The following is a 72,089-nucleotide window of genomic DNA, read 5'->3' on the forward strand; positions in this document are numbered from 1 at the left end:
GGCCAAGATGCCAATGCTACTCTCTCTGGGAGGCATGGATGAATGTCCTGGAGCGCTGCTTACACTCAGCTTTACAGTGGCCTGACCTTTCTCACTGATACCTATTCTACAAAACACACAGAGCGAATATTAAACTATAATTCAATTGCTAAATGACTCTGTTAATAGAATCACTCAAAATAACAGTCTCACAGGGCAGCAGGTCCATCCAGGCCACTTATGATCCCATCCAGTACTGCCAGGCCTTCATCTAAAACATACTGGAGCTTCACCCCCCGACTCTTCAGGAGCTTCACGATATTAGCTGCCCCTTGTAAACCATTCACCTGACAAAACCATATACATGTAAATAAGTTCATAGAAATAAGAACTCTAAATGACAACTAGTCAATTCACTTGAGAATGACCTCCTCATCGTGACCCAAGCCAATGAAGAAGCTTCTCCGAGGAGTATAACCTCGTTCCAGCAAGTAATCCAACGCCTGAAGGATCCCCTTCAAACACACACATCGCTACAGTTAGTATCAGGTTGGACTGAACAGATGTGCGATTGTTTCAGTGAAAAGCGATGCAGTGCTGATTCACTCTACCATCACAGACTGTTTATTGTCGATGGTTCCTCGTCCATAAATGAAGCCATTGAGCTCTTGAGCAGAGAAAGGAGGAGCGTCCCATCCATCCGCCTCATCGGCCGGCACTACATCAATGTGTGCCAGCAGCATGTAGGGCTCCAGATCAGCCTCGCTTCCTGGTATTGTGAACAGGTGGCTGTAGTTTCCCACCATCTCATGTTGGACCAAGCTGGATGAGAAGATCTTAGGGAAGACTGAGAAGAAAAAAAAATCATTGTTAAATAATACTCAACACAAAATCTAATTATTATTAAAGGACATGTAGCTGAGCTGCTTTCAATGAATACAGTTAAAATATAAATGATGTCAAAGGAAGTGCATAAACTTTAAAAAATGTTATATTTATTTTATATATGTGATTTGTATTATCCTGTTACCAAATGTGTAAAAGATAGCACTGTTTGAACATAATTATTCATTTATTTTAATTATATAATGACATTTGTTAAATATTTAAATATGTTTACAGTATATACAAATATTATATGAATTAAATCCTAGGTTAAATCTTACTGATAAAATTTAAATACACCACACTGCAAGTAACAGGGTTGTAGAATTTGCCTTAATTATACTTAATTATACCAAATGCCGTTCAATCTATGTCTTTAAAACTTTTCCTGCTGCAGAAAAGGTCCACATTCCTGTGGACGATTTTTTTATGTGCTTCATTTTTTTTTGTAATGAGGAAGATCGAGTTGCAGCAGGATTTAACTCAAAATGTAGGACACAGCTAATTCTGTTTTTAGTAATTAAAGTGTGTATAAATAAAATATTGCGGTGTTGACTGAAAAGATAACAGGGTAACATTAATCAGCGCTGTTTGCTGGGTAACATGTGGTGTCTCTCACTCTTCCTAAGCAGCGCGTCGAACTCGCGCAGCGCGCTCCTGTTCACATTAGTCTCCGTGAATGACACAGTGGAAATCTGAATGGCCGCTGCGAAAGAGACGAAAACAAGACATTACAGCATTCTCATATCTACAGCAGCAATCTACGCATGTTGACAGCACATCCCTCATCTCCGTTTACTGTCTCTAAATTCTATGAGTCTTCTTGATCCATTCACGTCACGTGATGAGCTGCACGTCAAACAGCACGTTAGCAATCGGAACAGAGAGGCACTACTTCGGAGTATTTCTTCGTTGTTTGTTACCTTTGAAATTTGCCAGCAGATTCTTTCTCTGTTGTGGACTTAAATGAAGAGAAATGGCTGTTGTATTTTCCCATTTTCCCAGCTGAAGCCCCGCGTCCACATCAAATGTAAACGTTCTAACTGTGGCAACAAGGAACAAAAGCGTAATCGAAATTATGACACTAAACAGCAGCACTTTGAGAAACCTAAATAATTCCCTCTGAGCTCGGTGGCCTGTCATGTTTCAGGAAGTGCAAGAGACAGTCGTTCTATCATGTGTAGAGTTCATGTTTATTCATGAGCTCAACGATGACGCAGCTCGCGCGCACTCTGCTGCTGTGGATTAGAATCACATGACAAAGAGACGGATATTGAAAAAAAAAACACACACAGCTTGTTTTAAGCCAGTTATTTTTGAATATTTTGCTGTAGTGTGTCAGTAGGAAATATCAGTCTACATTTACTAAATTTTGCTATGAATTGTAATAATTCAGAGAGATTTTTGTATGCACAAGGAGTCTGACCACAGACAGTGCTGCACACAGAGATCTGATCTCAGCATCATCCAGTCCATTCATGAAGGATCTAAAAAACTGAGACAAACTAAATCCAGAAGAACTGTGGCAACGTCTCCAAGACACTTTTCCAGAAACCTACCTACAAAGCAACAGTACTGTGAAAAGTTTAAGGCACTTGTGTAAAAATGCTGTAAAGTGAGGATGCTGTCAAAAATAATGTCATAAATTGATTTTATTTATCAATTATCTTATATTAACTAAAACAAATCAACATTTGGTGTGACCACCCTATGCTTTTAAAACAGCTTTTGTACAATGTACACTTTTGCATAATTTTTCAGGAAGCTTTGTAGAAAGGTTTATTCAAGTTCCTTGGAGATGTTGACACAGTTCTTCTGGATTTATTTGTCTCAGTTTTTTTTTCTTTTTTTTTAGTAATTTAAAAATAAATACATATATTTATTTATAAATAACAAATATAAATCATTTTATTTCTGTCATATTTCAGTTAACATTAATATTTTATATAGCTTTAATCAATAATAAAAAATATTAATATTAAAAATTTTTCTACATTAAAATTTAGTCAAATGTGATTTTCACAGTGAGAATCACCTGTAGGGCATATTTATAGATGACAGGTAATTAAAGATTCATTGCAGACATTAGGAGACTGATGAAAAGCAACAGGGAAGAAAATAAATGACTGTTTGTGCGTGAAAATTGAGTTCCTTCTGAAAAGCTGGACTTAATGTGAGACATAATAGCATTAACATGAGGCTCAGCTCATTATTCAAACACGTCATTAAATTATAGAATAATTTGAAGCACTAGCACTGCATAGACTACTACTTTAAACCAGTGCCTGTTTAATATGCAGTAATGTTGTAGTGAACCTTTTTTCTGAATTGTTAATTGTTAAAATAACCTCATTCAAATGTTTGGGAACCCTTGGTTCTTAATACTGTGTGCTATTACCTGGATGATCCACGACTGTCTTTCTGTTTTGTGATGGTTGTGCATGAGTTCCTTGTTTTTTCTGAACAGTTAAACTGAGAACTGTTCTTGTCACGGTTGGTAAACCGTGATCTCTGGGTTTTGCACTTTGTGGTGAAGTCTGTGTGTTTCGCGTCTGCACTGATTAGTTTGTGGGCGTCTCCGTTAATTGTCATCAGCATTAAGGTGTCACTCATTACACACTCCCTATATTTGGCTTGTCTCACTTCTTGTGTTTGTGAGAACGTTGTTTCATGTCTGATCTCTGTCTCTTGCTTCTGTGTTGTTTGCGTTGGATGTCCGTGTCTTCCCCCGGAACCACATCCACTCTCCGCACTTCCACAAAGCATCACGACTTTCCTTCGTCTCAATTCCCCGCAGTTCCTGTGCCATCCTCTCCTGCTACCTTCTCACCGTCACCATCCGGATTCCTCACCGCCGTCTTGGATTGTCGTCTTCCCAGCATCGTGTTGTACCCTTGTTTATCTGTTTCATATTCATTAAACTGTTTAACTTGCACTTGTTTCCAGCTCCTCCTTCACCCAGTCGTCACAGTTCTTCAGAAAAATCCTTCAGGTCCTGCAGATTCTTCAGTTCCCTTTCGAGAGTACTCTCGTACTGCGTAAGCTAGCTTACGCTATGGGAAAAGGTCCCCTTTTCTCGAGAATATGAAGCCAAAAATTATCCTTAATTTTTAAATAATGTAAAACGCAGTGCTGCAGCACAGCAGACCTAAGCGAAGCGGCTCGCGCGCTTATTGGCTGTGCTGTGGCAACTGCAGCAACCTATGGTGAGGCGGCGGAGAGGAACGAACCAATGGGGGCGCTTCGCGCCCATTGGACGTCAGAGCGCGCCAAAATAGGCGTGGCTGGAACTATATAAGCCACCGCTTCGCCATAGGGATCAGATTTCATCTCCTTCAGCGATCTCACCTGCACTTCGCTGTCTTCTCCGGAGAAGCCTCTACACGCCGTCGAAAAGCCTCTCAGCGGGATAGCACTGCAACGCAGATCTGAGGACGTCGGCTCGTGCTTCATCTCGACGCCGCCTTCAGCACTCGCTTCCTGCTGCGCCATCCGGCGTGACTATATCCTTTATAAAGCTAGTGTGTTTGCTGCTGCATCACACTTTTTTCTCCAAAATTCGAGGCGTTGTTTCAAATGCCTCGGGCCTGCGCTTCCTGCCGAGGCCCTCTGCCCAGCGAGGACCGCCACATCCTCTGTGTCTCCTGCCTGGGCCGCGAGCATGCTGAGAACGCACTCTCCAAGGGCGGCTGCCCTGAGTGCGACAACATGGCTATATCGACCCTGCGGGCTCGGTTAGCTCAAACCAGCCACGATGCTCCACCCGCTCCGCCTCTTCTCTCTCAAGTGCCGCGTAAGAAACGCCGCGATCAGAGAATGCCTGAGCACACTGCTACACGCGAGCTCACGCCGGAACACTCCCCGCGTGCCTCGCCCGCTCTCTCTCCTTCGCCTGTCCTCTTCGTGGACGAGCAGCGCCAGTCTCTGCTCACCAGCGCCCCCTTCTCCTTCGGAGCGCCTGAGGCGGAAGAGGACAGACACGACAGCCTTTCTCTCGCCGCGTCCAGTAGTGAGGAATGGTCGGGCTCCATTGCGGACCCCCCCCCCTCTACAGCCCCCAGCTGCACCGGACAACGCGCTGATATCGACGCGGAGCTTACTCGCGTGCTTACAAGGGCTGTCAGCGACCTTCAGCTCGACTGGTCTCCTCCAGACGAGCCCGCTAAAAGCAGGCTGGACGAATGGTTCTTGCAGGGGCGCCCTTCGGCCCCTCCGCAAAGAAACGCCCCCTTCTTCCCGGAAGTTCACGATGAACTCACGAAGTCGTGGAAAGCCCCATTCTCCGCACGCTTGAAAACTTCTGTCTCGTCAGCGCTCTCCTCTGTCGACGGCGCCCGAGACCATGGTTACGAGAGCCTCCCCCCTCGCGAGGAGGCAATTGCTGCACACCTCTGCCCGCCCTCAGCCGCAGGATGGCGGTCGAAGCCTGTGCATCCATCCAAACCGTGCCGCACCACCTCAGCTCTCGCTGGCCGAGCATACACCTCCGCTGGTCAAGCTGCTTCGGTTCTACACACCATGGCTGTGCTGCAGGTTTTTCAGGCCAGACTTCTCCGTAACCTGGACGAGTCTGCCCCAGATACCTATGACTTTAAAGATCTCCGCAGCACTACTGATCTAGCCCTGCGTGCGACAAAGACCACAGCACAAGCGATCGGCCGAAGCATGGCAAGCCTCGCTGTTTTAGAGCGACACCTCTGGCTCACGCTCACGGAGATGAAAGACGCCGACAAATCCGCCTTTCTTGACTCTCCTATCTCGCCTTCCGGCCTCTTTGGCCAGTCGGTTAAGGGTTTCGCTGAACGCTTCACTGAGGCTCAGAAGACGTCACGAGCAATGAGACACTTCCTGCCGAAACGCTCTAGCTCTGCTGCGGGACGCCGTAGAAATGCGCCGCCCCCTCAGACCTCGAAGCCATCGCAGCCAGACTTACAGTCTCGCCCAGCGACCAAAACCCAGCACCGTTCTCGCTCTACGAGCCGCAAACCGCCAGAGAGACGGGGACCTCGGCCCAGGATTGTGCTGAACCCCGAGCCTCCGAAGCCCTCCTGACCTTCGTGCTGAAAAGACCGTGGTTAAGTCCCGCTGCGGCCGGACCACCACACAAGAAACCTCACATACTTCCTCCAATCCCCTCACTAAAGGCGGTTGGAGATGTCTATACTGCAGTAAACGAGCCTGTTACAATGCACGCACGCCTGCACACAAACGCTGTTTTCACGGCGACCTCAATAAAGCACAAAAAGAGCTTTTTCTATGTAGGCAGTGTGCCCACTACACAGTACGCACCCCTACATGTATGCACACTCCCCCAAGTGTCACAAAAACACACTCGGGTCCCCTTTCATGTCCACCTTCCCGCTCGCGCCGGAGGTGCTCTAAATGTAGCGCGCGTGCCCACTTCTCAGTGCGCAACCCTACAAATAAGTGCTGTCACCACAGTGTCCCAAGCACAGCATACTCGAGCTACTGGTCCCCTCATAACAGGCGGCCAGTGCCCGAAGCACATTCAACCCATAGCCGCACGAGCCGCTGCATGGCAGGCCATCCCCGGCATATCAAATTGGGTTTTGAATATAATAAAACGAGGTTACTCGCTCCAGTTCGCTCGCAGACTGCCGTGCTTTCGCGCCATGGTCGAAACGAAAGTGAAAAGCGAAATGACACACGTCCTTCGCGCCGAACTGATAAACCTTCTTGCAAAAGGGGCGATAGAAACTGTCCCCCCTGCGCAGCGCGAGTCAGGCTTTTACAGCCGCTACTTCTTCGTACCAAAAAAGGATGGCGGTCTCAGACCCATCCTAGATCTCAGACGTTTGAACAAAGCGCTTATGGCGCGATCGTTCAAAATGTTAACTACCAAACAAATACTCGCGCAAATTCGCCCGAGGGATTGGTTTTTCTCAGTGGATCTGAAAGACGCTTACTTTCACATTCAAATAGCACCTCATCAAAGGCCATTCTTGAGATTCGCCTTCGAGGGGCAGACTTATCAGTACATGGTTCTTCCATTCGGCCTCTCCGTAGTGCCCCGTACGTTTACACGGTGCATGGATGCCGCTCTCGCACCCCTGAGAATGCGGGGAGTGCGAGTATTGAACTACCTCGACGACTGGCTAGTTTTAGCCCATTCCGAGGAACTACTGACGACACACAGATCCTGGATCCTCAGCCATTTAGAATGCCTGGGTCTCATGATCAACACTGTCAAGAGCGCTCTGTCTCCCAGCCAGAGGATTTCCTTTTTGGGGATAGACATAGACTCTGTGACGTGTACAGCGCGTCTGACGTCACACCGCGCTCTCACTATTCGGCATCTAGCCGTGTCGTTCAAAGCCGGGTCTCTTTACCCGCTCAAACGATTTCAAGAAATGCTAGGTCTGATGGCATCAGCCTCTGCGGTTCTCAAACTGGGCCTGCTGCGCATGCGCCCACTACAACGCTGGCTGAGAGACCTGTTCCAGCGCGCGCCTGGATTTCCGGCCGCGCGCGCATCAAGGTGACCCACGGCTGCATCACAGCTCTGGCCCCTTGGAAAATAGCCAACTGGTATCAGTTAGGCGTAAGCACGGGCGCTGTCTCGAAATGGAAAGTAGTCTCGACAGATGCATCCAACCTCGGTTGGGGCGCCCTGTACGAGGGCAGGTCTGCCTCCGGCCTCTGGTCGAGCCCGGAGCGACTGTTACACATAAACTGTCTGGAGATGATAGCGGTCGAACTATCCCTGAAAGCTTTCCTCCCATTTTTAAAGGGCCACCACGTTCTGGTCAGATCAGACAGCATGTCAGTGGTGGCCTACATAAATCGCCAGGGTGGTGTCAGGTCAAAAACCTTGCACACCCTGACCGTACGTCTTCTGACATGGGCACATTACAATCTGTGCTCGCTAAAGGCAGCAAATGTACCTGGCATCCTGAACCGGGGCCCGGACATGCTTTCCAGGGCGAATGTTCCCCCTGGGGAGTGGTCTCTTCACCCACAAACGGTTCAGTTGATGTGGAGCATCTTCGGCAGGGCAGAGGTCGACCTCTTCGCCTCAGAAGACAACGCTCATTGCTCAATATATTTTTCAAAGAGCAGGGACGCGCTGGCCCTCGATTGGCCCAGACGCCCGCTTTATGCCTTCCCACCGGTCGCGATGCTACCACAGGTCATCGATCGGGTCAGGAAGAGCAGATGTGCTATGCTGCTAGTAGCCCCACTCTGGACGACCCAACCTTGGTTCTCCGAGCTGATGCAGCTGTCCAGTACAGCCCCATGGACAATACCGCTGCGGAAAGATCTCCTCACGCAGCTGAAGGGCGCGCTCTGGCATCCCCACCCCGAACTTTGGGCCCTTCATGTATGGCCCCTCAACGGGTACCCGGGAACCTCCCTGAGGGAGTGTTAAAGACCATTACGGAAGCCAGAGCGCCCTCAACCAGGCGCCTTTTTACGCGCAGAAATGGTCAGGGTTCTCCACCTGGTGCGGGACACGGAACCTAGACCCTCACTTATGTGACGTGACGGAGATACTCTCCTTCCTACAGGAGCGTTTAGATGCGGGCAGATCCCCGTCTACGCTCAAAGTGTATGTGGCAGCCATTGCAGCTTCTCATGCTCCGGTGGCCGGCCTATCACTGGGAAAAAACGAACTGGTCATTCGTTTCCTTAAGGGAGCTCGTCGGATGAACCCTCCCCGACCCCCTTCAATCCCTTCCTGGGACCTGTCTACGGTCCTAGAGGCCTTAAAGGGCCCCCCTTTTGAACCGCTTCAGTCTGTCGATATGAAGCTTCTTTCGTTCAAAACCGCTTTTCTACTGGCTCTGGCCTCAGTCAAGCGAGTGGGGGATTTACATGCGCTATCTGTAAGCGCTAACTGTCTCGAGTTTGGGCCTAATGACTCCAGAGTCATTCTCAGACCAAGACACGGCTATGTCCCCAAGGTGCTCTCAACACCGTTCAGAGCACAGGTCATCTCGCTGTCAGCCCTTTCCTCGCAAAGCGACGAAAGCAACGCGAGCTTCATCTGCCCCGTCAGGGCTCTAAAAACCTATATTGCGCGCTCCGCCTCATTCAGGAGGTCGGACCAGCTCTTCATTTGCTTTGGTGGGCGCACCCGAGGTCTCGCCACCACGAAGCAAAGCCTATCGCGATGGATAGTAGACACTATCTCGCTGGCTTACAAATCTAAAGGCCTTCACTGCCCGTTCGGCATCAGAGCCCATTCCACCCGAGGTATGGCCTCGTCATGGGCGTGGTCCTGCGGGATACCACTGGATGATATCTGTGTGGCGGCAGGCTGGGCCTCTCCGTCCACATTTATTAGATTCTATAATCTGCAAGTCCCTGCCCTGCAGGCCAGGGTACTTTCTATATAGACGTGCTAAGCCTTATCACGTCCCCCTTTTTTCATTCCCTATATAAAGCTCACTAAGGTTGGCTGTTGGGACTGGGATTTCTCCTGCTATAAAGCCCCGGGCTCTCGCCTCGGGCTGTGACAGGTCGAAGTTCCCGAGCACGCACGGCGTTTTACATTGTGTTCCCATAGCGTAAGCTAGCTTACGCAGTACGAGAGTACTCTCGAAAGGGAACGTACTCGGTTACTAACGTAACCTCGGTTCCCTGAGATGAGGGAACGAGTACTGCGTAACCTGCCATGCTATGTGCTCGGACCGGGTGATCGCTTCAGTCGATTTAAAACCTGATCCGCTTATATAGTTCCAGCCACGCCTATTCTGGCGCGCTCTGACGTCCAATGGGCGCGAGGCGCCCCCATTGGTTCGTTCCTCTCCGCCGCCTCACCATAGGTTGCTGCAGTTGCCACAGCACAGCCAATAAGCACGCGAGCCGCTTCGCTTAGGTCTGCTGTGCTGCAGCACTGCGTTTTACATTATTTAAAAATTAAGGATAATTTTTGGCTTCATATTCTCGAGAAAAGGGGACCTTTTCCCATAGCGTAAGCTAGCTTACGCAGTACTCGTTCCCTCATCTCAGGGAACCGAGGTTACGTTAGTAACCGAGTACGTTTTCCGGCATCTTTGCCTATTTGAACCCTTTCTAGCAGTGACTGTATGATTTTGAGATGCATCTTTTCACACTGAGGACAACTGAGGGACTCAAACACAACTATTAAAAAAGGTTCAAACATTCACTGATGCTCCAGAAGGAAACAAGATGCATTAAGAGCTGGGGGTTTGAAAACCTTTGGAATTTGAAGATCAAGCTAAGCTGTAAGTTAAGCTGTACTTAATTTGTGTTCTGGGAAACATACAAGTATCTTCTGTTGCTTATGAAGGGCAGAACTAAATGGAAAAAAATATATATTTCAACAAAAGAACAATTTGGACATCTTCATCGTGTTCAAAAGTCAGCATTTCCATGTGAACTACCTTGTAAAATAACCAGGTTTGTACCATGATGGGGCAAAATAACTGTCTGGAGACAGTTCTGTGTAGTGATGGCTGTCAGTGTTGCCCACGCAGACACCTGTGAGAGGAAATCACAGAGTTGCTTTGTTGACAAGACTGAGAGGAGCTCTTTGTGAGTCAATGATGTATGTAAGGGCCACTTAAACCCCTTGAGCTCTTACTAAAGAGAGCAAACATGCAGTACTCCATGCCACTGTTGTTCTTTCCTATATCTGTTTCTATTTTTTTTTCTATTTATTTATCAGTAAACATCAACATTATACAATTTGAAAAATTCTAAATTATATTGAAAGATGGGTATAAAACTACAAAAAAGACAAACTATTTAATTTATTAATTAAAAAAATTATAATACACAAAACAAGTATGAAACGAAGTAAAATACATAAATAATTGAAATAAATACTTTATAATCACACATTTTTCTTAAAAGATTCATACTTCTCAAGTGTTTTTTTGATAACACTTTATTTTAATGATCAATTCATATTATTAAGTATGCATATTAGCATGCATATTATTAGAAAATTGGCTATTTATTGGTACTTTTAAAGCACATATGAATGCCTTATTCTGTATGACCATATTTTAGATCCAACCCCATACCTAAACTTAACAACTATCTTACTTATTAATAAGCAGCAATTTTGGCATTTGCAGAGGTGGGTAGTAACGAGTTACATTTACTTGAGTAAATTTTTGGGGTAACTAATACTTTTTGGAGTACATTTAAAGATGGGTACTTTTACTCTTGAGTAATTTTTTGGGGGAAAATCTGTACTTTTACTTCGTTACTGTGGGCCACGCTCCTCTCGTTACTTTATCTTTATGCAATAAATGTTATAAATGCTTCAGTTTGATCCAAACGCGCCGTCTACTTTTCTCTGGGCAATGAGCGATTCCCATTGACGAATGATTCATTCTTTTGAGTCAATTCTGTTCAAAGGCTTGATCAAACCAGTTGGCTAACCAGTGAATTGGTTCGTGAATCAGTTTGAATGATTCGTTCAGTTCCCTACCGCGCGCGCTGAGCTTCTGAAGTGGTTCACTCAGAGTTGTAACGTTTAAGAACAGAAAGAGCGTTGAAGACGTGGCTGGATCTGCACTGAATTGAAAGCAAATCTGCAAAGGCTATTATTTGCTTGCAGTGAAGATCTGTATTGGATGAATACCACGTGAACACACTACGGTTCAACAGGTATAACTTGGGCTACACTCAATTTCAGTAGCTGTACACGATACCACTGTGACATTAGTTTGTTATAACAGAGTATAACAGAGGGGAACCAAGTTGAATGCAGCTTCCAAAAGACAAAAAATAGCTGATTAATATTTTCTATATTTGATACAATCACACCGGCGTGAGAACTCAGCGAATCATATCATTAGCTGCTAAATTTAGATCTGTGTTCGTCTGTGATGCCTGTTCTGAAGAATCCAGCAGCCTTTTCAGCTTCTTTTCATATAAAGCTCTAGTGGAAGCTGCTCAAAACACACACACAGACACCATATAAACATGCTGGATGTATTGCATTATCAGTTTTGAAAGAAGGCGACTGCGACTCAAACAGACTAACCTACAATATGTCCAACTCCAGTCTGGCTTTTAGCTGATCATCAGTCAGTAATCCCAAGTCTACTATTTCTGCTGCCTCTTTTTTCTTGGCCTGTATGGTGAAATACACACACACAACAAACAATTTAATAAAAAAGATTCTGTTGAGGCAGTGAAATTAAAATGATTCATCATGGTGGAGTGAAGAATCAGCACATTTTGGCATAATCTAATAAACATACACTGACACTAGCTTGCCAAAGGGTGAACCTCGGCTCACACAGTCCTCAACAGACTCTTGTTTTGAGGCTTTCTCGCCTTTGCATCTTGCACTGGCATGTTCTGAAAAAAGGGGTCACATCCAATATTAGCTGCTGTTGCAGTTTCCCAACCAACCTCAGGCTGAAGAAGCTTCTTTACTTTTTAGCAGAATTGAGCAAAAATAAGGTGCACAGAAAAGACAGTGATGAAAGTGTGCAGATGGAAAGTCAAAACATTCATGACAAACTGAGAAAGGACAACTGAAAAGAAATGAAGAAGATTGATTTTGCACAAATATTTGAGGTTTGCATTATGTAAAAATGCCCAGCAGTGCTAATGGCTCAGAACAGATGGCATTTATCTGAGCCATTTCAATGTAGCATTTAATCAGAAATCCCTTTATCGCTTTATTTCTCAAACTTTCAGGCGGCAGACCACTCCAAATATAAAACAAACTGCAGACAACCTAATAGTCTCATTTACTAATAGTCTTCACAGATCCTGCCTTAAGCCACCAATAATATGCATTATTTTTCCAGCAAAAGAGCTATACAGCAGTTTTGTGCTCTTTCACTGGAATGAACTAGACAGCAGCTAATGACCCTAAATGAGCTGACTATTAGATGTCAATGTCAATGTCAATGTCACCTTTATTTATATAGCGCTTTAAACAAAATACATTGCGTACAACTGAACAAAGCAACTGAACAACATTCATTAGGAAAACAGTGTCAATAATGCAAAAATGATAGTTAAAGGCAGTTCATCATTGGATTCAGTTATGTCATCTCTGTTCAGTTAAATAGTGTCTGTGCATTTATTTGCAATCAAGTCAACGATATCGCTGTAGATGAAGTGTCCCCAACTAAGCAAGCCAGAGGCGACAGCGGCAAGGAACCGAAACTCCATCGGTGACAGAATGGAGAAAAAAAACCTTGGGAGAAACCAGGCTCAGTTGGGGGGCCAGTTCTCCTATGACCAGACGAAACCAGTAGTTCAATTCCAGGCTGCAGCAAAGTCAGATTGTGCAGAAGAATCATCTGTTTCCTGTGGTCTTGTCCTGGTGCTCCTCTGAGACAAGGTCTTTACAGGGGATCTGTATCTGGGGCTCTAGTTGTCCTGGTCTCCACTGTCTTTCAGGGATGTAGAGGTCCTTTCTAGGTGCTGATCCAGCATCTGGTCTGGATACGTACTGGATCCGGGTGACTGCAGTGACCCTCTGATCTGGACACAAACTGGATCTGGTGGCCACGTTGACCTCGGAACAAGAGAGAAACAGACAAATATTAGCGTAGATGCCATTCTTCTAATGATGTAGCAAGTACATAGGGTGTTATGGGAAGTGTTTCCGGTTCCGGTTTACCTAATTAATGCAGCCTAAAAATCCTTTAACGGATTTGGATAATAAAAGCATATTAGTATGTTATGTGTATGCCAGGTTAAAGAGATGGGTCTTTAATCTAGATTTAAACTGCAAGAGTGTGTCTGACTCCCGAACAATGTTAGGTAGGTTATTCCAGAGTTTGGGCGCCAAATAGGAAAAGGATCTGCCGCCTGCAGTTGATTTTGATATTCTAGGTATTATCAAGAGTTACCTGAGTTTTGAGAACGTAGCGGACGTAGAGGATTATAATGTAAAAGGAGCTCATTCAAATACTGAGGTGCTAAACCATTCAGGGCTTTATAAGTAAAAAGCAATATTTTAAAATCTATACGATGTTTGATAGGGAGCCAGTGCAGTGTTGACAGGACCTGGCTAATATGGTCATACTTCCTGGTTCTAGTAAGAACTCTTGCTGCTGCATTTTGGACTAGCTGTAGTTTGTTTACTAAGCGTGCAGAACAACCACCCAATAAAGCATTACAATAATCTAACCTTGAGGACATAAATGCATGGATTAACATTTCTGCATTTGACATTGAGAGCATAGACCGTAATTTAGATATATTTTTGAGATGGAAAAATGCAGTTTTACAAATGCTAGAAACGTGGCTTTCTAAGGAAAGATTGCGATCAAATAGCACACCTAGGTTCCTAACTGATGACGAAGAATTGACAGAGCAACCATCAGGTCTTAGACAGTGTTCTAGTTTATTACAAGCAGACTTTTTAGGTCCTATAATTAACACCTCTGTTTTTTCAGAATTTAGCAGTAAGAAATTACTCGTCATCCAGTTTTTTATATCGACTATGCAATCCATTAGTTTTTCAAATTGGTGTGTTTCACCGGGCTGCGAAGAAATATAGAGCTGACTATCATCAGCATAACAGTGAAAGCTAACACCATGTTTCCTGATGATATCTCCCAAGGGTAACATATAAAGCGTGAAGAGTAGCGGCCCTAGTACTGAGCCTTGAGGTACTCCATACTGCACTTGTGATCGATAGGATACATCTTCATTCACTGCTACGAACTGATGGCGGTCATATAAGTACGATTTAAACCATGCTAATGCACTTCCACTGATGCCAACAAAGTGTTCAAGTCTATGCAAAAGAATGTTGTGGTCAATTGTGTCAAACGCAGCACTAAGATCCAATAAAACTAATAGAGAGATACACCCACGATCAGATGATAAGAGCAGATCATTTGTAACTCTAAGGAGAGCAGTCTCAGTACTATGATACGGTCTAAATCCTGACTGGAAATCCTCACATATACCATTTTTCTCTAAGAAGGAATATAATTGTGTGGATACCACCTTTTCTAGTATCTTGGACAGAAAAGGGAGATTCGAGATTGGTCTATAATTAACTAGTTCTTTGGGGTCAGGTTGTGGTTTTTTGATGAGAGGCTTAATAACAGCCAGTTTGAAGGTTTTGGGGACATATCCTAATGACAATGAGGAATTAATAATAGTCAGAAGAGGATCTATGACTTCTGGAAGCACCTCTTTTAGGAGCTTAGATGGTATAGGGTCTAACATACATGTTGTTGGTTTAGATGATTAGGTTTTGGGGACATATCCTAATGACAATGAGGAATTAATAATAGTCAGAAGAGGATCTATGACTTCTGGAAGCACCTCTTTTAGGAGCTTAGATGGTATAGGGTCTAACATACATGTTGTTGGTTTAGATAGATATACATTACATACATTCACATACACTGGCAAATAACACAGTCACATAAAACAGAAACACTTAAAATTATTTATATATGTTCAGTATAATATATGAACATGCACAGAATATAAAAGAACACTATTTTGTAGTAGTGTTTAAATAATCTAATATAGTATTTTATAATTTCAGTTTACCTTTTAATTTTTAGGTTTCTGTATTTTTTTATATTTTATATTTTATATATTTCATACATTTTACATTTTTTATACTTTTTATTTCTCAATTAGTTAGTTGCCAAGGCAGCATTTCTAATTTTCATTTAAGTTCAAGTTTTTTCATCTAATATTTATAATTTAATTTAATGAATGGAAATTATTTTAGTAATTGAGCATCGCGTTAGTTCAGTCAGGCCACGTTAGTCACGCTTGCATCAGCTGACATTCAGCTGTTCCTGACGTGTACCAATCCAGTCTTGACACCTATCACATGCAGTCTATTTAAATTCCCATTCTTCATTGTCTCTTCCATCACATCGCTGCTTGCAATTAACTTCCTCCTCCAACCCCAACTCCACCAACTGAACCTGTAATCTGATTTAACTTTGTTCTTTCTTCACAGTCTCTTCATTGGAAGCAGTCTCTATCACATTTTGTTTACAACTCAGGTAATTGTGAATCGTACTTATGTATGCTTATAATGGCTATGTTCTGTACCCCAAGGTTTGTCTTGCTGCTCTCCCCGCTCTGTCCAAGCATGGCTGTATGGACAGGCGTGTGGAGTGTTGCCCAGAACATAACCATACCGCCAACACTAACTGTATGCAATATAATTGTCATAAAATATACTTGACGAAAGTGGTCCTGATTGAACTTTTATTTATGAATACTGGTATGGTCGGAAACAGCTTGTTTTTCATTTCCTATAGCAAATATTGTGTACTAGCAAATACTGTGTACATGTACTGTCAATCTACAACATTATAATTAATTTAAACAACATGCATGTTGTGAGAAATCTTCTCAAACCTTAAACACACTATAGTTTTTTTTTTGCTCACCCTTCAGAAGGTTTCTAACATTTCCTTAGAATTAACTAAATTTGCACCAGCAATAGATTTAAAAGTGCTAGGTGTTTACTGTGAAGTGACATTCAGCCAAGTATGGTGACCCATACTCAGAATTTGTGCTCTGCATTTAACCCATCCGAAATGCACACACACAGAGCAGTGAACACACACACACACACACACTGTGAGCACACACCCGGAGCAGTGGGCAGCCATTTATGCTGCGGCGCCCGGGGAGCAGTTGGGGGGTTCGATGCCTTGCTCAAGGGCACCTAAGTCATGGTATTGAAGGTGGAGAGAGAACTGTACATGCACTCCCCCCACCCACAATTCCTGCCGGCCCGGGACTCGAACTCACAACCTTTCGATTGGGAGTCCGACTCTCTAACCATTAGGCCACGACTTCCCCTATTCTCGATTAGTTAGTTGCCAACAACATCTAAACCAACATCTAAACCAACAACATGTATGTTAGACCCTATACCATCTAAGCTCCTAAAAGAGGTGCTTCCAGAAGTCATAGATCCTCTTCTGACTATTATTAATTCCTCATTGTCATTAGGATATGTCCCCAAAACCTTCAAACTGGCTGTTATTAAGCCTCTCATCAAAAAACCACAACCTGACCCCAAAGAACTAGTTAATTATAGACCAATCTCGAATCTCCCTTTTCTGTCCAAGATACTAGAAAAGGTGGTATCCACACAATTATATTCCTTCTTAGAGAAAAATGGTATATGTGAGGATTTCCAGTCAGGATTTAGACCGTATCATAGTACTGAGACTGCTCTCCTGTTTACGTTAATACATAATTTAAAAAATAAAATAAAATAAATAAATAAAACAACTCATGATTCTGGCAAAGGAATGCTCATTTCTAGTGCTATACAGCTTTGGTCATCACACATTGAACACTTCTAATCATAAACTAAGAATTTGACAACCAAGTCTAAGATGGCTCTGACCCAGATTTCCCAGCCCTGGACCCACACAGAGAGTGTGTGTGAGACAGCTGGAGCCCTTTTTTTACAGCTCTGAGGAATCATGTTTCACTCTCAGGGGGGAAAATTTAAATAATTCCCCATTTTGTCAGAACAGTCTTTGATTCATGAGCGCAATCCTGTGACAGCGGTGAACAGTGGAGCGATAAGAGAGTGAAGGAGAGATAAGAGGCACGAACACTGTTCAAGGTCTCCGTTAATTTGTGCGTGAGGTAATTTAATGTGTATATATTTTGAAAGCATTGAATCACTATAGAAATTGCTATTCATTCAATTCTTAGCGTTTTGAATCGATTACTTTCCGAGATCGGTGATTCACGATTCAAAAATAATGTTTCAAAATCGATGAATCGTCAGGGTTTGTAATCGATGCATCAAGAAAACGATTGAATCGTTACACCCCTACTTGAAGCTAGATTGTTGTCTGTAATTTGAAAAATTTAAATATATGAACAATATTATTATTTATTTTAATAGTAATTGGCGGCCCACCTGCAATACCATCGCAGGTTATGTTCTGGGCAACTGTATGCAATATAATTGTCATAAAATATACTTGACGAAAGTGGTCCTGATTGAACTTTTATTTATGAATACTGGTATGGTCGGAAACAGCTTGTTTTTAATTTCCTATAGCAAATATTGTGTACTAGCAAATACTGTGTACATGTACTGTCAATCTACAACATTATAATTAATTTAAACAACATGCATGTTGTGAGAAATCTTCTCAAACCTTAAACACACTATGGACTATAGTTTTTTTTTTGCTCACCCTTCAGAAGGTTTCTAACATTTCCTTAGAATTAACTAAATTTGCACCAGTAATAGATTTAAAAGTGCTAGGTGTTTACTGTTTACGTTAATACATAATTTAAAAAATAAAATAAAATAAATAAATAAAACAACTCATGAATCTGGCAAAGGAATGCTCATTTCTAGTGCTATACAGCTTTGGTCATCACACATTGAACATTTCTAATCATAAACTAAGAATTCGACAACCAAGTCTAAGATGGCTCTGACCCAGATTTCCCAGCCCTGGACCCACACAGAGAGTGTGTGTGAGACAGCTGGAGACCTTTTTTTACAGCTCTGAGGAATCATGTTTCACTCTCAGGGGAAAAAATTTAAATAATTCCCCATTTTGTCAGAACAGTCTTTGATTCATGAGCGCAATCCTGTGACAGCGGTGAACAGTGGAGCGATAAGAGAGTGAAGGAGAGATAAGAGGCACAAACACTGTTCAAGGTCTCCGTTAATTTGTGCGTGAGGTAATTTAATGTGTATATATTTTGAAAGCATTGAATCACTCTAGAAATTGCTATTCATTCGATTCTTAGCGTTTTGAATCGATTACTTTCCGAGATCGGTGATTCACGATTCAAAAATAATGTTTCAAAATCGATGAATCGTCAGGGTTTGTAATCGATGCATCAAGAAAACGATTGAATCGTTACACCCCTACTTGAAGCTAGATTGTTGTCTGTAATTTGAAAAATTTTAAATATATGAACAATATTATTATTTATTTTAATAGTAATTGGCGGCCCACCTGCAATACCATCGCAGCCCACAGGTTGAAAACCACTAGGGTGGGGTGTTATTATATTTATTTATTATATTAATTTACACAATTATTATCAAACAATTATTTAAACTGCATGTATTTCAAACTGTGTGTTTTCTGCATAAAAATAAGGGTCATTTTTGGCTTTGGATTAAAACAAAAAGCAGAAGGGCTTATTGAAAAATGCTTCATTCTTTCCCTTTGACCAGGAATATAGCCATTTCCCCGGGAACCTCAGTAAACAAAGCAGCACAGCATCTGATTATGCAGCTTGCAGCACTCTTATTTAATTAATTAAACTTTAGCCTTTTGAAGCATAAGATATATATCAATTTGCATGTATATCTACAGTAGGTGGACAACCTAAATGGATATTACTGCAAGTCAGCTGCGTGTCAAAATCATTTGCGAAACTACCGCCAGGTGGTGCAAAGGGACGGATTGCGAAATGAATGTAATTGTAAAATGAGATAAAAGGAGGAAGTAAAACAACAATAACATTATGATATAACATTGTAACATCTTTAAAAAACATGTTTGTTTTTTTTACAGTGAGTTTATTTCAAAACGTAGGATAGTCTTAGGCTACAGTCTACTCATCAAAAATTTAAAGAAGACCTTTACACAAAGGATCATATGCATGTTATTGTTATTAAACAGAAAATAAATAAAATGCATATATATATATATATATATATATATAAGGATAAAAAGCTAAATATTTTCACTTCATTTTCTTGTTATTGTCATTATGGTCTTGTGAAAATAATAATATGGGCTGTGAGAAAATAATGAATACAAATAGTAGGGCTGCTAAGTGCAGGCATGTTTCAGCCCGGTAACATGACAACACACCATTCCTCTCAGCCAAAAACAGACCGAGTTCAGTTCAGCTGGAGGGGGTTGGGTTTTTTGGGGGTAGTTATGTATGGCTTGTGGGGGTTGAGATAAAGGTGTGAATCTCATGCTCTTTCATATGCACAGTGTCTTATGAGGGTTTCAAACTTGCTGAGCAGGTTTAGTTAGGACTCGTTGTTTTGGTTATACCCTAAAAAATGCCCCCACGTAAGATTTTTCTAGTTCTCATCCTTCATTTGTTATATTCAACTAATCAGAAGTTTATATTAAATTTACATAATCAAGTCTTAATATATTCTGCGCTCAAGCACATGCATTAAGTTTGCCACAAAGCACATGCAGAAGTAGCCTAATAATTGTGAAAAATGAGACATTTTAATTATTTATTAATAAACAAATGTTTTCATGTCAGCTGCAAGATTAAATTCACAGTGCTGGCTCTCTCCGACGAGAGAAATGCAACATTCACAGATTACACAATGCTTTCGTTGTTGTTTAAAAGACATTTCAAGCTTTCTGTAGATATATTTTTCATGTATGTGAGACACGACAATTTTAAGTAAATTCATTATCAGGAAAAAATTAAGTGATAAGACGGCGCCTCCCTGTCATTAATGTGCATTCTTCCCCTTGGAATTATAAGGTTCTATCTGACATTTTTGTCAAAATTTCGTTATTCAAATATTCTTATTCTGTGTCAACGTATTTACATTATGTGATAGATTTTATGTTGTGTACATTATGGGAATTTTTATTAAAAAAACAATAAGGTTCTATCTACACAGTCGAATGGAACACAAAAACTTTGAAGCTCAAGATCTCAAAACTACTCGGTTTTCTTTTTAACATCCACCGACGCTCTACTCAGGGCTCCCGTAGTTCCGAGTGGGCTCAACCCTCCCCCGCACATCTGACACAGAGACATGCTGCTGAGCAGAGGATGAGCGGAGCAGAGTGATTCTGACTGGAGCGAGGAGAGTATTGTGATGATAATGGAGAGAGAGGACTCAAATGCGAGTGCAATGATAACTGTTCTTTAATGAAACAAAGTCTGGCCACAGGTATTCCAAACAAAAGCAAGGGAGAAACAGACAAACTGAAGATAACCCGTAGACTGGGTAGCATAAACGAACTGAGAAGACCTCTGTGTCAGGGGTGGCCAGTGGACTGGCGAGGCGGAGGTACTTGACACTCACGAAGGAGCAGACGGTCGGTGCTCACAGAGCGGGGAAGCCGAAGCAGCTCTCAGCAGGTAAGGTTCTGTGGGTGCAAATGACGAGCACAGAGTAATTCCAGCAGTGGTAGTGAACTAATAACAAAACCCCGACTCGACAGGACAGGATAGGACAAGACTAACGTGAAGACGACAATGGTCGATACTCATCAGTGATATCAAACAATCTGACAACAAGACAGGAAAAAGAGAGGGTAGAAGTAGCCAAGATAATGAGACAGGATGAGGAACAGGTGGAGGGAAACGAGCCTAATGGAAAGTGGAAACAGCTGTCAGTAACGAAACGGAGAGTGATGGGAAAAGGGGGAGAGAGTAACCAGCAGAGGGAGACAGAGAAAGAGACAAGATCATGACAGGATAATGACAAGGATATTAGGAGGTTGAGCATCGTGGTTTTCACTCACTCCAAAAGCGCTCTATCATGAGTACAATTCATGCCAACCGCCCGTAATATAATTGCATATTCAGCAACAATTCATTTTAAAGATATTTAGCTATATAGCTTGATGAGAATGTTGCAATGACTGCAAAAGTCTGAGATTGATGTTAAAGGCTATAGGAATTTGTCTGTTTCTTTTACTGATTATTTTCGGGTTAAAGCATGATTTAAACAGATACAGCACATTCACACGCAATGGCTTTAGGAATAATGCCTTCAAACAAATGTAATATTACAGTGCTTATCAGTAGGCTACCTGATTTTGAAATCTTGAAGAAATTCATTGATCTGTTTAGATAAAATAACTGACAAAAATGTACTGTTATAAAAAAATTAGTTTAGTTTGGCATGTGATAGGGAATAAAGTTTACACACAATAGCCTAAGCCACTTTGAAACTCTTCTGTTATTTTTATTTTTATTTTATTTTAATTTTTTTATAGGCAACCTGATGAAATTAACATTTCAAACATACTGAATTACTTTGGCCACGGAGTGAAGGCGAGCGGTGTTTCTGGTATCAGTAAGCGCGGAGGAGTAGTTGTTACTGCTCCACTCCGCTCACAGACTCTGCTGCCGAGTGAGAGAGATGGTTCACCCGATGAAATGAAGACGACCGCGGCAGCACAAGCACAGCATATCCTCATAAAAAGCAACCTGCAGCAATGCTCTTTGTTCGGCTCGCCAAACTTTACTTTTGTAGGTCGCATGGCAGTAAATAATATGATGATATGACCATGCAGTCAATACAGATATTTAATAAAAACATTACAAACAAGCAGGGTTGTAACATAACCCATTAAAAAATGCATGCCAGGTCTACACCGGACACAAGTGGCGTGATCCAACAAAAGACAACAGAACCCAGTGATGGATACACTGGACACGATCCCCATCAGTAAACTGATGCCTCGTTCTGTTTAAGACGAAATGTACTGACACTGCATTCAGATGATTTGACACTGTCGTTTGATGTCATCAAGTTTAGACACACTTTTTGTCATGGGGTATAAAGTACAGGAAGCAAGTTGCAAGTAAACAGGTTTATTGTAGTAGCAAAGTCAGATTGGGTTGATGGTGTACGACGCAGGGACCTTGATGGCACCACAGATCGGTGAGTTGGTGAGTTGAGAGCGTTGGTGAGAGGTGATGATGAATCCGAGCGGTGATGATAATATCCACAGAATGACGAACAGGAACGAAGACACAAGGATGAACGCTTGAGCAGAGGAGACACAGACATGAAGCACAGAGGACCTCAAACAACGATCTGACAAACAAGAGACGAAAGACAGGGCATTAAGTAGGCCGTTGGAATGGGCTGCAGCTGCCGCAGATCATGATGATCAGCGGTAATGCCCACATGAAACATTAAGCATGACGTAACCTAAGACAAGCAGGAAACAGTGCATTCATGAACTGTGACAGTACCCCTCCTCCTAAGGATGCCTCCTGGCGTCCCCAGACTCTCTTACCTGTCGGACTAATGATTTTGGTGACAGTGAACGGGCCAATAAATTTGGGGCCAAGTTTATTAGAGACGGAACGGTGAGGAATGTTCTTAGTAGAAAGCCACACTTTTTGACCCACGACGTATACGGGAGGCTTAGACCAGTGGCGGTCGTCTTTAGCCTTGGTGCGCACCCCCACTTGGATTAGAGTATCGCGGGCTCTAGTCCAAGTGCGGTGACACCTCTGGACAAAGGCGTGAACGGAGGGGACCGCGACTTCAGATTCCAGACTGGGAAAAATAGGTGGCTGGTAACCTAAACTACCCTCGGACAGAGATAAGCCGGTAGCTGATACAGGTAGCGTATTGTGGACGTACTCCACCATAGACAATTGTTGGCTCCAGAAGGAAGGATTCTTGGAGACCAGACATCACAACGCCCTTTCCAAATCTTGGTTGGCTCTCTCGGTTTGACCATCTTTCTGGGGATGAAACCCTGAGGAGAGACTTACAGTCGCTCCCAGCAATCTACAAAACTCTCGCCAAATTTTGATACAAACTGGGGTACCCTGTCGGAAACCACGTCTGTCGGGAGGCCATGTAAGCGAAAGACGTGATCTACGACAGTCAACGCTGTCTCCTTGGCTGAGGGTAATTTGGGCAGGGGAATAAAATGGGCCACCTTCGAGAACCGGTCCACCATGCTCAAAACTACCATGTTGCCCTGGGAGGGCGGGAGGGTGGTAATAAAATCTAGTGCAATATGGGACCAGGGTCTCAAAGGGACCGGCAGCGGTTGGAGAAACCCATTAGGGGGTCGATTGGAAGTCTTACCAGTGGCACAAACCGAGCAAGCCAAAACCAAACTGTGAAAAAGTGGCCACCAGAATCGTTGCTTGACCAAAAATGTAGTAGGGTTAACTCCTGGATGACAAGCCACATTGGAACAATTGCCCCACTGAAGGATGTTGGACCGTAATCCCTCCGGCACAAATAACCGATTCAGTGGGCACACGGGCGGAGGAGTTACCACTTCTAAGGCTGTCTTGACATTCGATTCGACCTCCCATGTAAGTGTGGAGGCCGCTAATGTCTCAGGTAAAATACACTCGGGAGTAGACAGGCGTTCGGAAAGGTCAAAAATACGTGACAATGAATTGGGTTTGATGTTTTTAGAACCCGGGGAGTACAAGAGAGTAAAATAAAAATGGATGAAAATAAGTGCCCACCGAGCCTGCCTGGAGTACAATCTTTTGGCAGTTCTAATGTATTCTAAATTCTTATGGTCGGTCCATACTATAAAAGGAACCCCCAAGCCTTCTAACCAGTGGTGCCATTGCTCCAATGCCATCTTGACTGCCAGCAATTCTCGGTTACCAATATCATAATTACATTCGGCAGGGGATACACGGTAGGAAAAAAATGAGCACGGGTGCACCTTTTCGTCTGAGGGAGAACGTTGGGATAACAACACACCTACCCCCACCTCTGACGTGTCGACCTCCACCACAAACTGACGTGAAGGATCAGGGGTAATTAGGATGGGGCCGAAACGAAGCAACCCTTCAGTTTGGCAAACACAGCCTCGGCTGTGTCTGACCACCTGAACGTAGTTTTGGGGGAGTTCAAGGCGGTCAGAGGTGCGGCTGGTTGGCTGAAGTTGCGAATAAAATGCCGGCAGAAGTTGGCGAATCCCAGAAACCTCTGTAGGGCCTTACGGGAATCTGGACTTGGCCACTCTACCACAGCCTTAACCTTCTCGGGATCAATACGCATAACCTCAGTCGACACAATGTATCCAAGAAAGGGAACAGACTGTGCATGAAAAGCGCATTTCTCTGCCATGACAAAAGCCCATTCTCTAACAACCTATGAATCACTCGTCGGACGTGCTGCATGTGTTCCTGGAGAGAAGAAAAAATCAATGTCATCCAGCTAGACATATATGAATTGATCGACCATATCTCACAGCACGTCGTTGACGAATGCCTGGAAGACCACTGGGGTGTTGGACAGCCTGTAGGGCATGACCAAGTATTCAAAGTGCCCTCTGGGGGTATTAAAAGCGGTCTTCCATTCATCCCCCTCCCTAATCCGGACCAAATGATAAGCATTACGTTAGTCTAATTTCGTGAAGATCGATGTTCCCTGCAACCTCTCGAAGGCTGAAGACATCAACAGTAAAGGATAAGTATTCTTTATCGTGATGTTGTTCAGTCCCCGGTAATCGATACAAGGTCGCAGAGACCCATCTTTCTTCCCCACAAAAAAGAACCCCGCCCCTGCTGGAGAAGAGGAAGGGCGGATGAATCCCGAAGCTAGAGAATCAGAAATATATTTCTCCATAGCCTCCCTCTCTGGAACAGAAAGTGAATATAATTTGCCCCTAGACGGAGACTTGCCCGACAGTAAATCTATGGCACAGTCATAGGGACGATGCGGAGGGAGAGAAACAGCACGAGACTTACTGAACACTCAAGTTGAGGTACTCCACAGGCACATTAGACAAATCCACTGCTTCCTCCTGAAACACAGACATAGAAACAGACGGACAAGCAGACACAAGACAAGACTATGACTATGACTATTGTGAATTTTTAATGAGCCAAAGAGGGTACATGTCACACCTCTGTTTATCAATTTGCACTGGCTTCCAATAGCTGCTCGTATAAAATTCAAGGCATTGATGTTTGCCTACAAAACTACCACTGGCTCTGCACCCATTTACCTAAATTTGTTACTTCAGACTTATGTGCCCTCTAGAAGCTTGCATTCTGCAAGTGAACGTCGCTTTATTGTGCCATCCCAAAGAAGCACAAAGTCACTTTTACGGAATTTTAAATTAAATGTTCCCTCCTGGTGGAATGACCTCCCCAACTCAATCCGGACATCAATCAAAACTCAATCCGGAGTCCTTAGCCATCTTCAAGAATCGGCTTAAAACACTTCTCTTCCATCTTTATTTGACTCTCTAACTTTAACACTCACTATTCTAATTCTATTCTTTTAAAAAATCTAACTACCTTTCTAATCTTTTTATATTCTATTTTCTTTTCATTAATTATGCAATTGTATGTGTGTGTATGTGTAAAGACCTCTAACACTAGCTTGCTTTATTCTTTTTTTATTCTATCTGTTTTCTTTATATTATATTATTTAAAATCCCATGCTAGGTGTACTGTGTTGACCTAACTGAGACTTGTTATAGCACTTATATATCATTGCTCTTTTTGTTGTTTTTGATTGCTTCCACTGTCCTCATCTGTAAGTCGCTTTGGATAAAAGCATCTGCTAAATGAGTAAATGTAAATGTAAGACTCATGACACTTAATACTCGAAGACAAGATAGAATGAAGTTGCCAGTCCACTTTGGGGTTGTGACAGAGGAGCCAGGGGTGTCCAAGAACTATGGGTGCAAGGGGAGAGTCGAGGATATAGAAGGAGGTGATCTCAGAGTGGTTGCCTGATATGATGAGGGTGATGTCTTCAGTGGTGAGTGAGATGACAGGAAGTTTTTGACCATTGAGGGCATGAACAGCGATCTGGTGAGTGAGGGGTTTGAGAGGAATCTGAAGTTTGTGTGCAAGTGCATGGTCCATGAAATTACCTTCAGCCCCGGAGTCCAGATGTGCTTGACAGTCGTGAGATCGTGCTGACCATCTTAGTCTTACCGGAAGGAGCGTAGATGATGATGAGGTCTTCTCGGAGGAGATCCCACCCGATAGTAGCCTCATACTTACTACCGGGCTTGGCCTTTTACTGGACAGATGTAGGCGTGATGACCGGTTCCCCCGCAGTAGAGGCAAAGGCCCAGGGATCTCCGCCTTTCCTTCTCCTCCCGGGAAAGCCGAGCTCGCCCTACCTGCATGGGTTCTTGATCATAGAGGGGGCTGGCTGTGTCCCCGCCGCTGACTCGGTTACCAGTAGGGTCTCTTGGTGTAACATTGGGTAGGCTACGTCGTTCTACTCGGGTCAGTCGTGCATCTACCCTTAGTGCTAGCTCGATGAGTCCGTTGAGCAAGGTAGGAAGGTCCATGGTGTAGATCTCCTTCTGGACGTGGTCAGCCAGCCCATGCAGGAGCATGTCCAACTGGCCTCCTCGTTCCAATGACACTCTACCGCTAGGGTGCGGAACTCAATGGAGAAGTCCGACACTGATCCCTCTCCTTGACGCAGTTCAGCCAGCTTCCTAGCCACCTCTCTCCCAGCGACGGCCTGATCGAACACCCGCTTCATCTCTGTGGCGAGTGTCTGGAACGAGGCACAGCATGGATCTTGGTTCTCCCACACCACCGTTCCCCATAACGCCGCCCTCCCAGTGAGCAATGTCAGGATGAACGCAACTTTGGCTCGTTCATTGGAGAAGGTCCTGGGTTGAAGGGAGAAGTGCATCGAGCATCGTGTTAGGAAAGCTCTACAGAAATTGGGCTTACTAGAGTAAGATTCCGAAATTGGAAGGCGTGGTTCAGGCTGGGAGGGGGTTTCCGATAGTGTGGGGTGAATGGCGCAGTGAGAGCTCGCAGGAGTTGTAGTTGCTGGGTGAGCTCGGACACCTGCGTCACCAATGCCTGGACAGCACGACCAGTGTCGTTAAGATTCCGTTCCTGGGAGTCCATCCTCCGAACACTGGTGCTGAGGAACTCTTCTAATGATGTCGATGGATTACTCGCTGCTTCCATGATGGTCAGATCGTTCTGTCACGGGGTATAAAGGGCAGCAAGTTGCAAGTAAACAGGTTTATTGTAGTAGCAAAGTCAGATTGGGTTGATAGTGGGTGATGCAGGTACCTCGATGGCAGCACAGATTGGTGAGTTGGTATGTTGAGAGCGTTGGTGAGAGGTGATGATGAATCCGACCAGTGATGATAATATCCACAAAATGACGATCAGGAATGAAGACACAAGGATGAACGCTTGAGCAGAGGAGACACAGACATAAAGCACAGAGGACTTCAAACAACGATCTGACAAACAAGAGACGAAAGACAGGGCGTTAAGTAGGCCGTTGGAATGGGCTGCATGTGGGTAACGCCCACATGAAACAATCAACATGACGTAACCTGAGACGAGCAGGAAACAGTGCATTCATGAACCGTGACACTTTTAGTGCAGTGGGGCACGGATGACAACTCTCGCATCCTGTGTAGACACAGACAGTGACTGCTCTATTTACAAATAAGTTATATAAGAACATAAAATAAAATAAAAACTAAACCAGCAGCATAACGAGATGGAAATATAGACTATAAAATATATTTACACTTGCTCTGTCTTCCGTCCATGACACTGAATCACTGCGGAGCTGCCAGTTTTAATCTGATGAAAAAAAAGGAAAAATTAATTTCCAGCATTAAGGTAATAACATTACTGTTTTTTTATCATCTTGTCTCAGTTATAAATTTGACTAGTAAATTAATGATAAAGATCTATATTAAAACTTGTTATGAAAAAATTCTTTGTCATTTGAATATTGATTTTAAAATCAATAAATCAGATTTATTTCTGAAAAAAAAAAAATTAAATTGGGGATTATTATAATTTTTTTTAGGCCATATGCTATCGCCCAGCACTAAAAGCAAGTAAAGAAGGCTCCCTTTAAAATCACTTAAGTTGTCAATTAATGAGTTATCCTTCTTTTCAACGGTACTCATCACTGTTGAGGGGACGAATGGGTTGAAATTTGTATGTTTCTATTGTGTTAGAAGGATGCGTTTCATACAAGATCTGCAACTGAGCAACCTTGGATTTCGTTGATGTGATTATTCATATAATGAGGCCATAGAAATTACGGTAGTTCTACCGTAGTCAAATGTAGCAAAGATATAAAATATGTACAGTGGGATTTTGGCCGTCATATGTTTATCTCGGGTGTAAAGGTGGGCCTCTCCTTTTTTGTTGTAGTTCACAAAGTAGAATGAAGGGAGATCTGATTATTTCTTTTTCTCAAACAGATTAACATATACCATAATATGCTGAAGCTTTTGTCAATTTCCGTATCCACTCAGCCCAAACACTGCAGGAGGTGAGAGGTCATGACTCATTCAGTTCTGATTGCTCATCTATTAACTTTTGCCCTCCACACCTTCTTCACACCAACCAGTTTCTCATGAATCATTCTGATTAAAAAACAGATTAACTCTAGAGGGGAAGTTCACCCAAAAATCTAAATTGTGTCATCTGTAACTCACCCTCATGTCATCCCAAACCTGTATGACCTTTTATCTTTTGGTGGAATTTGAAAAATTTCTCCATGTGTGTCCAAACCATGACAGTCCAGTGTTGTATGCACATCAGTGATCTTTGAAAAATCTTCTTCAGTGCTCCGCAAAAAAAGGAAAATGTATAATTTGGATAGATATAAGAGTTTTCCATTTGTGTGTGTTGTGTGGGCTATCCCTTTGAATCTAATGCTCTTTACAATGGTTAGAATCAAAACCCTTTCTGTCTGAACTATTTCACAGTTTGTTCTTATGTCTTGTTTTAGGTTCTGGAGTTAGTCAAGTCAACTGTGTCAGATGAGCGTGTAAAGGTAGAGCTAGTCGATGGATTCGACCCGCTGCCCATCAGCTCCTATGATGAGCAGGCGTTTGGCTTCCAGATCATAAAGAAAACAGTGCGGAGCATGTTTCCTCGGCTCACAGTGGCCCCTGGTAAGACAAATGATCCATTTCTGCTGAAACACCCCTTACATACATCATTGACTCATGAAGAGCCACTTCTAGCTGATCTAAGATTTCCACTCACAGGTGTCTGTGTTGACAGCCGTCATTGCAAGGATATCACGCAAGATATATATCGCTTTGCTCCATCATGGTTCAAACCAGGTGATCCTCATAGGTAAGACACAGGAGAAATGCTCTTTGTATTACAGTGGAGTATCCCAGCTTTAAATGGCAAGTTTTTATATGATGAAACATTCATGTTCATCCTCTAGATTTCATGGTGTGAACGAGAGAATCTCCATTCAGAACTATGAAGAGATCGTGCTGTTCCAGAATAATGATATCAGGAAGTTACCGCCACCTCACAGCAGCCAGCATGAGCTGTAAATGGTGCGATGTTGTTTACACTAATGAAGACATGACTGAACTAGTTAACTCTGGTTAAGTCTGCTTCAAAACGCAGTAACATTTATGAAATTATGTTGTCAGACATGCTGCTTTGGTGTTTTGGACTAACCTTCTGAGAGATTCATCTCAAACAGCCTGAGCTCTACATAGAGCTGTTCAGTCAAATGCTCTTTCTGTAGTTATCTTGCTAGTTTCCATTCATTCAGATTTGATGAAGGTTTTGGTTAGTGCTGTGGTACATTTACAAAGCTTGCATTATGGGCCAACAGATTATTAATCAGATATTTTGTTAGGCTGAAGTGATTTATTATGAGTGATTAAAGGGTTAGTTCACCCAAAAATGAAAATGGTCATTAATGACTCACCCTTATGTTGTTCCAAACCCGCAAGACCTCCGTTCATCTTCGGAACGCAGTTTAAGGTATTTTGGATTTAGTCCAAGATCTCTCAGTCCCTCCATTGAAGCTGTGTGAATGGTATACTGTTCATGTCCAGAAAGGTAATAAAAACGTTAGGGGTGCACCGAAATTTCGGCCGCCGAAAATTTTCGGCCGAAATGGCATTATCGGTTTCGGGCCGAAATAAAAAAAAACAGCCGAAAACGTAAACCGAAAATTTATGTCACCCGCCCCTCCCATCCGTGAGCAAGCGCTTAGGTTTCACTCACGGTCGAGCTGTTATCACGCGTCTGCCTATCAAAGATTAAGCGTCAAAGGGCTGTCACAATCAAAAAAAGCTTGTCACAAAAGCTGCACAATCGATCGGACCAACCAACACAAGTTTCGAAAACAGGGAATCGATTTTAACCGCCTTCTCTCGGAGCGCGTCCAGCTCGTCACTATACGCTCGCAGCGAACGCGCGTCACACAGCAACTGCAGGTTCTGACACACACACACACACACACACACAGAGCCTATTAGTGCATAATATCAATGTAGCCTTCAGTAATGTTTTTCATTGATGTTATGGCAGTCCACATTGCTGACTTGTGCGCGTCTCAAGCGCCCTCTTTAAGTTCGCCCTAATGCCTGTTTAGTTGTCGGTGGATTTGCCTATATTTGGCGTTGAAAAACGGATCAACGCCAAATATAGGCAATTTACTAACGATTCAATGAACACTTTGCCTATGTCTCAAAAATCGAACAGGATTTTTTTTTCACAAATGTGACAGCCCTATACGAGAGGACACCAAAGTTGCAATATGTAACATTTGTTCTGCAAAAATCTCCAAAATTGTGGATTTTTTTGCACAATTTTTAAAAAGCTATTTTATTTGATGGAACATAAAACTTGAAGAATAATTATTATTTATATTTATTGTAAAAAATATTTTATGTTTTGTTATGTAACTGTTAATAAAAGTTTGATTATTATATTGTGATTTTTCAATTCAGATCCATTAAATCCAAGCAATATATATATACTTTTTTAAAAGAAGCCATTTTCGGCTTCAGTTTCGGTTTTCGGCCAAGTGCATCCTAAATTTTTGGTTTCGGTTTCGGCGCAGAATTTTCATTTCGGTGCATCACTAAAAAACGTCATCAAAGCAGTCCATGTGACATCAGGGGGTCAGTTAGAATTTGCTGAAGTATCGAAAATACATTTTGGTCGAAAAATAACAAAAAATTCTGACTTCATTCTCTTCCGGGTCTGTTGTGCGTTCACGACGCTGCTGACATGTTATTTGTTATTGGGTGCACCAGAAAACACATCTCACAACAGACCTGGAAGAGAAGACAATGTTGAATAAAGTCGTAGTTTTTGGTATTTTTGGACGAAAATGTATTTGATGCTTCAACAAATTCTAACTGACCCTCTGAGATCACATGGACTACTTTGATAATTTTTATTACCTTTCTGGACATGAACTGTACATTTGTCAGAGGAGGAACAGAAAGCTCTCAGACTAAATCTAAAATATCTTAAACTGTTCCGATGAAGAGGAATGGAGGTCTTGCGGGTTTGGAACGACATGAGGGTGAGTTATTAACCCTCTCAGGCTCAAATTAAGTTTTAGTAACTTAGTAATCTTTAGTAAAGTTTTTAGTACTCCAGATACATAAAATATGTATCCTGAGTAATAAGGTTTTTAGTTTCTAACTGTTGCAAATCAGCAGCGCCTGCCTTGAGAGGGTTAATGACATAATTTTCCTTTTTGGGTGAACTAACCCTTTATGTCTGGCTCCATTAAACATTTACCTCTGGATATCACTTGCATCACAAAGCTATAGCTCAACACACACACACACACACACACATTGTTATTTGAATCTTTAGTTACTTTTGGCACTGATATGTCTGTGAGATTGTGGAACATTATGGTTAAATAAAACCTTAATGTGTTAACTTGAAAGTTAAATGAATTTCAAGTTTCAATTAGTAAAATGATCTCTTATAAACAATGCAAATAGGGTTTTTTTTTTATCTAAAAAGGTTTAGAAATTAACCAGATCACAAGGATACCAAATGCAGTCCTAATCTAGTTATAAGAGATGCGGACAATTGATGCTTAATCAGGTTAGTTTTATTCAGACAGGCTGTGCTCCTTTAACACACAAAATGTAGCATTATTATAAGAAAGTTGCATTAGATCATTGTCTGTTAAATTGAGACAGAACCGTACTAAAGGTGATGGAGAAAAAAAAAAAAAAAAAATCCACATGATTTCTTTGCAGGGGTGGAACAGTGACAACACAAGGTTAATTCCAAGGCCAGTCACAGCACTTGGGATTGTAGACTAGGTTTGAAGGGCATTTCTGAACAAAGGTCCTGCGATTAGAACACTGAATGAAGGTCGTCCGGTCATCTGAGTTTACAACCCGTCTTGTTTGCCTACACCGAACTCTGATGGAGCTGCCGGGACAACAGGAGGGCTTGTGGTCTTAACAGGCTCTTGTGCTGCATTTTGAAAGACCGGTTGAATATCTGGAGAAAATTTGAAAGTGAAATGTTATCCTAGTTTTCCAGTTATACACTGCTCTCTGGAATAACTGATTGGTCAGTTGAGGCATCCAGCGGTCTGATATTTCCTAATATTTGGCTTGGTCATGGCAACACTGTGACTGAAATCAGCGATACTGTCATATCTCATACACTAAGCTCAGTCAGGTTTCATACGAATGCATCTGGTGCCATCTTGCATGCAAGTTATAGGTTTGAATAAAAAGGCCTCAGATTACTTCCTTGTGATAATTGCAGTGATATTGCATTGTTCATCTTGTTGCTCGGCCGATCACTTTGTGCACTAATGGACTTTTGCAAAAATTTTAAGAGAGAGAACAGGTAATAAACCAAGCTCAAGTCAAATCAATATTTCACATGCATTAAATTTAAAGAGTGCTGTCGTGCAATAAGTGGGATAAGATGTACAGTCAATCAGTCATTTAAGAAAAAAGAAAAAAAAAAAAAGAAAAAAAAAAGCCAGAGATATGCAAAGTAATCATGAGAAAGCTGAAATGTAATACTAATAAGAACAAGGTGGCATTTTAAAGTCATTTACGAGATCTAAAGATAGCATCTCGTTTCTAATTTTCATAAATATTTTTACCAAAAAAATTGGGTCTTTGGTGGCAAAAATAGGCTTAACATGAGACATGCCATTATTAAGAAGTGTACGGAGATGTCCAATGAGAGGGTATTTGCCCTGCCCACAGAACTGTCCTGTAAAGTAATCAAGATCCAGAGTCCAGACAAGAGCTCCTCCAAACTTGTTCTCCTTTAGATAGTTCACCTGAAGCAGACCAGACCTAGTTATTCTGAACTAGAGATTGCATTACATTTTATGTAACTTATGATGCATTTACTTTAGTCTCAAAACTTTCTTTGGAGTCAAATCCCACCCAGTCCTGACCCTTGGTAGCATAAGGAACTTTCTGATCATCAATCCACTGCACAAGTGGTTCCTTGAAGGAAAGGACAGACCTGGAGAAATATTGGTCCATAACGCAGATTTTATTTTGTACAAATCACATGTAAGTGCAAATGTTTAGGTTGTGGGAAGACCTCATAATAGGACCAGAATCCTGACTCTCTGGTGTACTTTCCAGCTGATCCAGGACCACTAGCTGGAGCTCCAACTCCACTGGGTGCAGACGCCAAGTGAAATGTTCTTCCATATGTTGCAAACCCCATCCTCAGCTTCTCCACAGGGGCACCCTGATCTCTCCAGTATCTCATTGCAAAATCCTGCATGGTCATGACGAAAATCACGCACTTCCTGTTACATGTTACCAGCTTCTTGTCATTTACAATGACTCATAGTATCGTTCACAATCATTTATATGAAAGGGCCGTCACTTGTAGCGTGAAAGTTGGTGGTGATTATAGGGCCACCCCCACCCCCGGCGAGTGCTACGGGAATTCAATTTTTCTGTTTCTGTACCTGACACCTACAAACTTGAACTTAAACACTGCATTAAATAGCACAAATAAAATGGAATGAACAAATGAAACCACTTCATACAGGGCCCACTGGTACAACCTGCACCGGGGCCCTGCAAACCCTGGCTATGGCCCGGTTATATGATCTTTTGTCAGAAGCCAAGAATACAGTAGGATATAAGGCCTTCTCACAGTATTGAAGTAGCTTTGGTCTCCATTTTCTCCAGAGCCACGGTACAGTGGACTGTTGTGTCCAGTAACCATTTCCCATGAGCCATGGAAGTCATAGGTCATCACATTTATGAAGTCCAAATACCTGCATTACCAGAAGATAAACGTAAATTCTGAGTCATCAGTTCAGGCTCAGGAAATTTCAAACAAATAAAATTACATATTAATTTTATTGGATAGGTTTTGGACCGCATACCTTAAAATACCAGATTTCATGATTCAAAATTAACAAAGACTTCAGAAGACCTACTTGGCAATTTCTGCAACTTCATAACCAGTATCAATGGTTCCTTTCCCAGCAGCCACTGCAGCAGAGAGCATGAGTCTGGGGCGTTCAGTGGCAGCACCCTCTGCCTTATAGGGGTCCAAGAGCTCCGGTTATAGTCACAGGTTTGCAGTGTATTAGGATCGGTTTATTTAATTTATGGAAGTAATTTGACACCTAAAATTAGATTAAGGAGAAAAACGCGTTAATCATTAACGAATTTGACGCACTTGAACCACACCAGACCCATGTGGATCATCGGTCATGTCATACAGTCGATTGGTGACTAATATTAGGCAGAGCAACAACTTAGTGCCTGATGGAGCCTAGGGAATATCCTTAATTAAAGATATGGGGCAAAAATCAGAACTGTTCATCCCCAAGCAGCTCAGCACGGTTTCATTTCTTAATCCACGTTTTGAACGAATTTGGTCGTGTTGGCTTTGTAGTGGTGCTGCACAGATGGATCGTTGTATGACGAAGTACCGCGAGAGCGATTCAAAAGCACTAGGAGTCGTCTGCTGTAAGCTCTTGTGGCAAGTTGTCACACACACAGATCGGTCTGATGGTGATGACCCACTTCAAGCCTAATGATTCAAAGGAACCATTTACTTGACTCCTGAATGAAGTCATTTACTCCCAAAGCTTACCAGCCCATATACATTACACACATCGTGTCCATGTTGAAAATGGCAATTCAAAATAAAATCCAAATACAATAGTAGTAGTATATATTCTACTGCTTATGTCATGATGATTTATGACTTTGACCTTTGACCTTTTGACAGGTTGAACTTCCGGTGACCTTATGATGGATGGGTTGAACTTCCGGAATGAGTTCAGGGGCTAACCTATGACCGTTTCCCACGCATCGATCATGTGGTTTTGACAGAAAGTTTTACCCTATTGACCTAGTTAGTACTAAATTATAGTTTTTGACGGCTAGTTTAAACGGTAAAGGAAACACTCCCCACGCATCGATCAAGTGGTTTTGACAGAAAGTTTTACCCTATTGACCTAGTTAGTTCTAAATCGTGGTTTTAGGAAACCCTCCCCTACGCTGTTTGAAGTTTGTGTCAGTTAGCTTGTTTGAAGTTTGTGCCAGCTAACTTGTTTGAACTTTATCCCAGTTATTATGGTTTCTCCCCCCTCCCATTACATTCCTGAGCAGTGTATAAATGGGATCGGTGTGTTCTACGTTTATATATAAAACATCCTATAATTTATATAATATTTATATAATTTATATAATATAATTAATTATCATGCTAAGGTTGAAAAACATTTCAGTTATTTCACATTCATATATAAAACATTATATCATTTATATAATATAGTAATTATCATGCTAAAGTTGAAAACATTTGTTATTTCACACATATATATATATATATAAAACATTACATAATTTATATATAAAACATTATATAATTTACTAAAACAATTAAAGGTTTAAAACACATTTTAGTTATTTCATATATCAGACATTCAGTTATTTCACATTTATATATAAAACATTTTATAATTTATATAATATAATTAATTAAAGGTTAAAAAAACATTTTAGTTATTTCATATATGAGACATTCAGTTATCTCACATTTATATATAAAACATTCTAAAATTTATATAATATAATTATCATGCTAAGGTTGAAAAACATTTCAGTTATTTCACATTTATATATAAAACAGCCTATAATTTATATAATATTTATATAATTTATATAATATAATTAATTATCATGCTAAAGTTGAAAAACATGCCGTTCTTTATATTCTATCTTTTATATAATATACATAATCTAAAAGCAATTTAACTAAGGTTGAAAAACATTGTGTTCTTTTAAAAAGGTTATACATGAAACGTTTCTAAAAAATATACTGAAACCGACTGTTTCAGATAAAACAAGATCCATTTTTTTTACGGGGCAGAAGAAGCTGTTTTCACATCAGTTTTGATCCTGACCCTCTGTGTCCCACTGTTTACGTCTGCACGCTACAGTGCACACTCGTCCGAATTTACTACAAAATCACAATATCTTCAAAGCCATTGCTAATTAAAACTAACGTATCTCACGCAGGAGTACCGTGTTTTGACAGTTTTCTGACGGTTCACCTATGAATTACGGTTGGTGCGCGGCTAGCATCTCTTGTACCCCTCTCTCTCTCTCTCTCTCTCTCTCATACATTCATTCGTCTCCAAGTCTTATTTTCTTCTTTTAATGAATATAAACACATTATACATTCGCAAACAATATAAAACAAAACATTTACATTAGTTTTAGTCATCACTAAAAATATACATTTTACCAGGATCGGGGAAAAAATATATAATTAAACAGAACAAAGAATATGGTCTATTGAGGAACCCGGATGTGTCGTTGACACAATTCAGTTAAATTCATTTCACATTAATCGTTGCAAAACATTTTCTATATTATATTTAAAACCTTTTATATCCATCTTTATATCATATCTTTTTCAAAAAGCTGTTTAATTATTTATTTTAACCGTACACCTACAGTACCACCACACACTAAAATGCTGCATGCAAGTGCATTATTTTAATTAAATTTAGTTTTTAAGCGATCTGAATTATGACTACCCTATACATTTAATCATAAACCACATGTACCCTGTTATATCACTATAATATCCATTCCACTATACAATTTTGTATTCTGATAAACCAAATAAACAAGCGGACATACGCATGAACATATCAAGTTAAAAAGAGACTTATCTCTATTTTAAAAAATATGAAAAAAAAATAAAAAAAAATAAATAAAATTATATATGACAACGTGTTACTAAACCAGAACACACGTTTTAAACAAGTATTCATCATGTTTATAAAACACATCGCAGTAACAGACATGTTACTAAACCAAACCAAATCATTTATCATACATTTTTAATCATGTATTCAACATATACTTATAACACCAATGTCTGGGGGAGGCCAAAATACCTCCAGTCACCCCAAAACCCACTCAGACTCCAGGGGTTAAAGAATATGGAAATAAATAATTATATAATGACATCATCATCCTAAAGCAATTCATTAAACAAAAAAAAAAAGTATTCAACATTTAAGTTAATCAAACTTATAAAACACACCATTCTCTTCTTTTTAAAAAAGAAGAAGAGCATTTTTCTTATTTTAAATCTGATTTTATATATAGCATAGTATATAAAATAAACATTTCTTATGATACATATAAAAAAAATATCCCTTACATTTTTTTTAGACCGGTAAGAGATGTCCAAACATGAATGAAATATCCCCAAAATAAAATAATACGACTTAAACAAATAAAATAAAATGTTTAAAGTTAAAACAAGATCTCACAGGTCCTAGTCCGGGTATTCTTCTGTATGTGAGACCTGAAGGGGTGCTTCACACACACCCCGCGCGGCGAGGGTGGAGTTCCAGAACGTATGATCTAAGTCAATGGGTACATTATTTCAAAGCTAACATTAATGTAATGTTTGAATAATCCGTACCCTCACTACATCTGATGTAATTCATTACATCTGTTTAAATGTTTCTTAATTCAACAAAATGATGATATATATTACCTAAAATATTTATTTTTTTATATAATATTATATAATAATTATTTATATCATATCATATATATGATTATATTATATTAGATGCATTATGCATTAATCACTTTAGATTCTTTAAAGTTCTTATTCTTATCTTCAAAGTTTTTAATACCATCTTTCTCTCTCCCTCTCTCTCACACGCACACACACACACACACACACACACACACACACACACACACACACACACACACACAGACAATGAAACATGATGCCAAAGTCTTTCTGTATGTTTTAAAAATAAAGCTAAAAATATTGATTTTGCTTTAAATGTATGCTACATTTGTTTGTCGCAGCATAGACTGTGAAGTTTAGATGAAGTTGATTGATCTTTTAGAAGAATTCTTTCAGAGAAAGACCCTCGATCGTATTCACCCATTAAAGATGGTTCAGGAGAGATAGGTTTCTGGACCCACGCATCCTAGAGATGTAATTTATGTGCGTTGCTACGGTCGTAAACCTTTCACATATCTACGGTACTTTCAGACACAGAGCAGGAAAGACATTTGCAGGGCCTCTGTTTAACCGTTCCAAAATACCTCCATTTAAAAGCAAAATTAAAGTATAAAAATGACCGCCTGTACAGCTGTAGTTCTATTTTATATTAAAAGTATCCTTACTATCCATATTATATTCTTTATTTAAAACGATATATTTAACCGGCAGTATCCCCCCAAAGTGTTTTCCATCAGTTGTTTGGCCTTCGGGCTTTTTACGTAGTGCTTTTCAGTTACTGTAAGATCGCTTTACACTAGTGTCATGAAAGTTAACTTTTCTTAAAGTTTATAGTTGTATTTTACTGTATCCGCATCCTTCTATCCTGTAGATTGTATGCGTACTGTAAAATAACAAGTATACATTTTGCTTAAAGTCAGCAAAATAATTACACCTACAATTTGAAACGTGTTTAAACACATTGTGTGTCACTAAAGCAAGGCACGCCGTCTATCGTCTTATTTTTTTTAAATAACCTGATGACCAGCATTGTTTCTTCATATAATTTATGCCCCCGAGTGCTTTTCTCACACGAGTAGAAAACTCTTTCTCTTTGGATGTGTTTGGCAGAAACATAATTTCTACATCAGAAAATTTTTTAAATGTACGACTGAACTTTTCTCATTCGACAGAAATACTATTTTCAAATTATTTACCCGGCCTATGACACTCGGTGTAAATGTTCTTACCTAGAACAGAAAACATACGCTTTGATTATTTTGTAGGCATCGTGTAATGTTAAATGGTTTACTAAAAAAATTAAAGCACCGGCAGCTGTGATTTTCAAAATGAAAGACATGTACGAGCTAAGGATGTGTCAACTATTATCGTCATTTCCTTTTGACCCGGATAATACGGTAATTAATTTTCTATGCGAGTGACACAATATACAGTTCTCATACTATTGGTGTAAATAGTCGTGCTAAAACATTTATGACTATTTTTGCAGGCCAGCAGATCATGTCAAGGGTGTTTCACATCTAAGAATCACAATGTTTTGTAAATGACATTTTTCTTACACATCGAGATTTAACCGTATCAAGATTTTGGATGGCCGTTCGCAATTTGTTTGTCGGACCGTACGTTTTTAGGCGATCTTTGTGCGGCGTCATCGTAATAGGAATAAATGAAAATTAAGAAATTAAGTTACAGTTTTTCTCTTCGAGATATTTCTTTTAGCGCAACTTCGTGTCTGTCCAAAAAGTGTGATCGCATGAAGCATCGACGCAAAAATGAAGTCTAGCTGTTTTACACTTAAAACTATTACAACATCAAACGTTACACTCGTTTAAGTTTCCACACTCTTGTTGAGATACATTTTTTTTATCCATAACCTTTCGTGTATTCGAGCGACCAAATCACTAAGAAAGACAGTATAGCAAGAAAACTAACGTTTACAACGCATATAGAATTCAGAATACAATCGTTAAAGTATTTATTTATTTTTATTTGTAAATGATATTTTTATTACTCCGTTAGATTTAGTCATCGTGTTCGGATAGCCGATGACACAATTCACATTATGTTTTAAGACTCCTGTAAGTTCATGCTAACTCTCGCGTGGGAAAGAGAGCGGGGTGAGCGCATTCTATTCATTTAAGAAAAATTATTAAACATTTGCCCAAACTTTTTTATTATTTTGACAAAACACAACACAACGACATTAAAGAATGTTATCAGTTCATACGGCCATCTTCTTTGATTCAAATAAAGCAACATCTCTGGTGTACGTGTGTATGTGCTAAACATCTTTGCTTCTCCACTTCTGACAGATTTGTTAGATGGGCTACCGTTGTAATACAATCACATTTGAGAACTACGATGTTCTCACTTTTGTAACGGTTATAGAAAAATGCCATACACCCTTTTGCATTTCATAATTCAGTGATTTTAGCTGTAATGAGCACATGAGACAAAAATTGTCAATGTGTGACTCGTAAACATGAATAATTTTATTTATTTATTTATTTTTACCAGAGATAGTCGACCGATCTGTTGACATGTTGTTTTGCAGTTTTCTGATGAAGAGTTTTCTCTGACCGCGGTCAAACATACACTGCCTGTTCATAGGAATTTTACAGCATAAAAATATCACCCCTACATCTAGAGCTCTTGTTCATATAGCCGATGACGACGTTCACATTTTACTCGTCGTACTCGTTTCAACATTTCCGCTTGACATTAAAGAGTAGACCTATGCGTACGCCCCTTCGGTCGTAAGCATTATCATCTACCGCGTGCTGAGATTTTTCTGCTTTGTCCACTTTTGACGGATTTGCTAGAGGGACTATGTCACCTCGTTGTAACGTGATTACGTTTAAGATCCATAAGATTGCACTACATTCACCTGAAAAGGTTATAGACATACTCTTTTATACAGGAAACGCGTATCAGAATAACAAATACCTAATAGTGAAATCCAGTATTCTAAACTATTGTGAAAGTTTTAATGCAACTCTGTAAATAGCTTTTTTTTTCTACTACTGTATACATTATTGTTTGGTTGTCTTTGTACGGTACTTCAATCAATAAACCACTGTTGATAAGTCGTTCATTTAAGTGAGAGACGGGATGATTTTGACTGTTTCAGTCATTCATCGTGTTTAAGGTCTGATCCGGAAACCGCGCTACGACTGGAACTGCGCTCTGTCACGTCTAAATAACCCGTTGTTCTTTAAGAAAACACGAGGCGACCAGTTTCTGACATCTATTAATTCACTTCATTTCACAACCGCAAATGTTTTGTTTAGCATACATATTAGTTTTAGTCAGTTACATAGGCGTCACGCATGAAGTTTATAGTTATTTTAAATAATTATGATAGAGTTACAGGTTTAGGTTAGTGTGGCGCCTGTAAGCGGTGAAAACTTCAAGCATCGTAGACGACGGTGTTGCTCAAACAGCCCATAGCGTTATCTTTTAACAAACTATTGTATTGTGCGTTACTAAGACAAAATCTGTAACAGCGTTCATTAATATGTTGAAATGAAAATAAACATACAAAACTTTATAATGACCGCGAGTTTAGTATAGCCTAACACCGCATAGACAAATGTTTGTTCTAACTCTTTCGCCCTAAAATTGCGAGATTTCTTGACTTTGCCGTGTTTAACGGACTCTAGATCTCATCACGCCGCAGCGAACTGTAAACCACACACTTTCTCATCGCATTACGCTAAGAAACTGCACATGGTTAAAGCTATTACACCATAAACTGTCTAAAGTTGTTAATGTACAAGCCGAGTAAGCTATTTCTACAAAAAATATCATTGCACTACAGTTTTTTTTTTTTTTTTTTTTGCGTATGATACATCGTTCGACAATACTTTTGCACACTCATTCGACTGTATTTATTACCACCGTTCCCACGTTCCTGCTGTTCATAATGTATATATAATCCTTCATTGCATTCATATTTATATTCTGTATATACTCCGATCGATATTGTACGTATATAGCAACTCCACTTTATATTCTGTATATCATAGCTTTACTTACTCTGCACTTTTATGTATATAAAACACTATATTCTCGCGCTTCTGATTAGATGCTAATCGCATTTCATTAGCTCTGTACTTGTACTCTGCATAATGACAATAAAGTCGAATCTAATCTAATCTAAACAAGTACAATCGTACGCTTCCAGGACTTTGCTCATTCTTTCTGTTTAAATTTGTTTAAACGGACTTTCACATTCTTATTTTCACCAACTAAGTGTAATTCCTAGGCCTCGCGGATTGTTTTCTAGTTTTGGCCGTCAACCTCTTTGTTCATTTCATAAAATATTTTATCTCTTACGTTATATCATTATACTATCCTAGTTTATATCAGATACAAGTTTGTTTCTTCATATTTCTCTTACATCTACTCCCGTCCATTCTACCCCGTTAGAGTATCCACGACTGTGTACTCATTTGTAAGTCTCTTCGGACGTATGCTAAATCATAAAAATCCAAAAAATGAACTCGGTGAAAGAATATACAGTGAAGGGATTCAAACTTTTATTTCAACAATACAGTGTTGAATTTACATGCATACAATGAAGTAATGAAGAAAGTGATCAAAATGTTATTACAAATAATAGTGATGACATCACAAGTTATCTAGCCAGAAAAGAAAATCTCGGCAGGCCCTCAAGTTTTGTTCTATTATGAAATTGACGACGGTTTCAATAATTTCATGTATCGCGAACCCATAATGTTTAGCGACTAACATCACACACAAATCTGTTATGCACGTACACAGACAGAGAGTCTCGTTAATGTACATCTCGTCGCTACATTCGGCCGTCACATACAGAATCTTTCTAGTCGTTACACAAATCTAAATAACCCGTTGTTCTTTAAGAAAACACGAGGCGAGCAGTTTCTGACATCTATTAATTCACTTCATTTCACAACTTTTTCACTGGAAGCGTACGATTGTACTAGTTTAGATTAGATTAGATTCGACTTTATTGTCATTATGCAGAGTACAAGTACAGAGCTAATGAAATGCGATTAGCATCTAATCAGAAGCGCGAGAATATAGTGTTTTATATACATAAAAGTGCAGAGTAAGTAAAGCTATGATATACAGAATATAAAGTGGAGTTGCTATATACGTACAATATCGATCGGAGTATATACAGAATATAAATATGAATGCAATGAAGGATTATATATACATTATGAACAGCAGGAACGTGAGAACGGCGGTAAAAAATACAGTCGAATGAGTGTGCAAAAGTATTGTTGAACGATGTATCATACGCAAAAAAAAAAAAAAAAAAAAAAAAAATCTGTAGTGCAATGATATTTTTTGTAGAAATAGCTTACTCGGCTTGTACATTAACAACTTTAGACAGTTTATGGTGTAATAGCTTTAACCATGTGCAGTTTCTTAGCGTAATGCGATGAGAAAGTGTGTGGTTTACAGTTCGCTGCGGCGTGATGAGATCTAGAGTCCGTTAAACACGGCAAAGTCAAGAAATCTCGCAATTTTAGGGCGAAAGAGTTAGAACAAACATTTGTCTATGCGGTGTTAGGCTATACTAAACTCGCGGTCATTATAAAGTTTTGTATGTTTATTTTCATTTCAACATATTAATGAACGCTGTTACAGATTTTGTCTTAGTAACGCACAATACAATAGTTTGTTAAAAGATAACGCTATGGGCTGTTTGAGCAACACCATCGTCTACGATGCTTGAAGTTTTCACCGCTTACAGGCGCCACACTAACCTAAACCTGTAACTCTATCATAATTATTTAAAATAACTATAAACTTCATGCGTGACGCCTATGTAACTGACTAAAACTAATATGTATGCTAAACAAAACATTTGCGGTTGTGAAATGAAGTGAATTAATAGATGTCAGAAACTGCTCGCCTCGTGTTTTCTTAAAGAACAACGGGTTATTTAGACGTGACAGAGCGCAGTTCCAGTCGTAGCGCGGTTTCCGGATCAGACCTTAAACACGATGAATGACTGAAACAGTCAAAATCATCCCGTCTCTCACTTAAATGAACGACTTATCAACAGTGGTTTATTGATTGAAGTACCGTACAAAGACAACCAAACAATAATGTATACAGTAGTAGAAAAAAAAAGCTATTTACAGAGTTGCATTAAAACTTTCACAATAGTTTAGAATACTGGATTTCACTATTAGGTATTTGTTATTCTGATACGCGTTTCCTGTATAAAAGAGTAAGTCTATAACCTTTTCAGGTGAATGTAGTGCAATCTTATGGATCTTAAACGTAATCACGTTACAACGAGGTGACATAGTCCCTCTAGCAAATCCGTCAAAAGTGGACAAAGCAGAAAAATCTCAGCACGCGGTAGATGATAATGCTTACGACCGAAGGGGCGTACGCATAGGTCTACTCTTTAATGTCAAGCGGAAATGTTGAAACGAGTACGACGAGTAAAATGTGAACGTCGTCATCGGCTATATGAACAAGAGCTCTAGATGTAGGGGCGATATTTTTATGCTGTAAAATTCCTATGAACAGGCAGTGTATGTTTGACCGCGGTCAGAGAAAACTCTTCATCAGAAAACTGCAAAACAACGTGTCAACAGATCGGTCGACTATCTCTGGTAAAAATAAATAAATAAATAAAATTATTCATGTTTACGAGTCACACATTGACAATTTTTGTCTCATGTGCTCATTACAGCTAAAATCACTGAATTATGAAATGCAAAAGGGTGTATGGCATTTTTCTATAACCGTTACAAAAGTGAGAACATCGTAGTTCTCAAATGTGTTTGTATTACAACGGTAGCCCATCTAACAAATCTGTCAGAAGTGGAGAAGCAAAGATGTTTAGCACATACACACGTACACCAGAGATGTTGCTTTATTTGAATCAAAGAAGATGGCCGTAGGAACTGATAACATTCTTTAATGTCGTCGTGTTGTGTTTTGTCAAAATAATAAAAAAGTTTGGGCAAATGTTTAATAATTTTTCTTAAATGAATAGAATGCGCTCACCCCGCTCTCTTTCCCACGCGAGAGTTAGCATGAACTTACAGGAGTCTTAAAACATAATGTGAATTGTGTCATCGGCTATCCGAACACGATGACTAAATCTAACGACCGTCATTTAATTCTCTTGATGCAATATTTATTCATGTTTTTCATAAATTCTCTTCATGCAATATCTGACCACACTCTATGCACTTTTTGCAAACTAAACGAAGCAAGATGTCAATGACAAACAGTCAAAAGCTAAAACTGATCACTATAGTGGCTTTTTCTGTATTTGTTTTAAATGGCTCATGATGATGAAGAATTAGAATTAGAATTGACTTTTCTTTTTTTATCTGCAGGTTTTACCAAAGTGTGGAACTTTAAGGCTTCGATCTTTAATGAGTATGCCTCTCTCGGTGCAATAGTCGGATGTGATTCTGCTGTAAAAGTGTAAAACAGCTTGTGCGATTCGTATTTGTGTGATTGATATCAATGTAGTCAAACTATCACTTAAATTCTTAAGCGTCATTTATTTCTATAAACGGCTCTCAAAGAAACGTCTTCACCTAAAACACACACACACACACAGTCCAACGTACAACATGTGAAACAGCGTCGTCTGCTATCTGAACAAGATGACTAATCTAGCGGAGTAATAAAACCATCATCATTTGAAAACTTTTGTGTATTTATTTGTGTATCACAAATTCTTAGTGAATTGATCTTTTGAATCTTACACATGTGATTCCTGTATAAAAATTATGTTTTAAAGTTAGTCCATAGTCTTTACAAGAGTGTGACAAAATCCAGCCACAGATACATCCAAAGATACTAAGTAGGAGAATATCTAACTGTATAGTGTGAAGATTCCATTATCTGTTTATTTTGGGTCAGATGTTATAAGTATTAGTTAATAACAAAAACTTTAAATCAACATAATATTAATCAAATATGGTTAAATTACAGTTTGAAAATGTTTATTTACAACGTGTTGCGTTGTGAGTGAGATGTTAGAGAAATCTGGTTGCACTACGCCTGAAACTTAGTCATCAACATCTAAACTAAAAATTATCATGGTTTAGTTGTATTTTAAAACTCTTTTTTTTTTCTTAAAAATTAACTTGTTTAATCGTATTCATATTGATCAGGTTGATATTTGTAGAAATAAGCAAAAAGAACATGTTAATGGCCTTGTGTCAGACTTTGTGAAACTTTAAAGCTGGATTATCATTTGAAAAGTGTAATACAGTATTTGATTTTTACACAACCATTACACATTGAACCATTGAAGGCCTTTTGAAACTTTTGAAGGCCTCACATGTGCAGATTCGCTCGGTTGAAAAATGGTATTTTATTAGCTAAAATCATTGTCTTTATTAATAAATATGTTCCCATGGGTGTAAAATGATCTCTGCCAATGATCTGACTTAATTTATTATCTTTATCTACATGGGGAGGGTAAGTCCAAGGAGGCTTCCGTGTCGTTCCGCCATCTTGAAAAAGAGCAGAGAGGGACAAAAATCACTAGCCTAACTCAAAGTTTCATCATCAACTCTACTATAGTCAACAACCAAATTATGACTTAAAAACGTTTTAAGTATTACATTAAAAAAAGCGTCATTGACAAAAATTGTAATTCTGACTTAAAAAGTTGAAATTATGACTATGCGTCATACATTATGAGATGAAAAGTTGAAATGATGACGTACTAAATTGAAATTATGATAGATAAAGTAAATATTCCATAGTGAAATTTTCTGAATTCAATATAATTGTATTTGTGAAAATTGTCTTCCCATACCGGGAGTCGAACCCGGGCAGCCTGGATGAAAGACAGGAATCCTAACTGCTAGACCATATGGGGGGGCGTTGATACAGTCCTCGGCACATTTGAAAGGCTGCACTGCACGGGACAAAATCCCTCCAAAAAAGCCAAAAAGCTAAAATTGAATTGATCGGTATGTAAATAAATATCGGGATAGCTTTTCCCAGGTGGAAAGAGCTAATGAAAGGGTGCCTGCTTTCTTCTCGACAGGGTAAGTCAAAATTACAAGCTTTTTCCATTGCTTGGTTGTGTAAATCATTATATAGGTGGCATAACGGTAGAACATGTACAATTAAATTCGATGATGTGCTATTGGAAGACATGTTGTCATAGATTCTTGACGCATAACAGCTACCGCAGCTGCAACACTCATTTGAAAAAGTGAGTAGATGGAAGAAATCTTTAACAAAAAAGCCTCCAAAATCGAGGAGGTCGAAGGGCATGCTTCGTGCTATAGCTCTCCCCAAAGTCATGCGGCCGCCATCAGCTAATGCTAACATTTGAAACTTCTACATGTATTTTGAGTAGATGACCGATAGTATATTCTCAGTAAAGGGTTTCACCCTAGTTCGGGAGATACAAGTAAAAATGATCTTATACGATCTTATACTTATACTTTGAATTAAGACGATGTGTGATTTTTACTTTGATTTTCCAAATGATACAACTTTGTCTGAATAAGAGCAATGTGAAGTCCTAGGATTTTTGTGACAAACTTTGACAACATGTTTCATGTTGTATGTTGTATGTAACAATCTAAAGTTTTTGGACAGACACTGCTTAACAATAACAACAGTAACAATAATACATAAATCTTCTAAGAAGATAAATAAAAGATATGATTTTAATAAAACTTTAAAGATTTGATTTAAACTTTTAAGGTTATGCTTCTAAATGAAATTAGTGGAAACTCTGGATGTACTCTGGAAAGGCGTTAGCAGACTAGATGTACTGCGACATTGTCCCCCGAGACTCATCTGGTCTGTTGCCCTATATCCTGAAGCTTCAGTTCACACTGTAGTTTATCACTGAAGGGTCTGGGGCTATTTTTTTTTTTTTTTTGGATTGTTGCATAATGAACTACTTCGCCTGTCTGGAAATGTAAGGTGTTTTTATTTAGCTAAAACTTTTTTACATTTTATTAAATTATTTATTTATTTCATTTTTTTTTTACATTTTGTTTTCTGTGATGGTCGTTTTTAGGTGTACGGGATAGCTATGGAAAGCCTCCACCATAAAATTGAAACCCAGCATGGACAAAAAATGCTGATTGAATCTTTTTCATATAAATGAGATTTAAGTACAGTTTACGACCAAGTACAGTTTTTCAACCATCTAAAGTTTTGAACAGGCATTGTTTAATAACAATTATATTTTAGGTCACCGTTAAACAAAATAATTTATATCATACACAAGTCTTCTAAAAGATAAATAGAAGATAAGTATGTATTCAAACTTTAAAGATTTAAACAGTCTTTTAATTTTACGATTATGATTTGAAATAAATTTAGTGTGTACAAAACTTTGGCCCTGGAAAGGCGTTAGCAGACTAACATGACATACGCTCTGACACGATGCACAGAGGCTCATCTGTCATCCGATATCCTGAAGTTATCATTATTGTCAAGTAACTTCTTTCTCTGCGCTGATCGGAAGACCCTTATTTCTGGAAGATTCCCAGTTTCTAAATGTTCTCATGGTTGCTCTCTCTGAAGATAGGCCTATGTTATTGTCATTTTCTCACAGATACAACTTAAGAAATTATTGAACATTTCACAGGCGTGAGATGACTTGTGACACTTTAAATTATTTTACATACCCATGATAAATAAAAAAATATACTTTAAGTTCAAGTCGAATTTTTCCACAGACCCTCGTTGTAGAATATTAGTTTTTATTAAGACTTTTAATAATTTATTTAAATTTTATTTTTAAAAGATATCATTTAACCTTTTAAGATTTTACTTTGAAGTAATTTTAGCCCTAACACAATGTCTCATCCCATCACTGATTACAGTCCTCTGAGTCCGAGACGCTGGTGTGAGAGAGAACCACTTTGTGATTTATGTCTCTTAAGAGCTTCTTGAACATGTAAGTTCAAGAGTTGTAAGTTTCTAAACATGTAAGATGAGTTTTATTCTTTTTACAAGCATTTCAGTAGATTTTTTAGTAAGACATTATATTAAATTATTGTATATGATGTTATATGTATATTAATCTCACTTTCACCGTGCTCAGGAATGTGGAGTGGGGTCCTGTTTCATATGTCGGAGCTCACATGTGAAGGGGCGTGTACAGACACACACACACACACACACGTGTGTTTTACTTTTTGACACACATACCGCACGCCTCCCTATGTTTTGAGACGGTGCTTTGAGAGACATTCAGGAATGACTATATGAATTCAGTTGTGTAAAACAATTTTGAATCCATTCATACATTGCATTTTTGTGGACATCAATGGACAATGATGTGTTAGGAGCTACTTCTTCAACTCTCTCTAAAATAAGGTAAGACAATTTTATTTATTATTTTGTTTATCTAAAATAATTGGTTTCAGTAAGCATTTCATTTATACTTTTATTCATCTAAAACTAAAACAATTGGATTAATAAGATATTTATATTATACTTTTAAAGGCATGTTTTCAACTTTTGTTAGTGTGAGATTTCACCGTACTCTGGTATGCAAAGGAGGGGGTCAGAGCTCAGACGGAGAGGGGGCGCGCATAGACGGACACAGACAGGCGCACGCGGCTCCTTTACTTTTTGAGACAGTGTGAGGTCATTCAGAAAAAACAGTGTTTTTGTTTTACCACTTTTAATAATTTAACAACTCTATTACAACTTTTAATAATGTATTAAATGTAAAACATTTTTAAACTTTTAGGATTATAATTTCAGTCCCTGATGTCTTGATCACTGAAGTCAGAGACCGTCTAGACTTACAAACATGTGTTATTTTTATTTTAATCTTTTTAGTAAGATATATTGTGTAATCATTCCATTATATAATTTTAAAGGATATAATTTTTTGACAACCATAGTTTAATTGTTTTAGATTATATAATTTATATTATTTAAATTATATAAAGGATAGAATATAAAGGATAGAATGTTTTATGTAATGTTTATCTAAAACAATTGGTTTTAGTAAGCTTTTTATAACCTTTTTAAAAGAACAGAATGTTTTTCAACTTTAGCATGATAATTAATTATATCATATAAATTATAGGATGTTTTATATACAAACGTAGAACACACCGATCCCATTTATACACTGCTCAGGAATGTAACGGGAGGGGAGACACACACACAGACACACACACATAACCGTATAACAGGCACAAACTTCAAACAACCTAACTGACACAAACTTCAAACAGCGTAGGGGAGGGTTTCCTAAAACCATGATTTAGAACTAACTAGGGCAATAGGGTAAAACTTTCTGTCAAAACCACATGATCGATGCGTGGGAAACGGTCATAGGTTAGCCCCTGAACTCATTCCGGAAGTTCAACCCATCCATCATAAGGTCACCGGAAGTTCAACCTGTCAAAAGGTCAAAGGTCAAAGTCATAAATCATCATCATGACATAAGCAGTAGAATATATACTACTTACAATAAATGTAATTATATAAACCTGTAAATACTACAGTACCTTACAGAGCAGAGTGAATCTTTGCTTGTCTTCTGGAGGACTTCCACGAGAACCCGGATACTCCCAGTCCAGACCATCAAAACCATATTTCCGCAGAAATGTGATGGAGGACTGAATAAACGTCTGCCGGTTTGCTGATGTGGACACAATGACAGTAAACCTGAAGTCACGACAAGAAGTTTCATGAAAATGAAAAAGTGGTTTATCAGACAGCCTTCAAAATTCAGAGTTTTGAGCAGCATTCTTACTGAGCTGTGCCAAGGTTCCTTCATGACAGCCAAGAGAGTTTTCAGGTCAGGATTTCTGTCAAGTCGAATATTTGAATCATTTTCTGTATCGTTTTGACAAATAATCAAATTCACATTACATAATGCATTCACAAACAAAAGAGATTTACACTTTTCCTTTAGTCCATTGAAAGATTGGTTGAGAGTTTCATCATTCCATTCGTACGTGACCAACTTATTTGCTTGATTAATGATGGAAAAAGCATAAATTAAAAGTGCACAGATGTGGATCCACATTTTCTGGCAGGTACTTTCCAGCATCAGGTCTGTACTGAGACCAGTTTGTGAAGTAGCATGCAAGTTGGGAGGCCCATCCTGAAAGAAATAACTAAGATTATAATATATAGCAATAGATTACAATAAAAGAGATGTAATATTAAGTATTTGTTATTTTTCCATGACCCTACATAAGAAAAGCAATTTGCAGAATGGATTAATATTGTTCGTAGTATATAGTGATTTTTAAACATTTAGGAATGAAATAATGAATTAAAAGAAAATTAAAGAAAAGTGACACAGTGCCAGGGAAAAGCCTGAAAAATGTTAATATAAAACTCCAAGGCATTGAAGCTCTTAAAAATGACTGTAAGATCAACAATCACGTACGAACTAGAAACAGGAGTTTGGTCATCATAATGTGATTGTCGTATCAGTCAAACTCTGTCTGCCATTGCTGTTTGAAAGACAGAAGTTATGGTTTATATAACACAGAACTCCCTGCATAATATCAGGGATTAACCAAAAACAAGAACACACTGGTATTTTCCTAAGACAGCAGTTCCCAGTCATCTGACCTGGATATTGTCATTTTTTAGAAGATGGATCATTGCACTTTAACAGTCTTTAGGTGCGTTTGTTTCATTACATTGAGGACTCCGATTAGTGAATCAAGTGTCTAATCTGAACAGTCTTTATTTACTACAAGATTCGGGAGGAGCGCGTCAGATACTTAGCCTAATAAACACAGGTGGACCATAATCAAGTAATCAATCCCATAGTATAAATATCGCGGACTTACCTCTATCCTTTGACGGTTTATCATCATCCCTCCTCCACCCCATCTCCTTACTTTGAGTTCACTTTATAAACAGACGGGGAAGGCGGGGGTACTCTAGGTTCGGGCCATTCCCGAGCTCGGAGCCCTTCCCCGGAAAGCATGCCAAATACGCATACCTCAGCTAATTATATGTAAGCTTGAACTAGTGAAACATTAAATGACAAATTATGGCTCTTCAATTTAGGTGGCTATAGATACATAGCACCAACTGAAGCTCTGCTCAGTTTGATTAGTGTATCTGCAGGGTGTCAAATCTAAGTTACGGCTATAAAGACCCTTTTAAAACCTGCAAAAAAAAAGAAAAAAAAAAAAATAGATTTTAGTTTTCCATGTCATGCCACTATGAGCTGATGACTACACATTTTTTATAGAATGGAATGGGATTAGGAAAAAGGCTGATGTACCCAGAGCAGGCCAACACCGCAACATTGGCTCTTTAGGGAAGGATCATTTTAAAACAGTATTGTGTGATGCTAGAGACACTGAAACTACACTTCAGCTCTAAACGCATACCACCAAATCAGCTTGAGTTTCCACCAAGTGACTGACAGCTAGCTACACTCACAGCAGAACATGAACAGTCATGAGAGATAGATAAATCATATTTCAGTCTCAGGGGAAACAAAGAATGGATTCAGGTTCATGCAGAGCTACTTACTCTGCTTGCTGTTTTGCTGGTCTCTGTCTGGGACAACGTTTCAGACCGAAGCTGCTCTGACTCTAAAGAAACATGTAAAACATGTATAACCAGCAAGAACAATAACAGATACAGAGCCTTTAAATGAAATGGTCAATAAAGATAAAATTACTACAACTTAGTGATGGGCCACAATGGTCAACAAGACTTCCAGTTTTCAAAAACTAGTTAAGATCATTATAAAGCCTCTTCTTTAGTTAACATACAAACAGAATTTTGTACCTTTTTAGTGTGCTCCATCCAAGCAAGGGCAGATCTTATATGAGGTTGCAAACACGTATAATTGGGTTCAGGTGAAACCAAACAAGCCTAATCATTCACGGATTTGTTAATAATAGTTTAGTCCAGTTGTGCCCGTTGGGTCATGGAGGGCCGATGTTTAGCTCCAACCTGCCTCAACACACCTGCCTGGAGGTTTCTAGTATGCCTAGTAAGAGCTTGATTAACTGGTTCAGGTGTGTCTAATTGGGGATGGATCTAAACTCTGCAGGACATGGCCCTCCAGGACCGAGTTTGGGCACCACTGGCCTAGTCATTCAGGCAACCCAAAGATTATAATGATTATTATTAATAATATTATTATGATTCTGCTCCTTACCAGAGTCCTTGTCTTCCACCCTCTCATCCTCTTCCTCAGTGTCTGAGTAGTGGCCTGCATCCCTTGTGCCTTTGTCCCTGTGCTGTGATGCCTGTTCTGAAGAATCCAGCAGCCTTTTCAGCTTCTTTTCATATAAAGCTCTAGTGGAAGCTGCTCAAAACACACACACAGACACCATATAAACATGCTGGATGTATTGCATTATCAGTTTTGAAAGAAGGCGACTGCGACTCAAACAGACTAACCTACAATATGTCCAGCTTTAACTCCAGTCTGGCTTTTAGCTGATCATCAGTCAGTAATCCCAAGTCTACTATTTCTGCTGCCTCTTCTTTCTTGGCCTGTATGGTGAAATACACACACACAACACACAATTTAATAAAAAAGATTCTGTTGAGGCAGTGAAATTAAAGCGAATAATCATGGTGGAGTGAAGAATCAGCACATTTTAGCATAATCTAATAAACATACGCTGACACTAGCTTGCCAAAGGGTGAACCACGGCTCACACAGTCCTCAACAGACTCTTGTTATGAGGCTTTCTCGCCTTTGCATCTTGCACTGGCATGTTCTGAAAAAAGGGGTCACATCCAATATTAGCTGCTGTTTCAGTTTCCCAACCAACCTCAGGCTGAAGAAGCTTCTTTACTTTTTAGTAGAATTGAGCAAAAATAAGGTGCACAGAAAAGTCAGAGATGAAAGTGTGCAGATGGAAAGTCAAAACATTCATGACAAACTGAGAAAAAGTATAGAATAACTGAACAGAAATGAAAAAGATTGATATTGCACAAATATTTGAGGTTTGCATTATGTAAAAATGCACAGCAGTGCTAATGGCTCAGAACAGATGGCCCTTATCTGAGACATTTCATTGTAGCATTTAATCAGAAATCCCTTTAGCGCCTGTTTCTCAAACTTTCAGGCGGCAGACCACTCCAAATATAAAACAAACTGCAGACAACCTAATAGTCTCATTTACTAATAGTCTTCACTGTTCCTGCCTTCAGCTACCAATAATGTGCATTATTTTTCCAGCAAAAGAGCTATACAGCAGTTTTGTGCTCATTTCACTGGAATGAACTAGACAGCAGCTAATGACCCTAAATGAGCCGACTATTATATACATTACATACATTTACATACACTGGCAAATAACACAGTCACATATAACAGAAACACTTAAAATTATTTATATATGTTCAGTATAATATATATATATATATATATATATGAACATGCACAGAATATAAAATAATACTATTTTGTAGTAGTTTTTAAATAATCTAATATAGTATTTTATAATTTCAGTTTACCTTTCAACCTTACAGGTTTCTGTATTTTTATTTTTTTATTTTAGTGCTTCAACATATTTGCCAAGGCAACATTTCTCATTTTCATTTAAGTTCAAGTTTTTTCATTTAATATTTATTATTTATTTTAATGAATGGAAATTATTTTAATACTCTTATTTATCAAACCTGGTATGGTCACAAACAGCTTGTTTTTCATTTCCTATAGCAAATACTGTGTACATGTACTGTCAATCGACAACATTATAATCCATTTAAACAACATGCATGTTGTGAGAAATCTTCTCAAACCTTAACACACTATGGGCTGGGTTTTTTTTTTTTAATCTGTATTTCACTGCAGTTGGGAGCTGACAAGCAATGACCTATAAACCTCTCAATAACGTATGGGTATAAATATTCACATCAAAAATCATATCTATTTCAATCACGCCACCTTGCGTCAAACTGTTGGATAGACAAGTGTGGATATGGAATATGTACATAGAGTGTGTTTTTATATAGAGTGTGTATATATCCCCAAAACTTCAGTGCTGTTTGTCCTCACATGTTTGAGGTAAAGCCCACATAAGCATGTTTCTTGCTTTCCGGTGGGGCAGATCCACATTATGCGTTATAAGCTCCGACTTCAGCCAGTCTTTGGAGAACTGAGTGGGGTCTTCCTCAAACACCGGCATGTCAGGTGTGGAAAGACAATGCATTTGAAAACACAGGCCCGGAGGAAAAGATTTCCAATGTTCGGTGAATGAAACTTCGGCTTTATTTTCCAGAAAACTGTCTAAGTAGTGAGCTCACTAAGTTTTGAGTGTCCAACAGCCTTGTTACCAGCAGCAGCTGCTCACAGGGTTCTGCTCTCCCTATATGCGAGAACAGCTCAGAAAAGCCTTTTGATTCATTCATGTGGCCATGAAAAATACTACAGGCACAAAATTTCCACGTTTAGATCAACAGAGAAGTCACGGTAAACTATATACACGTACATTGATTTATATTTAGGGTAATCTTGCTAGAAACTGTTGTGCGATTTAAAATTTTACAAACAAAAAAAGAATTCAGGGCCAGATGTTTTGGGTTAAACAAAATATAACTTCCTTTTAACACAGATGGCTATATACAGTAGTTTAAAAATGTGTAAAAACATCCCGTAATTTCAACCTACAAATCGCATCATACCTTAAAAATAACAAAATGAGTTTACAATAGAATTAAATCCACCTCCTTATCCTGACTGATAATACTACTCTTGCCTGCTGGTTTTTATAAACAGCTCTAATGAAAACACTTAAATAATTAAATAATTTCATAAATCAATTAATTCATTAAATAAATTATTTAGTTCATTGTGTGTTAAGGGTTTGATTATAAGCTACTTAAATAAAACACATAACTTTACTGATTACTAATATTTAATAGTATTTAAGTGTTTATTATTTATATAAAAAATGGTATTTCTAGAAAAAAAACATTTCCAGTTGTTTTGTGGTGAGTTGAGTTTGTGATGCTTTTACAAAATTTTTACCAGCAGGTGTCTCCAGCATGTGCTGTTTCAAGTGCTTGAAGCAATTGGTTCCCTTTCATATGTCACTTCAATGCTGCGGGGACGTCACCATATGGGAACACCTCTTGGTATGATGAATGTCTGAAGCCCTGTATACGGTGGCCGAGACAGCTCAACACGCTGCAACTTGTGCAAAACACATGCAAATTGAAAAAACATCAGCAAATGAAGAAAACATCTTCATCAGTTTGACAACACAAGTTGTTTTGCAGTGTTTCTTAATTTATATGTGTTGTGAAGTATTTGCAGCGCGTTTTGCTTTATGTATGTGTTGTGAAGTATTTGCAGCGCGTTTCGCTATATGCATGTGTTGTGAAGTATTTGCAGCGCGTTTCGCTATATGCATGTGTTGTGAAGTATTTGCAGCGCGTTTTGCTATATGCATGTGTTGTGAAGTATTTGCAGCGCGTTTTGTTGTATGCAAGTGTCGTGATGATTTGCAGAGCATTTCGTTATATGCATGTGTTGTGATGATTTGCAACACTTGTGTTGTCAAACTGATGAAGATGTTTTCTTCACTTGCTGATGTTTTTCAATTTGCATGTGTTTTCTTAAGTTGCAGCGTGGTGAGCTGTCTCGGCCACCGTACCTGTACCATCCCGCCAATCTTATTGGCCAAATAGTGTTTGGGACCGCCTTACATATGCGTAAGCATAGTATACCTTAGACTCCTGCACGGGTCAATTTTTGGAGACCCGTGCACGCCCGTACCCGCAAAGTTCAGCACCAGATCCGACCCGTCACCTGTGATAATATAAACATTTTATCCGCACCCGCCCAGACCTGTTAAATTTTGGCCCATTACCCAATCCACGCCCGCGATGAATCACACATGCTAAAATCATTCCAATTAAAGTGCTTCATTTTTTAACTTGCACCTCTCTCAACATCACGACACTGTCATCAATGTGCTAATGAAATGATGAAATGAACGCTTTGTTTTGCGCCATTCAACTACCCTACCATCGGCACATTAATAGGCTATGGAACCTGATAAATATACGCAAATAGACCTATTAATGAAAAAAAAAGTAAAAAGAAAAGAACAAGAAAAAAATACAACCTGAGCCTGTCGCTCACAAACTATGCATTTATTTTCCCTTAAGGTTGATGTGCAGAAAAAGGGTATCGTCCACAGTCCCAGGTTTAAGTTGCGTTCTCCATTCTTGAATTACAAATCCAACTGTGGAAAAGTAGCAGCGCTGTCGCACTGTCGCAGTGGTGGTGACGTGATGGGTCAAATGTCATATCGTTGTTGCCATGTGTCATGGTAATTTAGACATAAAAAAATTTTGCACATATTTTCATCTACGCTACTAGTTGCCCGTAAGGAGTTAATTATCTGTGTATTATTATATAATTTTAGGAATGCCAAAATCCAGCAGTTTCAGCCACTTTTACCCGACCCATTGCAGAACTCTAGTATACCTGCGTGCCGCGCGCTATTTCGCTCAGATTTCATTTCCTTCAGGAAGGCAAATTTTCTGTGCCCTAGGAAAGCATCTCGCATTCTCAGCAAAAATTATACGAGCAGTGTTCAACTCTGCTTCATGGATGCAATGAGTCAACAAAAGGTAAGGAGACGTGTAAGAGGTTTATCATGGGGGGCTCATGAGAGATACGCTTAGCAGCCTCTCTACATGTTCTCACTGTGATAGGCTGCGGCTAAAGTTCTGCGCTTGGAAATCAAAATTTTCTCTAAGGTCACCCTTGCATCCAACCCCGGTGGCTTGGGGCAATGTTTGCGACCTGTACTATGAGGACAGTGCTGCACTGGAGTTTTTTTCACTTCACTCGCTCTCCCCCACTCGAGTGCGATAAATCAGCAGAGTTGCTTTTAACAAACATTTATTTGTCTGCCATGGCTTCGGACTCAGAGGACATTCTGGCCAACCCATGCGGTTCTCTCCCTCCGAGCGGACAGGAGAGATGCACCTCCCTTTCCCACAGTGAGCTGTTGGGTGTAGTTACCTGCATGGTGGATAAACTGGGGTTGGATTGGAAAGTGGTCCAGGCCTAATCCTTATCTAAGCTGGATGACCATTTTTAACTAGTTGTGCACCTGCCCAGTCCCGTAAGCAACTGCTCTTCTTCCCGAACCTCCACCGAGAGGTTTTGCGGTCCTGGAAGCAGCTTTATTCAGCGTGGATCACAAACACAGTGGCCGCCAATTTCGCCACCATTGCTGACATGGCAGACTGCGGTAATGCAACGATGCCGCCGGTGGATTACACTCTAGCTGAACATCTCACGCCAAACTCGGCCGCGGCCTGGAAGTCACGCCCTCTCCTTCCTTCGAAAGGCGTGTCGAGTCATGTCTAATCTCAGATGGAAATTTTACTCGGCTTCAGGTCAGGCGACTGCGACTCTCCATGGTGACAGTTTAGCGCCACCTTTGGATCAACCTCACTGGTATTAAAGAAAACCATATATCTTTCCTTTAGGATGCAGCCCGATCTCTTAAAAAAAAAAAAATCGTCCTCCAGGCTCCTAACAGAAGTTCCTGTCCTGTTCTGAAGTTCCTCCAGAAGTTCCAATAGAGAGCACTGTTGGACTGCTAATGTACATCCAACCCTCTCACTGCTGTCCCCAGACTCTAACATTGACTGTCTCATCACAAATGCGCTTCAAGCAGCGTTGGACCGAGCTATAACTCCGAGCGCCCCCTCAGATACTCGCACACTTCAGCCTTCAAAGTTCGAGGGACGGCCCAAGGGTCTGGCAAAGACCGACCTTTTTATGATGGCCCAGAATGCTGCCACTTTCTTGCTAGCAGCGGGGCCTGATGTGCATCCTGTTGGCATAAATCCTGCTGTAAACACGCTTCAGGATTATATACAATGAAACGCAGAAACCTTGACATATGCATTTCCTGTGCTTACAGACAGTGCAAGCTTTCCGTGCTCGGAAATTCTAACGCATGTGGAGACACCACAGCCGCAGGTCTTGAGACCATTAAAGCTTTTTCGGGCCATGTGGGAACGCTTGCCCTACATTCTGCAATGGGTGTTATGCACAATTTGTTACGAGTACATCATTCAGTTTCGAAAAGGCCACTTCCTTTCCGTGGGATTCTTCCCATGATCGTGAGTTTAGAAGAAACCACAGTGCTGCGACAAGCGATGACATCTCTACTGAGAAAAGGGGCTATAGAAGAAGTACAACCTTCTCAGATGGAGTCAGGTTTTTACAGCTGATATTTTTTGTACCAAAAAAAAAAAAAAAAAGATGGCAGCTTAGGACCAATATTGGATTTACGCCATTTGAATCTTGCACTCAGGACGAGCAAATTCAAGATGTTGACGGTAAACTCTATTCCGTCTCAGATTCAACCAAATGATTTGTTTGTCACAATCGATCTGATGGATGCATACTGTACTTTTATATTTAGATCATCAAGAGACACAGGAAGTTACTCAGATTAGAGGGCAAAGCTTATCAATTTCGTGTTCTTCCCTTCAGTTTAGCCCTGGCTCCACGGACTTTCATGAAATGCATGGACGCAGTTCTGGCCCCATTGTGTCTCCAGGGCGTTCGTGTGCTAAATTACCTAGATGATTGGCTGGTATTATCACAATCACAGACTCAAGCACGCTCTCATCGAGATCTCGTGCTGAATCATCTAAGCAGCCTGGGCTTACGAATTAATTACACACACTAAGCTCTGTGTACTTTCTAAAATCCATGTAAGTGGTAAGTGCGCACACTAGCACTTTGCACATTTTCTGAAATCAAACATAATGGGTAAGTGTGCACGCAAGACTCTGCACTTTTTTAAGTCCTGTATGATAACGGTTACGTGCTCAGCTTCGTTCCCTTTCTTTGAGTTGGTTAGAACTTGGTTCCTTGGGCTCCACTCAACCAGTGTGTCTTTTATTAATATGCTTTCAAGCTTTTTAGCAAATCTCCAAAGAGAGTTTTGATCCCCTCTCGCGTGATGAGGACATGATTGTCTCCCCCACGCGTTCAGTCTTTCATGTCATGCCTTCGCCATTTCAGTGACGGTGAGTTTGTGCCTTAGACTTTTGGGTATAATGGCAGCAGTGTCCCCTGTAAATCATTTAGGCTAACTTCATATGCATCCATTTCAGTGAGGGACGAAATGCCAAAGGATTTCACCCCATTGTTAACCGCATCAAATGATCTCGGTGACACAGAGGTGTGTTCTGACGATAAAGACTTGGATGTTGGCCAAATTTAATTGTAAAGGAGTTTGATTAGGGGTCTGTTTTGGCCACGAGACTGTCACAACAGACGCATCATTGACAGGTTGGGGGGCTGTTTGTCAAGGATGCCCAGCCCAGAGGACTTAGACGGAGGCACAGTGAGGGTGGCACATAAACAGATTGGAGCTGCTGGCAGTCTTTCTAGCTATCCGATATTTTCAAAACTGCTGAATGGCCATCATGTGTTAATCAGGATGGACAACACAGCGGTTGTGTCGTATTTGAATCACCAAGGAGGATTACGTCCCTATGCAGGCTGGCGAAGAACATCCTTCTATGTTCTCAGAACAGATTTCTGTCGATCCGAGCGATTCACGTCCCCGAACACTTGAACTTCGGAGCGGATTTGCTCTGAAAACAGAGCCTGGAGGAAGGGGAACAGAGGTTGCACCCCCAAACTGTAAGCAATATATGGCAAGCGAATGAAGAGGCAGAAGTGAACTTATTCGCATTGAGCACGACTGTGTCATTGCCTGCTATGTTTCTCCATATCCTCCCCATTGCCCCTGGGACTGGACGCTCTAGCCCACAAATCCTTGGGACTGGAATAATACTACAAAAAGAAAACTTTGCCTCCCACTGCCAGCAGCTTACATTCCAGAGACGGGAAAACAACTGCCTACATTCAAACAGAAGAGACAGAAAATGCCTCCTGTTGGATCTACTTGTTTCATGAACTGCTGCAAACTTCTACAAAGGATTGTGATTCTTGAAACAAAGTTACTTGCTGGACTTCCAAAACAGACCCAAATGTGGGTGAGGAATCCCCAAATGTATTTAAACATGGATCTGATCAGCCAGCAGCTAACATCGCTACTAACAGGCGCTCAAGGACGAGCAGACAGCGGCTTTCAGCTCAGAGCGCAGCCGAGCCAAGGACTCTGATAGTGAGTGACTCTGTTATCAGAAACATCCGTAGCAGGACTACAACAACATGCTGCCTTCCTCAAGCAACGGTCTCTGATGTGAACAAGGAACTTCAGAACATTCTGATGAAGCACAAGACTGCAAATCGAACCATCATCCATGTGGGGAAGAATGATATTCGGAAAGAGCAGTCAGAACTCCTTAAGAAGGACTTCAGTGAACTCTTTGAAACACTTCAAAGACTCAAAGTTCAGTCGTTCATCAGTGGACCACTCCCAGCACGTGGAACAAATATGTTTTCATGGTTGCTTGGGCTGAACACATGGCTACAAAGATCTTGTAATATAAAAGGAGTGAATTTCATTGACAGCTTCAATCTTTTCTGGGGCCATAGACAATTGTTTAAAACGGATTGCCTCCACCCAAACAAACTTGGTGCTAGAGTGTTTAAGGACAATATCTACTTTTCCCTCCGTCATCCTTCAGCAGAGTGTGTCAATCCATTCAGCACACACACACCGGGTCCGAGTCATCATGTGGTTGACATATCCCACAAGGACACTGATAACACCATGCAGCCAAAACAAGCACTGCTGATAGACACTATCCCGGTTGAGTGATAACACCATGCAGCCAAAACAAGCACTGCTGATAGACACTATCCCAGTTGAGCCCTGCCCACAGAGCTCCTCACAGACAGACTGTGATATATCAAAACAGCTACAAGATTCAGCACCCAAGGACGACTTTCTGGAAAACAGCCAGGGAAGCCAGTACAACATATCACAGCCACCGGAAATACCAGAGACGCAGCCCATCTCACCAGACACATTATCCCTTTCTCCAGCATCTCCACTTCTGTGCTTTTCACAGAAAATGGAGGAATTGGTGTATGCTGGGACTAAACTCTCTCACTCATTTGCTGCAAGCCCACAGATATCAACAAAAAAACGGCAGGCCCCAAAACCACCAAAGCCTGTGGTCCCTGCTAATGCGAGAGCTCTTCGACCACTGCCACAACGCCAGGGCCCAAACCCTCTATCTGCTGAAGGTGAACCAAAAACAACTGATAGCAGCTCTCAGTGATATGTGTCGGGTCCCCGCTATAATAACAGCAACATTCACAAATGACTACTGAACAAGCGGGAACCCAGTGTGCCTGTAGCTTTCACTATTTCAGTTTTATCACGTGATAGAAAGTCTAAGGCCATCTCAAGCCGAAGGGCAAACTCATCTAATCTGCGGCCTATTATGCATCAAACTAAAATTGATGTAAAGACACAAAGCACAGCCATCAAGTTAGCATCTTTAAACATTCGCTCACTAAAAAATAAATCATTTCTAATCAATGACTTTATAACCACAAACAATCTGGATTTTATGTTTCTAAACGAAACATGGCTTGAAGACAGCTGCAATGCAACAGTCCTTAATGAAGCAGCCCCTCCTAACCTCACTTACATGAGTGTCTGCAGGACTGTTAGGAGAGGTGGGGTGTAGCTGCTCTATTTAAAGATGTCTATCAATGCAAGCAAGTGTCATTTGGTCAGTACTTGTCTTTTGAATATCTAGGGATTGTGCTGAAAGGTGCTCCACGTATTCTGTTTATTATTATTTACAGGCCTCCAAAATACTCTCCAGCCTTTGTTGAAGAGGTCACAGAAATGTTATCAATGATTTCCTCAGAGTTTGACTGTTTTGCTATTGCAGAAAACAAAACTACAAAAGAAATGATAACGGTTCTAAACTCTTTTGACTTGACTCAGCATGTGCATGGACCCACACACAAAGGTGGACACACTCTAGACTTAATCATTAGTAGGCGTCTAAACATTTCATCCATTGTTATTAAGGACATAGCACTATCTGATCACTTCTGTATTTTCTTTGATATTTTGATGTCTGCTACAACTGAATCTAGATCAGTCTCTGTCAGAAGGAGATGGATTAACGAGAACACAAGTGTACTATTTATGGAGGCTATATCTTTAACACCAAGCATTTCTGCAGACTCTGTTGATACTCTCCTTGATTCCTTCAACTCAAAAGTTAAGAATGTTATTGATGATATTGCTCCAATAATAGTCAGTAAGAAAACAAACAGACAGAAATCAGTTTGGAGAAGATCAACAGCAGTTCAGACTATGAAAAGACAATGCAGAAAAGCAGAGCGGATGTGGCGGAAGACAAAACTTGAAATTCACTGTAGCATCTATAGAGACAGCCTTCATGCTTTTAATGTGAAACTAGCCACAGCTAGACAGAATGTCTTCTCAAACCTTATATACAGTAACTTAAATAACACTCGTACTCTTTTTGCCACTGTTGAGAGACTGACAACCCCCCCCCCCCCCCCCCCGTCAGATTCCCAGTGAAATGCTCTCAGACAGCAAATGCAGTGAGTTTGCATCCTTTTTTTCTGAGAAGATCATCAATATCAGGAAGGCGATTAGCACATCCTCAAGTAATGCAGAGGTCAGACAGATTAGGCCATAATATCAAAAAGATACTATGTCTATTTTTTAAAGCAATTGATAGCAAAATTCTGGAAGACATAGTGCAGCACCTAAAATCGTCAACCTGCTATCTTGACACACTTCCCACATCTTTTTTCAAGAGTGTGCTTAACTGCTTAGAAGCAGATCTTTTAGAAGTGGTGAATGCCTTACTTCGTTCTGGGACATTTCCAAACTTCTTAAAAACTGCAGTTGTTAAGCCCCTCCTGAAAAAGAGCAATCTTGATAACACCATTTTGAGCAATTTTAGACCAATATCTAATCTTCCTTTTATAGGCAAAATTATAGAAAAGGACATTTTTAATCAGCTGAACAAATACTTAAACTCAAATGGATACCTGGACAATTTTCAATCTGGTTTTTGACCTCATCACAGTACAGAGACAGCACTCATTAAGATAATAAATGATATTCGCTTAAATTGTGACTCTGGCAAAATATCGGTGCTGGTATTGCTAGATCTCAGTGCTGCGTTTGACACTGTCGATCATAACATACTACTAGAGAGACTGGAAAACTGGGTCGGGCTTTCTGGGATGGTACTCAAATGGTTCAGGTGATACTTAGAAGGGAGAGGCTATTATGTGAGTATAGGAGAGCATAAGTCTAAGTGGACGTCCATGACATGCGGAGTCCCACAAGGGTCAATTCTTGCACCACTCTTGTTTAGCCTGAATATGCTCCCACTAAGTCAAATAAGGAGAAAGAACTAAATTGCCTATCACAGCTATGCTGATGATACCCAGATTTACCTAGCCTTATCTCCAAATTACTACAGCCCAATTGACTCCCTCTGCCAATGCATTGATGAAATTAATAGTTGGATGTGCCAGAACTTTCTTCAGTTAAACAAGGAAAAAACTGAAGTCATAGCATTTGGAAACAAAGATTAAGTGTTCAAGGTGAATGCATACCTTGACTCTAGGGGTCAAACAACTAAAAATCAAGTCAGGAATCTTGGTGTGATTCTGGAGACAGACCTTAGTTTCAGTAGTCATGTCAAAGCAGTAACTAAATCAGAATACTATCATTTAAAAAACATTGCAAGAATTAGATGTTTTGTTTCCAGCCAAGACTTGGAGAAACTTGTTCATGCCTTTATCACCAGCAGGGTGGACTATTGTAATGGGCTCCTCACGGCCTTCCCAAAAAGACGATTTGACAGCTGCAGCTCATCCAGAACGCTGCTGCCAGGATTCTGACTAGAACCAGAAAATCTGAGCATATCACACCAGTCCTCAGGTCCTTACACTGGCTTCCAGTTACATTTAGGATTGATTTTAAAGTACTTTTACTCGTATATAAGTCACTAAATGACCTAGGACCGAAATATATTTCAGATATGCTCACTGAATATAAGCCTAACAGACCACTCAGATCATTAGGATCGAGTCAGTTAGAAATACCAAGGGTTCACACAAAACAAGGGGAGTCCTCCTTTAGTTACTATGCTGCCCGCAGTTGGAATCAGCTTCCAGAAGAGATCAGATGTGCTAAAACACTAGTCACATTTAAATCTAGACTTAAAACTCATCTGTTTAGCTGTGCATTTATTGAATGAGCACTGTGCAATGTCCGAACTGATTGCACTATATTTTCACTGTTTTTTATTTTATTTTATGTAAAATCATTTTCTAACTGTTTTAAATTCAATTCAAATAAGTAATTTTAAAAGTTTTTAAATTGCTTGTTTTATTCTTGTTATTATTTTTCTTCATTATTATTTTACTTTCTTTTATGTAAAGCACTTTGAATTACCATTGTGTACGAAATGTGCTATATAAATAAACTTGCCTTGCCTTGCCTTACAAATGGCCTAGAACAACTTTGTATGCTTTGTCCTCTGAATCGGCTAATTCCAGCAGTGTTTTCCAGAATAGGGTTGGACAGAGTGGAACAACTATTGTTGGTAGCTCCGTGGTGGCCCACTCAGCCATGGTTTGCGGAACTGTTCAGTCTGTTAGCAGGTTCTCCGTGGGAAATTCCCCCCAGACAGGACTTGCTGTTGGAAGCACGGGGAATGGCACCCAAGGCTAGATCTATGGAAGCTGTGGGCGTGGCCTTTGAGCAGAGTAAGTTCATTTGTCCTGGTCTTGGGCAAACATTCCTTGGTCTCTCGATTTATGCAGGGTCCGTGATGGCAACGGCCTTTCCACCCTGCACGAGTTCCATCATGGGATGTATTATGAAGATTATCAGGACATCTGTTTGAGCCCTTGGAAACTATGTCAAAAAAAGAAAAAAAAACAAAAAAACAATCCTGACTCTGAAGACAGTCCTACTGTTAGCTCTCTTCCCTCAAGAGAGTTGGGGATTTATAAGCTCTGTCTATTTCACCTTCGTGCATGGATTTTGCACCAGAATTTGTGAAGGTTTGCAGCTACCAAGGCCTGACTATGTCCCTAAGGTCGCTTCAAATCTTTTTCGCTTCCAGCAGTAGTCTTGGAGGCTTTCTTCCCCATGGAGACAGGGTTAGGAGATCTAAGCCTTTTTCCTGTAGGGCGCTGAAGATCTATGTTGATCATACAGCCCGATGGCATGAGTCCGACCAGCTGTTTCTTTGTTTTGGGAGTAAAAATAAGGTTGTGCTGTCACAAAGCAATGCATGTCCCAGTGGCTGGTGGAGGCTATATACTTAGCATATGAGGCATGCGGGTTCGATTCGGACTTGGGAATTCGAGCTCATTACATGAGGGCAATGGCTTCATCGCAAGCCTTCCTTAGTGGATGTTCTATGCATTATATTTGTGCTGTGACAGGATGGTCCCCACCGAGCACTTTTGTCAAGTTTTTACAGCCTGGATGTGAGGATGGCTTCTGGCTCCCAGGTTCTCTTCGCTTGAGCAGATGCTTTCATCGGATACCAGCTATCTACGGTACGTCAGGTGTGATGGTATAGGGTTCCCATACAGTGACGTCACCGCAGCATCGAAGTGACCAATGAGAGGGTACATCTCAGTTATGTATATAACCACGGTTCCATGAATACGGAATGAGATGCTGCGGTTCGGGCAATTCCGCTCCTTGATAGCGTTTCCTAATTATCATGAAATCTGAGTGTAATAGCGCGCAGCACGCAGGTATACTATGCTTACGCATGGATAAGGGGGCGCCAAGCGCTATTTGGCCAATAAGATTAGCGGGATGGTACAGGGCTTCAGACATTCGTCACACCAAGAGGTGTTCCCATACGTTGATGTCACCGCAGCATCTCATTCCCTATTCAGGGAACCGTGGTTACATACGTAACCAAAATGTTTAGTTGATTCAATGCTTCGAAAAGCTTAGTTTTTTCCATCACTACTGGCGGCAAAGTGCTTTAAACAAGCGGGAACCTCCCACTCTCTCTTGTGAAACCAACATGAAAATGACTAAAACTGCAATTCATTGACTGGCCGCTAGAGGCTGGCTCCAAAAGGGAGTCAATCCCATCAATCCCAAATTTTGCCCTTCATGACAACTGTGAGGGGGGTGAATTTCTTTATAACTCATCCGTTTAAATTATATTATGCTTTAAAGTTCAGCATAATTAAGGGCGTGGCCACTTGAGTGACAGGTGGATAGCCACTGCTGTCACCAATGTCTTGCTAGGTGGGCGTGGTTCCAGAAACCAGCTCTTTGCTGCTAAGATGGCGACTTGTTTATGGGTTTAAACAAGCCTTGTTGAAACCACTTTACCTGATTAGTATTTCAACTCTGATGCAACGTCCTCTGATGATTTATGACATCACTGGTAAGATGTTTTCCCGCCATTTCCTCAATGAAATGGGAACTGTACAGATATTGTGGGGTTTTTTTACCATAAAATAGATTTAAATCAAACGTGATATGTAACGTGATAATGACCTGCTGACTGTACATTATTAGGCTATCCTTTTATCACACTATACTGTGGTTATGCAAATGGTAATAATCCTGCAAAAAAAAAAAACCTTGTTACTATAATTTTACTATAATAAAACCATGGTTAATTTTCATAAGAGATTGTTCAGAAGTCAATGTACTTTTTATTTGAATGTTAACACAAGAGAAGAAAAGATTCCAACTACCATTTTCATGCCGAAAAGCCCATCTGGTATGCTGCCATGGTGAATTATCTAGTTTATTGGTCATACAAAATAATTTAACTATTCATTGCTGCAATAAGAATCAATTATTCCAGAGATCTGCACAATTACAGTTTTCTGATGGCAAGGCAAAAATATGAATTATATAATCTGTATTTTACAGATTAAAGTCAGATGCCTACTTCAAAACTGCCTTTCAGCAAACTGCAAATCATTTTCTCATTCTTCAAAGACTGTAGGTTTTCAATTCCATGCTGGCTATAGACTGTATTTTGGTTATTCACCAGACTGATACTGCCTGATACATTACTCTGTAGGGCTTCTAGCAAAATAATTATCGTGTACTTCAAGCCACTTTAATAAGCTTCAAGAGTCCAGAAGGATCTGTCAACAGTAAAAAAACCCACCCGTCTCTCAGTGTTTCTCTCTCATCTTTTTTTTTTGTTTAATTTTCTTCTCCTGTCATTCTCAAATGAATGCATCTCTTCTCCCAGGAAACCATGATGCAAGGGAGGGCAAATGTGAATATACTTTCACCCAAATGCTCACCCATACAGCCTGAGACTGGAGCAGCAAATTGCATGTTTAACATTCAAAACTGACACTCAGTTAAACAATAACACTGCTATCTATTTAGGCATTATTATGTTGCTGTGTAATTCTTGTAAAATGAAACATCTCAGCTCTCCTGTCCTGTTTAATAGCCCATGTCAGTCCATTCAACAGACATTTGTGCCTAAACTCTGGCTCTGGATAGCCTATAAATTGGATTGATTATATTCACTGTTGATAAGCCACTCTGTACCTAATGGCTTTGAACCCTACATGAGTCACCATATCAAAATCACATAGGAATAGAAAGCCATAAAGCACAGTAGTGTTGAGTTGAAACAGGCTACATGTTTAGTTCTGAGGTGAAACCACCTTGAGACTTGCTGTGTTTCCGTTCTTTTATTAATTGACTGTTTTTTTTTCACAACTAAACAGATTCTATTAAACCACTTGAGCCAAGTTGCAGTTTGCAGAGAAGAATAAAGAGGGGGAAAAAAGACTCACATCATCTTGAATAATTAAACAAAAGAAAGATTATTATTCATTTTTTTCTGGCTTGGGAGGATTAAAGTGTATCTCACTGTTCTTTTCAAAGTTTCTCTTTGGGGGGAATTCTGGGATTTCTCTTGATTTATGTATGGGTTTCTTTTTTTATTTCTTGCACTAAACCTTCTGTGAATTCTTCATCACACATAAAGGGTAAGTTCACCCAAAAATGAAAATAGCCCATAAATTACTCACCTTGAAGTCATCCTAGGTGTTTATGACTTTCTTCTTTCATAGAAATGTTATTTAAAAAATTGTCTTTGATATTTCAAGCTGTTTGATGCAACTCAGCTGGTGTTGCATCGCATTGGTCCATGAGAAGTTTAATGAAAAGCTCATCCATTAAAAAAAAAAAATCTCGCATGGCTCCGGGGGGTGGGGATTGTAGTGGACAAAGGCCACCTGTAGCGAATCGATGCTTTTTTATAAGAAAAATTATCCATGTTCAAAACTTAATCTAGCTTGTGCTCACAGTTGTAAAATGGAAGCAGTTCAGGAGGAATGACGTATAAGGTCAGCTTTGTGCATGTGCCAGTGAGTCTTGTGAAAACCAATGTTTGTTAACAGGAGCAAAGGAAGCAAAGTTTACTTACTTTAGCGAAGGAAAACCAGTCTTCTCTTTGCTTAAATCTAAATCCTCCCACAATCATCATTTTGTACTTTTAATTAGGTAATGTTGTTTTGTTTTGATCTCTCTGCTTTGTTTCCGCGTGCGTCACTTCTGAGCGGCGCATGCACAAAGCTGACCTCATACATCATTCCCCCAAAACTGCTTTGTTTACAACTGTGAGCACAAGCTAGATTTAAGTGATTATAATGTTTTTAATATGGAAATTTTTCTTACAAAAATGCATCGATTCGCTACAGGAGGCCTTTGTTCACCCCCTGGAGCCATGTGAGACACTTTTTTTCAATGGATGGGCTTTATATTAAACTTCTCATAGACCGATGGAGTGCAACACCCGCTGAGTTGCATCAAACGGCTTGAAAGATCAAAGACCATTTTTTAAATAACTCCAACTGGATTTATCTGAAAGAAGAAAGTCATATACACCTAGGATGACTTCAGGGTGAGTAATTTAATTTTTTGGTGAACTAACCCTTTAAGTAGCGAGATGTGTTTTTGTGCATCAGTCTCCAAGGACATTCTAAACAATCTTTGATGAAACACTGTAACAATGCCAAGAAATAAAAAGGTACAGCACTAATCAAAAGGCTTTTGTGATTTCCACAGTGGCCCTGGTGAATGCTGAGGGGATTATGTAAACATTCAATTTACAATTAGACTCCAGAAGTAGCTGACTTTCTGCCTCTGACAAAAGACTTTTTACATCACAGCTCAAGGGAGTTTAGCAGATTAATTAAACACAATCTATGCATAAACAGTTAAGCAAACTTGCCGTTCAGACTCTAATGAAATGCTTTTGAGCTCTGTGCTTGGTGCTGTAATTTATTCACACAAATAGTTTTTTTTTAAATCCCAAAAGAAACACCAAAAATGATTGCTAATGTTAATGTTCTTCATATTAGAATTTATGCTTAAAATTATTATAATAAAAAAAAGTGCATTAAAATTATTTGCTAAGCAATCCAGATAGGCTATGCGTTAGTAGTGTATATTTCAGAGTGACTCTTTCTGCACTTTATATCTAGTGGGTGGCGTCAAGTGACTTGCTGCACCCCAATGTGCCTACTTATTCTACGCCCTTAAAGTATGTACTTTTGGGTGGAAAAAGTACACACTATTGAGTGTCTAGAAGAAGAGCAGACAAGCTTTGGGACATACTATCACGTCCGCTCTGTCACAGAGTTGCATGCACCCTGTCATTGTAAACTGCCCTGTCAACTGTCAATCATCTTGTCACAGTTAACATCCTCCATATTCATTTCATTTAACTTCTTACCATACTGGAGTGAAAGGAAGTAGCTCATTGATCTGCCAGCTGTAGATCTTTATGCGGAGAACTCTGCTCATATTTTATGCATAATGATGCGTTTAAATTTAACAACCAAACAGATGTTTTTAAAATTTTACATTGCTGTTGCAGATGAAATATAACACAGATAACATTAAATAAATTTTTCTTTACCAGGTTAAATGTTGATTATTAGTAACTCAAACCCCTTTATCTAAACCTCTCTACTCTCTACCGTCGGTCGCGTACATCCACCATGTTTGTACTTTTTTTTTTACAGCTTTTTATTTGTGTTTGTAGTTCTCAACTGAATAATTCGTCAAAGCGTAATGGATTGTGGGTATTAATGATGTTCTATTTACAAGATTCGGGAGGAGCGCGTCAGATACTTAGCCTAATCAACACAGGTGGACCACAATCAAGTAATCAATACCACAGTATAAATTTCACTGACTTACCTCTGTCCATTGACGGTTTATCAGCATCCCTCCTCCACCCCATCGAGTTCACTTATAATAGTAATGGAAGGGGGGGGTAGGTTCGGGCCATTCCCGAGCTCTGAGCCCTTCCCCGGACAGCACGCCAAATACGCATACTATACCTCAGCTAATTATATTGTAAGCGTGAACTCATGAATTAGCCATTAGAGTGTGCACAGATGCATGCTTTAGATATTGACCTGAAATAGTATACCATCCAGTACTTTTGGCATACACTTTTCAACATGCTTTGGGACACACTTATTCTAATATCACATACTTTTTTAGGATGGATAGTATGAACATTGGGACACAGGGTATGTTTTTAAGAATTCAGCAACGGTTCAATCCAGGAAGGAAACAAACAACTCTTCAACAGTTGTAAACATGACGGCTATCTTCTTTCATGAGGGGTTTGGTGCATGGTATTTTTGTTTCCAGGAAGAATGTTAAAGAACGCGACACACACTCCTGGAAATCCTGTATAATTCAACCAATCCGATGACTTCAAAACTCCTGAAGTGTTTCTACTTTTTTGTGCCATATGCATCAGACGTTTGGCCAACAGTCTGTGGGAGTGACGTCTGAGGCTGAGACTAATTCATGCAATCAACTGATTCTTTCAAAATA

The 72,089-nt window shown here is 40.0% G+C and overlaps 1 protein-coding gene, 1 long non-coding RNA gene and 1 pseudogene across 2 annotated transcripts in view; all 3 read right to left on the minus strand.

Annotated features, from left to right (window-relative positions):
- The window catches only part of LOC132129426 (N-fatty-acyl-amino acid synthase/hydrolase PM20D1.2-like), a 5,966-nt gene extending 3,885 nt beyond the window's left edge, over nucleotides 1-2,081 (minus strand). The window contains exons 1-6 of the mRNA XM_059541024.1: nucleotides 1,788-2,081; nucleotides 1,484-1,570; nucleotides 591-826; nucleotides 408-494; nucleotides 193-326; nucleotides 1-106 (exon numbers count right to left, since the gene is read on the minus strand). The exon at nucleotides 1-106 is cut by the window's left edge and continues 14 nt beyond it. Coding sequence (XP_059397007.1) covers nucleotides 1-106; nucleotides 193-326; nucleotides 408-494; nucleotides 591-826; nucleotides 1,484-1,570; nucleotides 1,788-2,007 — 870 coding nt within the window. The 5' untranslated portion in view covers nucleotides 2,008-2,081. The remainder of the gene's footprint in view (nucleotides 107-192; nucleotides 327-407; nucleotides 495-590; nucleotides 827-1,483; nucleotides 1,571-1,787) is intronic.
- A 30,575-nt stretch (nucleotides 2,082-32,656) lies between these two features.
- Nucleotides 32,657-52,131, minus strand: LOC132129007 (acidic mammalian chitinase-like; annotated as a pseudogene).
- A 15,212-nt stretch (nucleotides 52,132-67,343) lies between these two features.
- Nucleotides 67,344-68,358, minus strand: LOC132129691 (uncharacterized). The gene is made up of 3 exons (XR_009428562.1): nucleotides 67,949-68,358; nucleotides 67,746-67,814; nucleotides 67,344-67,671 (listed from the first exon to the last, which is right to left on the minus strand). It is a non-coding gene; the product is annotated as an uncharacterized LOC132129691 (long non-coding RNA).
- Nucleotides 68,359-72,089: the final 3,731 nt, after the last annotated feature.

Source organism: Carassius carassius, chromosome 46 (genome assembly GCF_963082965.1).
Source record: "Carassius carassius chromosome 46, fCarCar2.1, whole genome shotgun sequence".
NCBI classification, from domain to species: domain Eukaryota; kingdom Metazoa; phylum Chordata; class Actinopteri; order Cypriniformes; family Cyprinidae; genus Carassius; species Carassius carassius.